Source organism: Passer domesticus, chromosome 6, assembly GCF_036417665.1.
Source record: "Passer domesticus isolate bPasDom1 chromosome 6, bPasDom1.hap1, whole genome shotgun sequence".
In the NCBI taxonomy this organism is placed as follows: Eukaryota; Metazoa; Chordata; class Aves; order Passeriformes; family Passeridae; genus Passer; species Passer domesticus.
The window spans coordinates 25,907,207-25,979,295 of NC_087479.1; the positions used below are offsets into that span (position 1 = coordinate 25,907,207).

The window sequence follows — 72,089 nt, forward strand, 5'->3', positions numbered from 1 at the left end:
GCTATCAGACCACCCCTGAACCAGTCTAGGATCCTTCACCACAACGTAAGGTTGGCTGCCTCTAGGGCCTTGCCGTTACTTGCTCATCTGTGGATATGCCCATGTTTTCCAAGAAGAATAGACAAATAGCAATGTTCCGTGCTTAATACTGGCATTAAACAGCTGGTACAAGTCTGTAGGTCTGCTGAAAATAAGCACTGCAGCTTTAGACCAGCTGCACTAGTGATCCTGTTTTCCTAAAGTATTTTTTAAAAAAAGCTTCCATAGTGGAGGAATGGAGTGGCAAAAGAGAGCTTGAAGAAGTTGCCCATGCAAGAGTTGTGATCAGTATTGCTGGCCTTCTTCCAAAATTGTGAGTTCTTAATGTGAATTAGAAAGTGCCGCTAATAATCAAGCGAGGGTTCCTGAAGTCAAGGGAGTGAAGGCAGAGGCTTGAACAGCTTATTGGTATGTGACCCTTAATCATGTCCTGGGCACCTAGATTCTCATTAGGGGTGAGCTAGGAATGCTTCATAGCAAGATCATTTACTCTTGACTACTCCTGATCATCTCCTTTATTCTCTGGGAAAGGCAGTAATGAGCAGCTCAGACGCTGGACCACCCAGTCCAGGCTGTAGGCACACTCAGCTCACCAGGCACACACCACCAAATATGCTGTATTTCTTTATCAAATCAACAATAAGTGTTCGTGTTTGTTCTGGTCTGTGTGCAAGAGCTCACGTATGCCTGCATACCTCATAACTGCCTGAGCAATTACATCCCATACTTCCCTTTTCTGTGTTGCTCTATTAAGAGTTACAACATTACATAGCTATACAGAGATTAAGCCTATCAAAATACATACCAATATACAGCATTTCCTTTCCCACTTATGCTGGACTGCTGAAACATTAATTTCTTCCCTATTCTTTCTTATTTACTCTTTTTTTTGTCTTTTCAATTCAACTTTATAGCATCTTCATCTATGCCTTTTCTCTGTCTGCTTGCATTCTAGCACTTGACTTTGAACTCTTCTCTGTCTTATTGAAAGTTCAACAGTTAATGGTGGAGAGTTAAAAAGTCTTTTAATAAAAATTAAATAGAAGAAAGGGGTGGACAGAGGTAAGAGTAAGTACTACCTGATAAGCCTCATAGGTGTGTTGGGGTCAATACTGAAATGTCCAAAAGTCAGTCCTCATGGTTACTGCTGTGGGGCCTTAGCAAACAAGGCTAGAAATATTGTTTTTACTGGTTCTAATGACATCCTATTTTTAAACACAGACTAGAATTTGTTTAGCTCCATCTCATCCTTGCAATACTGCTGCATGTTTATTGTGCTCTTCTTAAAATCAGTTGACATCTCATTTCTGATCCTGTCCACCTTTGTTCTTGCACCAAAAGAGGTCGTCTTTCAGCAGTTGTCCTTGTTAACCATATGACTTCTCAAATTTACTCTGTGAGAATTTTCTGTTACCCTATAATTATCTCCATTTATGTAATGGAAGTCTTTTTGCATGTCCTATTTAGCTTCTGCTAACTGCTGTTTGTGCTTGCCTCTCCCTACTAACAATGGACTTTGGATTTTTTTTTTTCTGTATGATTAGGACGTTTTTAACTCTTGCATAGTTGGACTGAGCTACTTAGCAAGTACTGAATGTTATATTTTAAACAACAGTTGTTTGCAAGGCACCTCTACAAGAGTGCAATTTGAGAGCATTAACTAAGACTGACCTTGAAATTATAGGCAACACTGAAATCTCAGGCTAATTTTAAGGGATGTGAAATGATACTGTGCAAAATTTTTTCTCCTTTATATCCATGCCAAATGGAGAATTTGTTGAATCTTCTTTGCCCAAATCATGCCAAACTTATTTGCAATAAAAGCAGCTGTTCTTACTGCAGCACTGGATGCAGTTTCAGTATTTCTGCGATGACTGTACAGTGGTGCATATTTTTTCCCTACCAACTGATCTGGGATGTTTTCAACACCAAATAGGTGAGTTGGGAGGGGGAAGATGAAAAGGGATATTATATCCCAAAGTCCTCTGCTGGAGTGTGTAGAAACCAAAGAGGTGAAATACCCTAGAAAGTTGAGTGTTTAGGCAGGGAAATAATAATAAAAACAATCTGAGCTACATGGCCCTAAACATGACAATTAATCGTAAATATGTTCTGGGTTATTGTGATTAATTAGCATTCAAAGGATCTGACAGAAATACAGCTGATGAGAGCAAGCAGGCAGTTGATATGGGGGATATTCATTGTGGTATTTTCTCCTTTCAGATTTTCTCCTTTTGACCACTAAGAATAATTAATCTAGGTGTGAATAGCCCAGAATGTGCATTCCCTGCTGCTCCAGCCAGTAGGGAACTTCCAGTGTGGGAACTGAAGTGGGATTTAGGCTGTACTGGTCACCAGGAGCTGTGGCCACACTAACTCTTATTGCATTCTCTTTTGGATTGTTAAATCCCTGTCTGCCAGAGGTGGCTCTAAATATTTCTGTTACCTTGAGAGAGAGTTTTCACTTTGGATAGCCAGGTCTTGGGGAGATTTTCAGGTAGGAACAGCAGGGATAGGGCTTAGCATGGTGCTCTGTCAGTGACATTCAACAACATTTACACTAAATCAGTGCAGTTGACTGGAGCAAGTCTTATCAAAGCAGTGTTTAATGAGCACAGTATTTTATCAACATGTCAGAAGGAATGTTTGTAAAACAGATGCTTTTCTATGAAGTATAGAAAGTTCCCGAAGCTCATTGTGAAGCTACGTGGAAAACATCTTAGAGGGTTTTCTGCATCCTTGAGCCACTTTCAGTACCCTTTTGAGAAAGCATATTTTCAAATTCAGTTCCACTGCTTACTGTAGACCAGAACTAAAAAGTGAACATGCTTGTTTTTGAGATCTCCAGATTAGAATGCTGCATGAAAACCAGTCACCGGCAGCGAACATTCCTCCTCCAAGTAGAGTGTTTCTAATCAAAATGAAATGACACCATCAAAGAGAAGAAATTAATCAAGCTCTCATTTCATACAGATTGGTATTCTTCCTCTTGTATTTTTATTACATTTTTTCCCTGCAAGTACCTGCTAAGTATAAGAGGAAGTTAACTTTTTTTCCCCTGCACAACTATGATAAAAGACTTTAAATTTGGTTTTGTTTTTAATGACAACAAATATTTTGCCTACATTAAAAAGGCCATCCATGCTGATTCTTAAATATAACAATCATCTTCTACTTCCAGTGAAGCATTAGGTAACTCAAATATCTGTAGAGGTATTGGGTTAGCTGAAAACATAGGTTTCCTATGGCAACCTTCTGAATAGTTCTTAATTATATCAATAGTCACAGATTCCTTAAAGAAACCCCAAAAACCCAAAAAGAAACAATCCAAAACTTTAACATTTGCAAATGAATGAAGTTTGAGTTCTGAAGTTTGATGAAGGTTGAATTTCCTTGAGTTGCATGTGTATTATATTTTAAAAAATGCATTCATGATTTTCCTGCTATGTTGCTTTCATTTGAAATAAGAGATGAAATAAGAGCATAATCCTGTGTCCCTACTTCTCATTTAGGCTAACACCCTTCTTTTTTGCTAGCAAATAGAAAGCCTTCAGATATATTCTGTTGAATACAATGCTGTGAGACTGCAACTGTGATTAGGTTCAGTAATGGTATTGCTGCTACTTGTTACTGTGACAACCAAGCTACAGTGCTCTCTGAATGGTAGTAAATATCCTTATTTTGAGTTTTTAGAATCTTGATACCCTTAGGCTCTTTACTGGTTGTATCAGGAGTCCAGGTGAATGCTTTTTCTGTCTGAAGCTTTTCCCAGCTGTGTGTCATGGTAATAAGATGTCATTGTGCAGTGATACGGAGCCTTTCATCCCAGTGAGTTGTGAACAAAATCTTCAAGGTATAAAGTCAGCCACTGAGGTTCAGTGTGGGTAGGATAGGAAGGTTCAGGAGCCCCCCTAACTCTAGAGCTGAACAGTGCCATGGTCACTTACTCAGACTCTGTTTCAGGATGGAAGGAGCTGCTCATGTTGCTTCTTGAAAAAGACAATTATCACTGACTAACAATCCTCCTTTTGATTTATGAAACATCTAAGATCTAAAGCTTGACCTTCATATACATGGGAGTCACTAAGAAAGGGCAAAATCTTATACGTCTTGGCTTTTGATAATGGTATGCATATAGTTCAACATCTCTCTGGCACAAGGTAGAGTTTTTAAATTTAGTAGCATATCTTACTGAGAAGATGTGAATTTCTTAAGTTTTTCCTACCTTTATATGCTACTGCAGTCACATCTTTTGAATATGGAAATCATTTACCTCAAAATAGGGAACAGGTTACTCCTGACTGTCTCTGGTGTCCACTCACTAATGCAACAGAACTCTACTAATGCAACAAACTTCATTTACAGACAAGAAACCATAAATTTGCTTTTTGAAACTGAAGAAAATGCTTTTAGGTCAACCGGTGACCCCATTTATGCCAAAGTATTGGTTTACCTCAGTCAACAGCATTTAATCCAGGGGTCAATTTTAATTTTTTTTTTTTTTTATGTTAAGCCATTCAGATTTATTTCTGTTTCTTACAACACTGCTTTTCTTGTTTTAGCATGGAGTGTACCAATTTACTTTTTCTAGGTATGAAATGTAAGACAATATTCACTTGAGACCTTTAAAAGGGAGAGCACTTCAGTGTATTCTGTTCCAGCCAAAGCAGGATCCAGTCCAACAACGCTGGTACATTGCTGTAGTTTTGTTTGGAATTCAAAGTAAACAGAAACACCTCTCACACACATCATTTTCATAAAGTCACGGGCACTTTTTTTACATTAAAGTCTTTTTTCATTAAAGACTCCCTTAAAAATTAGGAGTTTAGCATTTGTAAACTTGATAACAAACATGGCAAAATTAACTACACATAATGTAAAATGTTCTCTAAACCCACATCCCACTCTATTCAACTGTATATGGTGTCAAAGAAGGAGACATATGAAGACTGCTGACTTCAGAGATGTTTTAACAAAATGCTGGTTAGCATGGGAACTGCATTAGGAGGAGCAGATTACAGAAGGACAGGCGTTAAATGCAAATTTTCACCTGCTTGATATACTTTCCCACTGCTCCACTTATAGCATTCTAGAATATAAAATGTTTGATCAAAGCCTTGCTCAAATGCAATTTCCACTGAAGTCAGCAGTATTTTTTCCTTGAACAAGGACTATAGGATTCAGTACACAGGATTTTATAGAAATTATTTATTATAGTGGGAAGTTTAGTAGTAAGTCTAATAAGAGAAAAAGGGGAAATAACTTGGGATAAGGGATTTGTAAGAAAGTTCCTGTGTTTGCATAAAAAATTATCCCAGATAACTTTTTAATGTTTTGATTTTTTTTTTCCCCCTGTTGTAACACCTGTGCTGTAAAAATCAAAAACAATGTTGCATTTTAAAGTCAGCTCCTTTAAATTTTTTCTTCTTCCCCTATTACTCACATTTCTTTTCCGGTTTTTATTATCTTGCCCCAGTGGGGATTTTCTTTTAACTTTGTTATATTATAATAGGTAGCGTGTGTACATGAAAAACCCACTGACCTTTTTCTGACTTGTGAGTCACAGGATTAATAGCTGTGCATATGACCTTTTGAAAATAGGAAAAAATTTCCCTTAACCTGGTTTGCAGGTGAACAAAAGGTAAAATTCCTATTCTGTATTTTCTCCACATTTGTTGCAATATATTGCTTCTTTTTTATAACTGTCTCATATTTTCAAGTTGTATATTTTGATTGCTAATCTATAGAGTTATCCAGATAATAATATAGGTAATAATGTAGTTATATATTCTGTGTTGGTTTTAAAATGCAGATATTTTCTGCATTTCGCAGCATGCAGCTTCCATAATTGAAAATATTTTGAATTATTTGGTTAAGGTCAGTCTCTAAGCTCATTATTATCTTCACTCATATGAATAGTTTCAGAGAAATACCATAGGAAATCCAGAGCCAGTCATTCCAGTGGTCATGCTGCTGGAAGCATAACAGCATGAGCGAGACAATCCTGCAATTATGGAGGAACAAGTTGGTTATGGCTTTCCTCTGTAATTCACCCAGCAAATGCCAAGACCAGCATTAGGACTTGGGATTTGCCTCACACAGTGACCTTTAGGGTAAAGAAGATTAATGAAAATTTTCAGAAATAACTCCCAATTTGAGATGTTACATCTACCAGTAGCTTTCTCTGAACTTCATGGGAACCAAAAATTTCATCCCAAAGATGTCACTAGTTCAGATACCCCATATCTGACATCCAAAAGTGGAAGTCACTCGGGTAAGTTCTGGCCTTAACCTTTGTGTCTCTAAAACCATTCCATGTAACAAGTAGAGGTTATGAAAAGTGAGAGGGACAGGGGGATATCGTGGGAGAAAGATATCTGGCAGTGGCATTTGCTGCATAGAAAAATAAGGGACACAAATAGCAAGGAGATGTTTGGACTCAATAGAAGGGGAGCAGAGCAGTAAAAACATCACTTTGCAAATGGAACAAAGTCCAGTCTGTCTCAACATAAATTTTCCAGGTGCATTATGCAGCCTACAGAGAACACTCTGAGGGTAAAGCACTCTATGCACTGTCTGGATTGTAAAGTAATATTTAATTTGCATGTTAATTTATTTTACTTTACTTAATTTTTGACCCTTCTTACATTGTTTTCATTAGTGTAGGGCTTTCGTTATTTACTGAAAACCAGACTTCTCGTGAGTCAGACTTGCTGAGACCATGGGAGTATGTACACCAAGGAAGTGTATCCCTTAGCAACAGAATGCAAGTTAGGGTTCCTCAAAACTTCCCTATTCATGTTTCTCTCATTGTTAATAGATTTTTTACAGAGAAATTGGCTCACACTTCATTTGGAGTGCTTCAGATCCAAATATTAGTCAGGTTTAACGAGACAATTTTGGGAGTTTCATTTGCTGCCAGACAGTAAAAAACACGTACAGGGTTGCATCAATTGTTCCAGAGGTATAGACCTGCTCAGGAAAAAGGTAAGGGGAGAGAATTATGTCACTGTTTTTGTAGGTATGAGCTAATCTACTTAACAAACATATAAAGTGTAGACATGGTACATTTTAATGTTGTTTGGCTTAGTCAGGCTTTAGGAGTTAAGGAACAGGTTGCCCTATCAGATGTATCCGTTCGCTGATTTTACCCAGAAAGTATTTTAACACTACAGGAGTTGCACTTACAGGAGCTGGGTTTATTATCTTTCCATTCCAGTGCCTGTTTTGCTTCCAGCACACAGTGACACACAGGTGGCAGTGAGAAGCAGGCATGCCATGGGCTCTCATCCTGACACGCTGTGTGCCTTTCTTTAGGTGACCCATTGCACCTGGCTCTCCATGGCTGTCACTGCCACCATTCCACCCTTCCTGAAGCTGATGGATGCGGCAGCAGAGGACAAGAGGCTGAGTTTCCACTGGTGCCCATCTCCCAGAAGGTGGCCCAAGGCAAGTCAGACATCCCCACACATTTCCCATGCAAGGCAGCAGCTGTTAGCACCCAGAACACACACCTCAAGTGCCTGGCTTTTCACATTGTGTATTTCTACACTGATGATGGCTGATGAACCCCAGACCACTGCCCCCTATCTGTATTGCATCCATAACCCAGACTCTGAGGTACATGTTTAATGAGAAATCCCCAGACAACTAGAAGGTAAGGGTTGACTTCATTGTCCTCTGTGTATAATAAATCATGTAGCAAAATCACTAAAGGCTAAACTGGCCAAGTAACAGTGATAAGAATGAGAAAATTTGGAGAGGAAAATATTTCTCATAAATGGAAACAAAATTATTTTGTGTGCCTTTTGTGTTGGTAGCATAGTTCATTATTTAATTATTTTTATTATAAATAAACCATTAAATTTCAAATGATAAAAAGCAATCCTAGTAAGCTAAAGAAAAACTAGACTTTATCTAAGTTTATTGCTTGGTTAAATGAAGTGTGTTGCATATTCTGATTTCAGATCTTTCTTTAAGTGGTTTTTTTCTGTGTTATTGACTCAGTGAATACTTCATTTATTTTCTGGCAGTTTTCCTGAAAGGAAAGCCAAGGAACATCATCTGAATAAATAATTGTAGTTTATTTTGGCAATATATTGTAGCAGCTCAAGTGGTCAGGTATTTTATTTTTTAACTGAAGCATCTTATCATCTTGGAGCCTCACCTGGAGCTTTCTGCCACTTTACAACTTACCTGTTCACTCTGCTATCTGACCACCTTTTGTAAATAATGCAGAGGACTTTAAGCTAAATATTGCTGTTTCTAGTTTCAGATGTCTGTCTTAAAAGCCAGAAACACAGCACTAGAGTCTCAGAGAGTTTTGGCTTGGAAGGGACCTTGGAGATCATCTGGTTCCAACACCCTGGGTTAGGAATACTAATGTCTTTGTGGTACCCTAAGGAATGTGGCTGATACAGTTACAGGCATTATCTTTCTGGCAAAACCATAAGTAATTTCTGTGAAAAAAAAAACAACAACTTTTAAAAATAATAAGAAAAGGAATGAACCCACAATCCTGTGTATTCAGTTTTCTAGAAAAGGATCCTCCAAAAAATATCAGATTTGAGAAAGTATTGAGCCAAAATATTGAATTGTAAACTTATTTCACCTAAACTTGGAAAAAAATATTTCCAGAAAAAATGACAAATCTTTTCTGTCAAAAAAACCCAAAAAAACAAAACAAACCCCCCCCCAAAAAAAACCAAAACAAACCCAACAACAACAAAAAAACCAAACACATTTCCATTGCAATTCCACTTTTTTAAATTGAGAAGTTTTCATTTAAAAAAAGTAAGTATACTTTTTGGTTTATACTTGTGTCACTGTCATAGTTACCTTTATGAACAGGTAAAGGTAATTATGACAGAGAATTAAATAAGCAAGCAATTGCATATGAACAAATAAATGTAGGCTGAAAATCTGCTGTGCTGCTGCTTAATGAAGATACTCTTGAATACTCTGACATCTGTGGATTTTAACTTGACTATTGCTATGTGAAATGCATCAGCCGTCTCTGGGATTGTGTATAGGCAGAGGGAATAGGTTTCACACAGCATCTCTTGGCACCACCAGGCCTAAGAATGGGGTCTTTGAAGGGGTGCCCTGTATTCTTCCTGTAATCTTGCCACAGTCTTGCTATAAATTGAAAATTGTGTTAAAGCTTTTAGTAAAATCAGTTTTTTACAGGAAGAGTCTGCCAAAGCTCTACTTTAGAGTAAATGTTCTTCCTTTGCTTCTGTTTCTGATAGCCTTGGCAGAAAACTCACAGTATAAAAGAAATTGAGGATTCCTTGGGCCATATTTATTTTCCCTTTCCCATCTCAATTTTTTTTCTTTTCAAACAGGAAACTGAAACCAAATACATTCATTAAGGAAATGGAAGGACATTCATTAAGGAAATCAAACTATAATTACTGGTGAGTTCCACCCTGATGTAGCATGAGATGTGGCTGCCCACTTAAAGCAATACAAATCTGTTTGGTTTTGCCAAGCAGAAAGTTCCTAGTTAATAAACCAGCCATTTTCTTAAACAAGAGGACTAAAATTATCTGTAACGATCTATGCTGAGCTCAGTGGATGGGAAGACCATGCCTGATCTTGGCAGACAAAGGAGTTGACCTCCAGGTCTTTGGCCCTTTGCAGGCTGCTTTGCTTAGGTATGCCTGTGCTGACCATGCTCCTGCAGATGATTAATTTGGTTTGTGTTTACTTCATCCTTTACTTAAGTGGAAGTGATGAGAGGCAGCTCTTCTGAGTTGATGTAATGCTATTCAGAGATGTAGGAGGTGATATTTCACTGCTGAGGGTGCTTGAACCTCCCGCCCCCACCTCTGCCAAGACATGGCTGCAAGTTGGATGCAAATACCTGCAGGCAAGATTTGGGTGGGGAAGCACTGGGTAGGTTGTCCTGACCTAGCTGATGGGCTACTGAAATGTGACTCTGTAAGTTCTGGTTCCAGGTCAAGTAGAAATCTCCTGTTTTGCACAGCCAAAACACTAAGGCTTTGCATCAGAAGTATATTTCACAGCCCTTGCTGGGTTTGTTGCTGGTAGTGGGTGGGGTTGATTCTGGTTTTGGTATTTAATTTAATTTGATTTTGCTTTTAAGAAAAGCCTGGGTTGTATCTGGATCTACAGGACCCTGTGAGAATTAAGGATATTTATTTTGGAGGCTGGGTTTGGGTTGCATTTTTGACTTTTTTTCTAATCCCTGAGTTGGGAAACTGAATCTTCTTTTTCCTGGAAAACAGGGGGAGGGTGGCAACAAGAATCAATGTGTTAAGCCATTAGCCACCAACTGCTAGAGTACAAATATTGACAAGTGCAAAGGTTCGGTGGTCTTGCTTTTCTGCAGGAATATCAGCAATCTGTCACACAAAGGCTGCCTGTACTTCCAGGAGGCCTGTGCCTGCGTAACACGATTACTGCAGCGTAAGAGGCAGGTAAATGTTGGACGTGGGTTGTGCAGCTTCCACTGAACCTCCGTTACCCAACATCTGCTTCTACAGAGCTTTACTTTGCAATGCAAATGTCATACATAAACTTTGCTGTTCTAAAACCAGCAACTGGTTTTCTGAATCATACTCCCTCATAAGGACAATCTTGTAAGCTCATATCTGATAATTTGATTATGGATCTTTGGTGTCTCCTTTAAAAGATCACATGCTCTGAGGGATGGCCCCAGGAAGAATGCGTTAACTATGTTGTTCACATGCTAGGAATAGAATAACTGTGGGAACTGAGCAGTTTTCAAAACTGGAGCACCTTGCAGTGGTGAAATGGATGGTCAGTGGGTCCTGAACAGGGATCTGTGAGCAGAGAAGTAGATGGTAGACTCAAAAAAATCTTGTCTGAGAAAAGAAAAAAATAAATTGAAAACTTTCCACTGTTGTTGAGTCTGGCTGAGCTCCATGAGCTTGCAACACTGAGTCATTATAGAAGTTGAGTCACTGGATGCCATAGGCAGTTTCAAATCCTTACTAATGAGATCTGCTCAGAGCAAGGCTGGAAGCCCTGGTGTTGGAGATGTTTGCAACCTGTGAGACAGGTACAGCCAAGGGAAGAAGTGTAATCTTGGTCCATCATACTGCAGATCCTCAGCCAAATTGCATACCCATAGTCCCTTCTGGTGTGATCATTCCAAAGCTGAGCATCCTCTGCAGATATTGTGCTGTCACCTCTTTTCTCTCTGAAAATCATAAATCACTTTTTGCATAAATCTAACTTTCTACACGACTCTGTAACATCAGGAACCATTGCTATAGTCCTAGGAAGAGTACTACTGTGACTGGTAGATATCTGTGTGCAGGTAAATAGCTGCAGAACAAGAAAGAACAGCGTTATTAATTCTTCCACTCACAGCAGATAAAAGCACAGTTCTGTTCCAAACCAAACTGTTAAACATATTTCCAGCAAGTTCCATTCCCTTTTGGTTTTCACATGATTATCATCCAAGACTACAATTCTTAGAAATTATCTGGATGAGGTTAATTACTCTGTTCTGAGTAATGAAGAATTTAGTTTGTTCTTGTGCATTTTATATGTTATATCCTTGTAGGCAGAAGAATTCAATAAGGAAAATGTCTATTCTTCAGTAGGCATCCTGTGCTTTGCTGGCTTTCGACAACATCTAATTTCTTTTTCCCACAAATGTCTTCTTCATTCACTGTGGAATGTCATGTGTTACCTGTCAGCTCTCAAAATGACACTTGTGCCTGAGCGGTTTGCAAAGGAAAGAAAGCAGGAAACTGTCTCACTCATTTTGCTTACCTGTTGCATCATTGTCAGTTTTGCCCTTTTTTCCTTCATTTTCTGCTGGGCAATTGTTTCTTGGGAAATTTTGTGGCTTTTTAAAGACTTTTTATCATGTCTTGTTATTTATAACTGCTGAGGCTTGTGTAAGCAGAGGATTTGTGTGAGGACATGGAGAGTGATGCAACCATTTGTAGATCATAGGGTGGTTATAGGGACAGCAGAAATGCTCTCTTTCCACTGTGTAGATGCCCACAATGTGTAGATTTCCAGACCTTCAGAGGACACAGAGCACTGTGAAAGGAGACTGTAAGAGCACGGAATGAGCTGTACATGCCATGCACAGTGTGGATCACATAATCTATTCAGGTTAAAGCAGCTATAAACAGAACAGATCTTGAAGCTGAGGTAAACAGCCACCAGCAACTATTGTGTGGACATGGGTCAGATAGTAAACAGCTAGGGAGAGCTCAGATCTCTTTAGCTGAGGTTTAGCTCTTTGGCTCTGCCCTGCAGCAGGGAGAGGCAATGGGTGACCTCATGAGGTCCTTCCCTGCCCTTGTTTCTGTGATTCCAAAGGTTAAGTGTAAATAGTTCATGCTGAACTCAAAAAGCCACCAGGAGAAAGATAATGGCTGTGACAAGACCATTCATAACTCATATACTTGTTTTTGTTAGTATAACTGCAGCAAAGATAGAATAGAGTCAACAATGCAGAGCTCTGTTTGAAAGAAAGTCTCACAATTATTTCCTGTATTAGTGAGAGGATGGAATAAACACAGAAATGGATGCACTTACATGAAAGAGATGAAATAGAAAGATACTCAAGTGAAAAACTGCCATCTTGTTAGTTTAGCTACTTTCCTTACCAATATCAAAATAACCTATAAAAACAGCACTACTAATCCCTTCACTGCTTGGGTTCTTAAATTCCACAAAGGAAGCTTGTCATGAGGCAGTTATTACCTGTTACAGTTTCACTGTGGAAAACTCACATTGGACTAAAATGTGAGCAGAAGTGCTGCTTGCTGTAATGCCCATTCAAGTAATGGTGTATGACAGAACAAGCAATTCTTGTCATTTGCGGAACTTTATGAGTCACTTCATAAACATTAAGATAACTGGCACCCAGAGCTATGCCCCATAGCACATCTTACCAAAAGTGGACAACACAGAACATATATCTGCAGAATAAGGTGACTTATGAATATAAGGCACACCTCTAAAGCTGAACAGGGCTTGACTGGACTAGTACCTGCGTGGAAAATCCATTAAAGCTTCTGTATATAGGCAGAGTATACTTGTCTACTCTGAATGAGACTCCAAGGTATTGTGGTTGATCAGTATTTATCCTACTGCATGGATAGTCTTTACTCAAAATGAAAGCAAGTTGATATAATTTCTTTTCAGGGCCAGATTCAAGCAGGGATCTACATCCGGTCTGTGTCAGAAGTGTAAGGAGCATTACTTGTTAGACAGAGACATTGTCTTTCGTCTCACATGTAGGACCAAAAAGGTTTCGACTCCTTGTAATTTTAGCCTTTTGTTTTACAAGTAGTTGCCCTGGCTAAATTCCAATTAGCAGTAAAGGCAGACTTAAGGAAGAGGGAAAGGGGACTTGGAAGACATGAAGGATATCCTGTTATGAAGACTGTAGATGTCTTGAATTTAATTGTCAGCTTAGCATAGCTGCCCCTTTGTCACCTTGGCATGTCGGAATTTCTGTTTTCTTTCCCTGGATTTTAAAGAAAAGAGATGGATTGGTGACTGTGGGTGGAATAAGTTTACTTTTCAGAGAGCAGTCCTCTAAAAGCGTCTTGAAGAATGCCAGGTTTTCGGAGGGTCTGTTGTGTGAAAGGTAGTAGTGCAGAGATGATGGTGGAAGTGGGAAGAAAACAAATGACTAATGGAGCAGTGTGGCTAGACAAGTGTATGGACTGTACTAAGGATAGAGAGAAAAAGTCTACAGGGGAGAGACTATAGAAGTTGACAGGTGACTGCTTGAGGTCCTAAATGATAGTTGAGTTCATATCATAGAGTTCAGTGAGCATGCTGGATCTGTCTCTTCCTCTGCCTTTCATAGCTCTGGAACTAATTTTACATATTAGATGAAGTGCTTTGTCAACCCAGTGTGTCTGGCACTGAATTTGTAAATCCATGCTTTCCATTTCAGTCAGGCGTGACTGGGTGAACAACCTCTATAACTAAAAGAAATGACATGAATAATTCTTCCTTGAAATAAGGTCAATGTTATCCTCATGTGACTTGAGCAGTGTGGAAGGAACAAAGACCTACATCAACCAGATGCTATTAGCAGCTCTGGGTGCAGATGTATTTGTCATAAGTCTCAGCTAATAATTAAAGAGCCATTATGATTATCTCTTTTTTCCCAAGAAAACAATATTATTCAGAGAAATGTCTTCCAGCATCAAATTCACCTTGGGGTGAGAGAAATTTTGTCATTACAAAGCAACTTTCATGTTATGCCCTAGTGCACATTTACTAAAAAGTTACTGGTATTCAGATTCTGCTTGGTCTTTGTCATCATAAGCCTAATCTTTTATTGTCTTATTAAAATACAGTTTATGAATTTTTTTTTGTTGGTTTCTGTTTCTTTATGTAATTCTGACTTACCATTTCAGTATATAACATAACTGATTTACTATTGTCAGCTACCTTTCCTATACATACAATATTTTCAATGTAAAAAAAAAGTGCTAATATTGGATGTAGCCTGCTGGTGTTTTCAGATAGCATCAGAAGAGATTGTTTTGGGTTTTTTGAATATACAATCTCAATCTAGTTTAATTTATGTGGAAAACTTATTTTGTCCTTACCACAAAAACAAATGGACAGTTCTGTAGATGATTTTTTCTACAGAATGATGGAATAGCAGTACATCTTGCTAGTAGAAAATTACAGAATCTTTAACAAAATGAACTTGCATAGATTTTTCTTTGTTGAAAGTATCCTGCCTTAAACAGTAGGCAGTCTCTTTGGAAATGCTTAAGTTACCAGTTTCACTGCCATTTTATACTTCTGCTTACTGTCAATAGGAGTTCACAGTCTGGACTACGTCTACCTAAATCTGCTTAGAGAAAGGAATGGTAAGTCAGGTGTATGGCATTGGAAAACCTACATTTTTTTTCTTCTGCTTTTCCTTTACTTAATTGTAAATTGTAAATGTTCTCAGCACAAATTAAATAGCATAGGTAGGAAAACTTGTCTTTCTCATATACACTCATTTATGAGTTCTATGTATAATATTAAATCCATGCTACACAATTTTATAAACATGCCACCAGCTTCATAAGTACAGGGCTTTGAAAATTGCTTGTGGAAAATTTAGGATCTACTACTGAATCATACTCAAAAGTTATGCTAGGTAAATACAAGGCATCATGAGGTCTTGCATGAAAGATCAGAAAACAATATTCTATACTATAGGTTTGTGAACCTTCTCAGGTTACCCAAGAGAAGCCACCTAAAACACTAGCTGGTCTGGAAAAGGTGTAGAGTAATTGGTACTGCAGTGTTATGGGAACTACTTTCTATAACTCCCAGATTATCTTCACATCATCATATTTGAGATTACAGAGATTGGGTAAAAGAAAGCAGATGGATATGTGGGTTTATATCTTTTGCTCATGTCACAATATTTGTTGTTAAACTGTTCTCATTATTGGAATCTGGCACAGGTCATTGGAGAATGTATTTGAGTAATCTTTTTAAAATGTATTATTGATTTACCTGTCTTTTGCCCTGGTTATGCAAATGCAGCTAAAATAAATTATTTTTTAATTCTGTTTCCCAGTGGTGGGCTGCTATTTCCAATGACACTAATAAATTTATTTTTATTTTAAGTCTAGCAGATTGCACAACTCTATTTTTACTTTGCAGCCTTTATAGACATAGTACAGCAATTAACAGCAGATTTCTGCCCTTGTATTCTAAAGGCACAGATTTCTGTCCAAACTCAGCAGTCATAGAACCAAAGAATCATACAATTGACTTGGTCAGAAGAGACCTTTAAGATCACTTCAGTAGTGTTAGAATATGACTAAAAGTCAATTCCTTATCCATTGAAAATAGGTCAGGAGATAAAAAGGGTTAAACAAGAGGGACATCAACACGGGTTGAAAAGAAAATTCTAGATATAAAAATTTATAAAATTGAAGTGGGATACATTTGATTTTCAGGAACTACAGTGAACCAGATTGTTTGAACTTTTTAATTTATATAAGACAGTTTGTATAAGCTGACTCCTTTGAAGATGGAGGAATTAAATCCACATATCAGCTCTGTTTTTCTGAAGAATTCAATCAATGCATTTTCTTTAAAGCTAGTGATCTTTTTTAACCTTTCTTCTTCTGGTGACAGAAAATATTTTAATGACTGGAGAATTAGAAATTAAAAACTGACTGTCTTTTTCTTTCCTAGCCAAACTACTGCTCTCCTAAATAAACTGTTCTGGATTTTCCAGGGTCCTTGCTCCAATGCCAGGCAGTAAAAATGGAACTTGCATACCCTAACTCTATTTAGACTGGTTTTCCAGAAAAGCAACTTAGTCTGATCTCTGAACTTAACCTCACATCTAAGCAATGCAGCCTACTGAAACTATTGGCTCTTTAGCCCTAAACTAAGTGATCAGAAATTCCCTAAATTATTTTTGCATTCCAGCACTCCTACCACACAAGATTCATGGGGACATGAGGAAGATTCAAGATGTTAAACAAACATATACATATATGTACATAAAAATGATATTATTCCTCAAACTATCTGGTGAACTAGCATTTTCTTCTAACATTACTAATTAGGTCTTAAAAACTTCTGTGGTGTTGCAGATGTTATTGCAGAGGAAACCATGCTGGCAAGCAAGGAGGAAATAGTAACAGTGCTTTTGTTAATTTAACAGAATAGAAGGTTTAACCCTTTTAGTGTTAGAACAGGGACAGGACATGGTGTTTTATATTAAATATTTTAATTTATTTGAAGATGTTAGTGCTTTTACCCTGGAAAGAGTTTTGGCACAGACTAACTGGACAATTCACATAGGCTTCCCTTCATTATGTTCCCAGGTATAAATGGCACCATATCAAAAAGATGAATTTTTGATTTGCAGAAGGACAACACATCACTGGTTTGTTGGACTAATGCAGCTTCAGTCTCTACTGTTAAAACTCAGAGGAAAGTCTAGCTCCACAGACCACAGAGAAAAAACCCACCTTTGATACAAGTAAAAAATGATAATGGAATATAATTTTCAAAAATATATGCAAGCAATTTTGCTGGCTACCTAGTCAGTCTTGGCTGGGCTCCCCACAGCCACAAAGGGACCCTGCAGCCTGCAGCCAGCCCACTGGAAGCAGGGATGGTCTTGAGGCCCTGTCTGTATACCAGCTCTCCTCATAATAGTGGGAGCTGAGGTTCCAACACTGACTTTTGTTTTGTTTAACCTATTAATTTATTTGACTGTCTCATTCCTGACATCATCATCACCTGCATGGATGAGGACTGAATAGTTAAGTACTTTCCTATTGTTAGGTCAGCATACATGCTGCTGTAATGGGAAGGACTCTAGGAGTGTTTAAGCCCAAGGGTGGAGAACACAAGAGCCCAAGAGGAATAAAGCATAGCTGCGTGTGAGTGCTGTGCTTTCAAGGCAGATGAACAATTTGGTGACTCTGGTTGTTATTTTGGCCAGCAATGAAACGAAAAGCCCTGGGTGCATCATGTCCTTGGAGCTGTGGATTTTCAGCAAGAAAATGTGCAGGGAGATTGGAGTTCCCACAAGCACTTATTCCAAGTTTCTAATTGATTGGGGGTACTATCCTCACTCACCTGCCAGGGAAATAACCAGGAGCTAATAACCCCCACGTTAGCAGGTTACTGGGAGTGCCTCAGTACCATCAGCCTGGGGTGGAGAAGAGCATTAGGCAATTCAGGAAGCATTTGGAAAAGCTGTTAGTAAGGACTTCACCCTCCCTAATCACCGAGTTGATATTCATGATATTAATCAAGATAATAGCTGTCCCTGCTTGTCTCTCTTCTTTTCCAGTCTGATGAAATGCTGTGCTCTCTTCCTGGTAAGGAAGACAAGTGGCAGGTGATCACAGAGGGTGTGGAGCTGCTCTGCAAGAAGTCAACAGGCAAGTGGATATGGCTTATAATATGGCTTAAGTTCAACAAGGAAAATACATGAGACTACCTCCCCTGTTTAGTCTTTGGTACATGAAATTGGTGAAGTTCACCTTTGGCATGTGGGTGGACTGCCATTTTGGGTGGTGATAAGGAATGCAATGCTAATTTGAGAGTAGGTGATCATGATACAAAAGTGATTGTAAGGCTGCACCCTGGTGCTTATCTCTAGTCTCTCTATTGTTAATTTCCTATCTATTGTTATGATTATCACTTACAATAAAAGGGCATTGATTTACAAAACACTTGAACTTTATTAACAAGGCATTGTTGTAAGATGATGAGGTCAATTGAGAGTTCCATAGAAGAAGGAGGAGGTGACTCGATGGAGTGTGATGCATGTTTTTGCTGGTAGCAATGATTTGCATGTCTGGCTCTTAAAGGTCTGGGCTTATCTTTCCTGCCATTGCCAGCAATTCCTTGTAGTTTGCAGTAGTTCTGTCTTATGTTTCCTTGTCCAGATTGCATACAGCTACATGTCTTTTGGCATTTTTTTGCCATTCAGCTGGAGGGCCATGCTAGATTGGAGAAGAAATCCAGTTACTTACCACTCCTTATGAAGCTCTAGATACCACAGGATTTACCATTTCTGTTGGTGTTTTGCTGGCCTCTGGACATAAGATTGTAAAATATATGCTCACTACTCCTTTTTTCCCCTCTCTTATGGTTGCAACCTTAACCAGAAATTTTTTCAGAGGGGTAGTAAGAGATTGCAGAAATTTGCTTCTTGAGGTCATGGGTGAACAGGAAAAACAAACAACAGATAATTGTACCTAGTTTTATTTCCCCACTTAGAAACATATATTTAAACCTTTATTAGAGCCTTGAAGCAAACACTCCTTTTAAGGCCTTGGGTTTGAGGTTTTTTTTTTTTCTTCACTGTGCAAGATCAGCATATTGTAACACTCCTGGGAATACAGATCTAAAGGGACAGGGAAGGGTAAGCAGAAGAAGTATTTAGTGACGGATATTCCAGACAGAATCCTTGAGGGAATATCTTTCAAGAGAAATCTCTAAGTGGCAAGACACAAGCTGGGAAAATATTGCGCCAATATATTTTACAGCCTTCTGAAGAGCTGGTGGAATAATATGAGGAATGTTTTCCTTTCTTGCCACAATCAGTTTCCTCCTGTGTGCAGTGCTGGCAAAACGTTAAGCATGTTGTAAAATAGTGCCTTTAAATACATGAGTGCTAACAGTTTCCATAGCTATAAACTACAGAACAGAGTGTGGCTACCTCGAGTGAGCTGTTAGAGGCTTCTGTACCTCCCTCCCCTCTCCCTCTCCATTAGTGGTTCATCACCGTGCATCTGCCCTGGGGGATCAGAGCAGACCCCCAGTGGCCGAGAAGCTCCTTAGAGCACTGTGACATTATCCTCTAGATGATGCCACTACTTCCCATGCCCTGAATAAATACTGCCTTTGCAGTGCTTCTGTCACGAGTTAAGACAGATCATGACCAGAAACATGCATGGTACAATCCACTACTCAAGTTTGTGAACAAAAAAGAGAATAGGTGATGCACACACAAGACAAGATTACTTACTTATGACTGAGTTTGTAGCAGAAAAAAAAATCCTGTTTTACTTAAAAACCATGTATGTTATCTTGGAAATAATGTAATTGAATTTCTGTAGGCAATCTTAGATGTCTTCTCCCTTATTTGCTTATATGTGTGCTTTACATTTCACACCACATGCAACATAATCAATAAGTGTGGTTTGCATGCATCTATCATATAATTTATTCCTCTAATTTTCTATATGATGGCATTACAGAAAATTAGTTTTGTCATAAAAATATTATATAATACACTTCACAAGATTTAAATATTTTTATTTAATGGATTGAATTACATGCTTTAAAAAAATCTACAAATTACTGTGTGTTATATCAAAGAGGTGAAAATGCTGCCTCCCCAAGCACTGCCTTTTGCTCACGCATGCAGCTTTTGGCAATAATTAGCTGCCTTTGGGTGTTATGTGAGGTAGAGGAGACCACTCATTGAAAAATACTGAACTGTTATAAAAGAAGATTTTAGTGAATTTGAGGAAACTTATGATCTATTTTTGGGAAAATCTTCGGGGTTTTGGAGGTTGTTTGTTTGTTTGTTTTGGATAGTGGAGAATCAGAAAAAACAGTCATGCCAGAGAGGAAATGGAAGATAATTTGAAAGCATGTGAATGAGCTGGAAGAAAGATAGGATTCCCACATTTTCACTCAGACATGTTTTCATCAGCTGGGAAGGTAGGGTTGGAGATGCTTACTCAAAATTTTCCATGCAGTAAACATTACTTTGAATTCAAGGTTGTCAGGAATTTGACAGTGAGCATGACTACCAAATATTTAGCTGAGTTTGTTTCTTGTGGAGTAATAAAAGTTCAAGCATCAGAGTGAGATTCCGGGCTCTGTCTCTGTGTTAGGATTGGACATGGACCAGTGCTGGGCTTTCAATTTATTGTACTTTGCCTTTCTGTCCAAGACAATCCATGACTTCCTCTCTGCACCTTATTGACCATGTAGTTCATGTTCATTGACAGGGAATAGAAACAGAAATGTAGCATCTTGTAATATAAAAAGTCTTTTACTATCACCTTGTCTTTGAATTATGGATAACAGCATTCAGAACATTTATCAGACTGTGGGATGTGACCGGCCCCAAGATGGCTTTATCAGTGTAAGTCACCATTTCCACTGCTCTGCTGTGGCCCACTGGGAGGGGTTTGCACTACTAGAAAAGAGTGTGCCAAAGTGTCAGCAGGATGTGTCAGTGCCAGATAGATATGGGTGGGATGCACATACACTTCTGCTAGAGCAAAGTAAATTCTCATGGCATAATTTCCATGCTCAGATGAACAACTCTGTCGTGACTGCATTACTTTCTCAGCCATGACCCTGCAAAGCAGACTTATTTTCCCTGACCTTTAAGGCCCTTTGAAAATCACTGTGGATCCCAGAGCATAAAATAGTATACAGTTTAGCTATTATACATCTAAATATACATGCATGCTGAGACCCAGATCTTATCTATGTTCTTTGCTTCTTAGTGCATAGTTCATTTGCACTAAAATGTGCTGCTGATACTAGAGAGATTAACAGGATGATCCAGTTTTCTCTATAAAATCAACCTACCCTTATCATTGATGCTGTATTACTCCTGGTCACATATTTAATAATACACATACACTCAGACAACTTGTTGCTGAAACAGCAGCTTACTTTAAAGACTGTCTTTAAAATGTTGATTTATCTTTTCTGTATTTCATGGAAAAGACCAAAGTTTATAACAAAAATGTCAAGAAAAAAGATGAACATGAATCAATCCACTCCAGGATCAATACACTATAACATATTGATAATCTGGCCTCTATAAAGCAATAAATCTGCTACAAGAAATCTCTTTTTTCCCCCAAGACTTGACTGAGGTCACGTGCAAGGTTTCAGTGAACTTTCTAATCAGGCAGTTTTCTCTCACTTATAAATGCAGAGTAGCTTCTGGGACATAACATGACCTTAAGAATACTCTCCTGGGACTGCAGGATAGACTCATGCCTAGATCAAGCCTAAGCAGAGTGTAATCAACTTCTAAAATTACAACTGCAGTGTGGCACAGGTCTCTTCAGGTGATTCCTCACCCCCAAGCCAGAGGGCATCATCAGTAATTCCTAGTTAAGTAAGGGTGCATTCATTTGCCAAAAATCGTTCTTTGCAAAACATAAACACCTTCCTTAGGGAAGGGAGAAAAAGAACAATTTTAAAAATGGGATTTTTTTTCTTCAGATCACAGTATCTGATCATTCAGAGCACAGCGGTGCAGAGAAGAGCCCAGATGAAGTCTCCATTCACAACCACACAATGGGAAGACAAGTTTAGTCATGGGTAGTCTCTATTTATATTTCTTCCATACATTCAGAAAAAAATTAGATATTTTTCTCAGAAAAATGCTAAAGAATGAATTAGGTAGAGGCTCATTTAGCACAGAGATAAAGCTTTGAAGATGTGACTGGCTGCTGCAGTCTCTGTATAAGGCAGCTTTCTGTACCTGCTCAAACTATCTTAATCTATGTAAATCTTCACTGAAGCTGCTCCTCTCTGGTTTGAACACCCACATTCCAAAAAGGTGGTGTTGCTCTATGGTATCCAGGCTTGATGTCCTTGAGGATGCTTTTGAACCACCAGTAGGTTTTTGGCAGTAAATAGCCACTTACCCTCTGACTTGGAAATCCCCAGAAAGGCAATGAAGGAACTGCAAAGTGAGATTGAGCTGTTTATTAAGAATGACATTTTGAACTGAGTCTAATTACTGCAGTGTCTGTTCAGGAAAGGCAGCTCAAAAGATCCCTCATGGAAAAAAATATTGGTGACAAAAATGGCCCTCTTCAAAGGAGAGATTATGGCTGCAATATCCAAGGGTTCTATTTGAACATACTAGCATCCTGACATGCTAACATTTCACAGTCAGACAGTGAAAAAAATATTAATATCAACTTCCTCTCTGTGGAAGAATGATGAAAAACATGAATTAAAGTAATTTAATCCATTCTGACAATAAAATATGAGTAACTGGATCCTTGCTTTGTGTTGTAGGAACATTGGCTTGTCTACAAAATCAATGCTTTAAATAAATATTAATTAAATAATTGGTAACTCTTTTGCTTATGGTATTTTTCACTCCTTTTGCTTTCAGAAAGTCATTAGACAAGGCCCTTCTCCATTAAAATCCATGATCTATCACTTAAGTCACCATCTTGTGCCTGTAACACAAATTCCATTTAAGTTTTCCCATAGAACACAAAAATAATTTCAACACTTATGAAAAGAGATATGGACAGTATTTTTCCATGATACTTGTAATTCCTTTAAGAGCTTTTTTAATGCACTATGTGAAGGCTTAAATTTTTTTTTCTGCATTGTCTTCAGAAAGTTTTGCTGGGGAAAGACACTACTGGCTAGTTAGAAATAGCAAAGTATGTTTGAAAAGGCAGGTTTTAATTACAAGTGTTGCTTTTTTTTGCTGAGTTGCACGTAATTTGTGAAAAGTGATGCCATTTGGCCAGCAAAGAGAGCTGGAGCCTCGTGTCAGAGATGGAAAAGCCTTGTGCATACTGTTCTAAACACCAGGACAAGGACTTTCAGGCTCAAGAGGACTAGCACAGCATTTGGTAACATGAGCTGAAAGCTGTGCAAGTGGGATCGTAACTACTGGGACTTCTGTTAAGTCTTGACTTATGGAAATCACCTAATAGCATTGATTTTTGTTGCTGTTATGTGGCTGGGTAGCTTGTTATAAGTGCTTGCTATCAGAAAAAAATTGCAATATGAAAACAATTGTTTATTAGAAAATCAAATGTGTGAACAAGCGGTAGCCACCCACAGGATCCTCAGAAATGCATTACTGTCAAGATTTTGATTAAATTTTATTTACAAAAAAAGAAAGTTATATTTTAAATAGATCAAACCCTTTGCCCTGCCATGAGGGTGTTTAGAACTGTGTACAGGACAAACTAACTGCAGTTTTGTTATAAGGCTGGCACTACAACTATTTATATGTTGTTTATAAATTATAAATTTTAAAACTTTACATGAACATGTATTTTACATTTTATGCAGCCAAAGTAAAATTTAGGCACTACTGCTCAGAGCAACATCTGGCAAATGTCCTGCAAAATAGATGAATTTTATTAGAAAAATTAAGAGAGGAAAACAAATCTTTTGTGTAAGTTTTATTAGCAAGCTATTCAGAAGACAATTTAGGGAATAGTATTTTCATGGTTCTGCATTAGGAGGAAAAATTGCTTTAATTAGGTATGGTAAGTGATCAATTTTTCATGCTATGATTAGGAGGAGAGTTCTGGTAATTACATATAGGGTAAGATATCCAAATGCTTGAACATCTGTTCCTAATCATCAAACTTACAATATAGAAAAAGCTTACATCTGTATTAATTTTGTATGACAGAAACCCAAATCCAAAATATTTTGTGATCTTTATGTAAAAATGCAAACTCTATTTTTAATAAAATGATGATGCCTTGTATTTTATGGGATTTATTATCTTTCTGATGCAAAAAAGTCTATATTTTAGTGTAAAGAACCTATACTTGTAGGGTAGGAATAAAAGGCAGAAACAGACCACTTTAATTATCTTAAATAGTCTAGAAGCATTTTAACTTCTCACTCAGGAACTCAAAAAAAATCTTGCTTTCTGTTTATTTGTTTAACTTGTATCATATCTTAATCTAAAGCCAAAATGTAGGACCATAATTCTTGAGAGCTAAGGCATGAGATTTAAATGTATGTTCACTAAGTTGCTTTAAAAATTTCCACTCACAGGTAAGTGGAAAATAAATAAAAAGGCAAGGAGATGAAATAAGATAAAGCAAAATCACACTCCCCTATTTTGAAGACTATTTTTTTATTCATATTGACCTGAAACAGGTAAGAAGAACCAGAATTTTGATTTTATTTCCTTTATAAGGTTTTTTGTTGTCTCTGATTCAGCAACTTAAAAAAAAATGAAATAAAAACCCAAGCCACACACAAACAAAAAACATCCAAAGAGAAAAGTCAACAACAACCCAACCCAGACAGCTCTACTGTCTTACTGGCATTTCAGTAACTGCTGTAAGTCAACTGTAATTTTTCTTGCCAGCTAGAGATTTCTCAGAAATTAAATTTGCCTGTACTGCCAATTGCACAGCGGCGACTTTAATTATAAAACCTGGGTAATAAACGACTGCTTATTCATTAACTAATAGAGCAGAAAAAGCGGCAAGTCTGATCCCCTAAACTATCTGTCTTCAAATATCTTCTTGTTTTGATTTTTGTTTACATCACATACTTATTTCTTGTGTTCCTTGGAAGCTATGGGAAAACTAGAAATGTGAAAACTCAACAACTGAAAACCAGCAGGGAAGATATTTTACACACTTTATTTCTGGCATTCTTCTTAATCTATATTAATAATCAGTTAATGTCTTTGAGAAAGAAAAGACAGAGAAAAGATTTTGAGATCTGGTTTTATTAGTAGAAGTCTCTTTAATATTGAGAACTTTGATTTCTTGCCTGCCAAAATTTATGTTTCTGACTGTTACAGTTCTCTGGCTTGAAATCCCTGGCAATGCAGTTAACACGTCTATGGTTCCAGTCTTCTGATCAAAGGATTGTGGATTACTGTTTTCCTGGACATATCCTCTATTTTATTACAATGCAGTATTTGGGGCAGACTTATTTCTCTGTCATCAGGATTTACTGTTTAATTCCAGAAACACGGAGATGCACTTGGGAGAAAGGGATATGGTTTATAGGGAGGAATATCTACTTAAAAAGAAAGTAACTTTTGAATTAATCATAATGCTTTCTATGGTAATTTTCTATTTAATTTCAAACATAAATATTTGCGTTGGATACAGTTCTTAACTGATCAGTCCAAATCAAAAAGGGAACACAAAACTCTCTAAAACATGGAAATATACATTTGGATATCTGCACACTCAGATTCCTACAAAGATGTTAACAATTTAAAATTCATTGAAATGTTGTTTTACAGAAATATTATGCCCTCAAAATTTATTGTTTTCCCTTCTTTGTGCTATTGTTTACCATATTGAACTTCTCTGTTTACATAATGAAATTCTCGATAGCTGCCTTTTTTACCCTCAGAGCCACAGTTAATTCCAGGTTCTTGATACTATGATACTTGATAGCCATAAAAGTAACTGCCTAGTGCAATATTGTCAGACTGCGCTTGAAGCGCATTTGCTAAACAATTTTGCCCTCCTTGCATTCTGCTCACTTGCTAAGTCCCTGCAGGACAGTTTGGAGCACCCCAGGCCTCCTCAAGCAGCTGACAACATGCCACAAACATCCATTGATTTACAAGAGATGCACCACAGGCCAGGAAAAGCTGCAAGTTTAAGGTCTAGCATTCCTCAGGAGCTGCTGGAACAAGATAGGAGCTGTTAATCCTATCAGGAAGCTGGAAATCTCACTTCCCAATGAGCCATTTTTACACCCAAACAGTTTTGGAAAAACTTTGATAAAACATCTGATTGTGGCTGGCAGGTAGCTGAGTTCCCTTGGCCATAACAACACTTAGAGTGTTGTTTCTTCCCAAGACAAGGATTTGGGAGATACTGGTGCATCAGATACTCAGTCCACTACAAACAAGGCAATCTTTAGCAGATGTTTAGACTAGTCAAAGCCTTCTTGGAAGATTGTCACACATTAACTCAAACCTAGTTCAGAAAGGAAGGGAAGATACCAATGACAGTATCATTAGAATGCATGGGCTGGAAGGGACCTTAAATATCATCTAGTTCCAAACACCCTGTCCTGGGCAGGAATGTCACCCACTAGAGCAGATTGCTCAGAGCCCCATCCAGCCTGGCCTTGAACTGTTCCAGGGATGGATCATTCACAACTTCTCTGAGCAGCCTGTTCCAGAGCCTCAGCAACATCACAGTAAAGAATTTCCTCCTTACATCCAGTCTAAATCTTTTCTCTTTTAGTTTATTTACCCTTGTTCTATCACTAGCTGCCCATATAAAAAGTGCCTCTTCCTCTCTTTTAAAAGCCCTTGTAAGTGCTGGAAAGCCACAATTAGGTCTCCACAGAGCCTTCTCTTTTCCCAGCTCTCTCAGCCTGTTTGCGCAAGAGAGGTGCTCCAGCCCCTGAGCATCTTTGTGCCCCTCCTCTGGGCCTGCTCTAAGAGGTCCATGTAGCTCTTGTGCTGAAGACTCCAGATCTGCACCCAGCACTCCTTGTGGGGTCCCACGAGGGCAGAGTCACCACCTCAGCCAGACAGCTGGTGTTGCTTCTTGTTTATCAAATTGTTCACTCTGGCCCAAAGAGGTCAGTCCTAATGGTTCCCATCCTTCCAGTGCATCTCACTGGACCTAAGATAACTCCCCAAATAACTCTTTATTTTTTTTTCTCAGAATTGCTTTTCTGCCACCTTAGCAAAGGAGATCAGCCATCAAGGAGTCCAAAGCGTGCCAAACAAGTGCAAAGAGAGGTGTGGGGGGAAAAGGTGCTGAATGAGTTGTTAGGTCAGCTCAAGCCATGACAGGTACCTTTGCCCTCACTCCTGCTTTCAGTGTGACACAATATTAAGGGTGCTGACAAAGGAGCTCTGTCAAGTCTTGTGGCTGCAGTTGGAGGACACATCACACAAAAACACAGCTGCTCTGCCATGATACCTGCACAGCAGGCAAAGGAATGGCACAGCTGCTGACGCCTCAGCTATTGCTGTGTCAAACTAAGCCCCCAGTGAAGGTGGATGTAAGCCTCTGGACTTTGCACTTTTGAAGGGGCTGAGGTAGAAACATGCTCTTTTCTGCCAGCACTGCAGAGGAGAGGTTGAAACCTGCAGCAGAGGGATGGGAAGGGCAGGTGGGGTTAGTGACCTCTTAAGAAGCCATGGCAAGGTGTGCTAGCACTGGTGTGTCATCCCTGTACAAACACTACCTGCCCCTTGGCCAGAGGGGTTGTATAACCATACCAACAGTGTCAGAAAAGTAACTTCTGTAGGCAGAACTTCAGTTATTTTCTCACTAGATCATGAGACATCAGCTATACAAATCATGCTATGAGGTATTAAGAGTACTGTTTTACAGTTTCTCACTGATATAAAGAATATTCTTCCCTTCCCTTTCTCTTGCTGGAGCCTTTGCAGTTCAGCCCTTGGCATGGAAGAAGTCTGGCTTTCCAGCAGGAAAAATCTGAAAACAAGACTCAAAATGTTTAAAACTCCCTGCTCTAAAAAAAAGTGTGAAGCAGTTCATCTGTAAATTCTCTTGTCAGAAAAATAGCATTAGTCTATAGCTAATATCCAGGCTTGACTGACACCAATTATTCTAATCCTCTAAAACAAATCTCCTTAAAATCATTCTGCCAGCTTGCTAATGTCCTGTTTTAGTCTACTGAACTCTAATGTGTGCCATACTGGCGGTGAAAGCAACAGATATGCAAGACTCAGAAGTTTTCAAAATTAGATGAAATGAAAAATAAGAAAGCACAGAATTAATTTTAGAAGCAAAAAATAAATTTATATATTGTAAGGATAAACAGAGCTTTACATGGCATAGGGATTGCTCATCTATAATTGAATGATGTAGGATTTTTAATTAAATTGTGGTGACACTTTTCATGCCTGAGATGCACAGTACTGTAAACAAACTTTATGCATGTCCAAAAGTGCAGGTGACGTGAATTGCCTAATTTCACACCCTCACGCCTTTGTTTGTGCCCTGTGCAACACTTACATTGTACAAGCTCTGTGATAGATTTGTTTGGAGAGCAGTGGAGTGGTCACCAGAAGTGCTGTGGAAGGTTCAATGTCTGGTCCTGTTCCAGCTCTTTTATTCTTCAGGGTGGTTCTCATACACTGTAGTATACACTGAGGACTGCTTTGCCTTTTTATTGGCAAGTTCATGACTTAGCTTGGGAATTACTACAATTGCAGCCCAGCATCTCTGGACTCAGCTTTGGTACCCCTAAGGGGAATGAGAGAGCTCTTGAAGAGTGTCTGTGGGCTAGGCAGGAATTTGTCCTTTCTTGGGGATGATCAAGGTGATTTGTGATAGAGGCTGTGATTGCTCAGGTTACAAACTATAATGATGGAATGAAAACTGTTTCTGGGTGCAGTCTGCATGCATGGAGATGTTCTAACCTAAGCAATCACAACCTCCATCACACACTTTCATTATTATCATCATCAAGGGACAAAGAGATAAAGTAAAATAACGCTGGTAAATTAAAACAAATAGAATTACTACTCTTTGTTCCTCCTGATGTTTCATCCTCACATGGAACAGTAATGCATCTGACTGCTATTGCAAATGCTAGTATGAAAAGCACATCATGCTTCAAGGGACAAAACACTTTGTCCACCAGAAAACCTGATTTGCCAACAAAGGGCAGCGAATGCCTTCCTGAGGAAGACACGACATCAGTGCTGGAGGAGTAAAAGTGTTTACAACTCTGTGAACATCACTCTGCAACTGGGGATGTGGACTCCGTTTTCTAAGACAAATCTTTAACTCCCTAAGATGACTTTTTCTGATAGAGACCTGGAATCAGTCTAACTCGTAATTTCAAACTTTCAAAAGGAGAGAAATAAAGCTGTAAAGACCAACTTCAGCTACTGCCTGAAGGCATCCCTCTTAGCCCTTGACTTGTCAAAGTGGCATCATTACACTTGATAGAAAGGCTGGAAGTTCAGCGTCTACAAATACTTGATTCTGGTATAGGACTGTATATTTGCATGTGTGTGTAAACAAGAAAAGGGGAAAAAAATCAAAGGGTTTTGGCACATAATGGCTTTTATATAATAGAAATGTGTGAACAGTACAATAACACATCAACAATATTTCCTAATGTATCCAAATTTCATAATGTTGAGACTTTGCAGTTGAAGTAGTCTTGCATTCCTTGCTGATTATGACAACTGCTCTTAATTTATCATATATGACTGATTTATCAGATAAGCATTAAGGGATTAATAAGATCCAGAATTGTATCTTATTAATTATAACCCCACTTTAATGTGAAGTGTGTACCTAAATCAAATAAGGACCTTTGACAGTCCATATCTCACCACACATGAATTTATCTGATGTAATGTTGCTCGGCTCTCGATAGAGCTGTCGGGGAATAACTTTAGAGGATTAGACCTGTGCTTAGCGCTAGGCACTGAGGGTAGACATCACTGGATTCAAGGAGAACAAACGTGGAATACGTGACCGCTCCTGCATATGCCGGGGCCTGGAGTTTGCAGCTCGAGCAGCATCAGCAGCACGGACTGCTTGTAATCCCGTCAGGATTCGCGACGTGAAGGGGAAGAAAAGAACCGGCACAAATTTTGCCTTTTTTGGGGGTGAAACGCGCCGGGTTCCCGCCGGAGCCATGTCAGTCCCGTGCCGTGCCGTGCCGTGCCGTGCCGGGCGCTGAGCGGGCTCGGCGGGCTCGTCCCGCACGGCCAGGCGCACACACGGACCGCGTCCCGCGGCTGCCGGCCGGAGCTCGGCCCGCGCTGCCACCGAGGGGTGCGGAGGGGTGCGCGTGTGTCCGTGTGTCTGTGTCAGTGTGTCTGTGTCTGTGTGTGCCCGCACAGCGCAGGAGCCGCGAGCGGGAGGATGCGCTCGGCGCACGGACAGCGCTCGGTGGCCGCGGTGCTTCCCGGACCCGGCACGGCCGCCCTGTCCCGCCCGGCTTGCCGGCAGCCAGCGGCTCTCCGCAACGTGACTTTGCTTCGGTTTTGGTTTCTGTGGAGGCTTCTCTTGTTTGTTTAGCCAATCCCGGCATGAGCGGAGCGGTTGTCTGCTGTTCGCTTCTCAGGAAGCACTTTACGTGACAGCATGCTGCTCGTCGGGACAGACCCAGCAGCGACCGCGGGGCCGGTGCAGGGACGGTGTTACCGGCAAGGGGCACGCGGGGGAAGGGCGAGTTTTGGTTTGGAACAAATTTTGTCATGGTTTGACCGTAGCTGTCCCGTCGTAGCACGAAGCCGCCGACGGTCCGGGAGGTGTTTCCTGCTGCCAGAGCAAAGCAACCTGGCGGGTCCTTTGGGATAAATAATTCAGGGAAGTGCTGTTTTGCTTTTTGTAAAAGGTGCCCTCCTCGCCCAGAAAAACTGTATCTGTATCTTAATGCAGCAGTTCCGTCTGGTGCTGAAAGTGCCGCTGCGGTAGGCGCAGGTAAGAGGCGGCCGGAGAGTCCCGGCGGGGCATTGGAAAACTTCACTCGGACTATTCCAAGAGCTCCGGAGCGGGCAGGGCAGGGCAGGGCAGGGCAGGGCAGGGCAGGGCGCGGCGCGGGGGTCGCAGCTGCCATGCCGGGCAGAATTCCCCAATGGCGCTGCCCACGCCCCTCCGGGGGCGCGCGGGACCGCGGGCCACGCCCCCCGCGCACGTGCGGGAGCCCTGGCCGCGCGTTCCCCGCGGGCCGGCCCCGCCCCGCCGCACGCGATTGGCCGCTCGGGCCGCCGCGGGCGGGGAGGGGGCGGGGCGATCGCGCCGCGCCGGGCGGCCCCTCCCACGTGCGGCGGCGCGAGCACACATCCCGCACGTAGCCGGCGTGTTAATCAGCGCGGGGCCGGCTGCGCCCTCCTCGCCGCGGGCGGGGGCTGCCCGCGCCCTTCCCGCACGCCCCGGGGCGCTCCCGCACTCCGCCGGGGCGCCAGCGGCAGTAGCAGCTGCGCGGGGCTTCGGCAGCACCGCCGCTCCCGCAGCGCCGGGCCGCGGTGCGTAGCCGAGCCCGCGGCGGCGAAAGTTTTGCCTCGCCTCGCCTGGCCTGGCCTCGCGCCGCGGCGGAGCCCCTGCCCGGCCCGGCCTGGAGCGCACGGCGGCCCCACGGGCATCGCCTCCCAGCGCGGGCAGAGCAGCGTCCGCGCCGCGCCATGCCGCTGGGGCACGTCATGAGGCTGGACCTGGAGAGAATCGCCCTGGAGTACGTCGTGCCCTGCTTGCACGACATCGGCTTCTGCTACCTGGACAACTTCTTGGGGGAGGTGGTGGGGGACTGCGTGCTGGAGCGGGTGAAGCGGATGCACCGCGACGGGGAACTGGCCGACGGGCAGCTGGCCGGCCCCAGCCGCGGCGTCGCCAAGCGGCACCTCCGCGGCGACCAGATCAAGTGGATCGGAGGCACGGAGGAGGGCTGCGAGGCCATCAACTTTCTCCTCACGCTGATAGACCGGCTGGTGATGTACTGCGGGACCCGGCTCGGCAAGTACTACGTGAAAGAGCGATCCAAGGTAAGGGTCCGTGGGGCCCCGACCTCCCGGCCGCCCGCCGGCACCGGCTCCCCGCCGGCCCGACCCGCCTCGCCGCTGCCCGTGGCACCTGCCCGAAACTTTCCAGGGGCTGCGCTGTCGGCGGGAGCCTGTGCCCGTGTCCCGCAGCACCGCCCCGGCTGGGGCTCCGTGCCGGCAGCCGCTCTCCAGCCCTTGCCGCCGGGCGCGGGGGTCCCGCTGGAAGCGGGGCCGCCCCCTGCGGGTCCCTCGCCCCGCCGGTGCCCGCGGCGCTCCGGGGCGGCTCCTCGGGCTCCCCTTGCTGCGTTTTCGCCGGGCTTTTCGGCTGCCGGAGCCCGTCCGGTCCCTCGCCTTTTCACCTGTGTGACAGCGGCCGTCCCTTGGCAGCCGCCCCGGGGCTGCCGGCGGCTCCTCGCTTCCCGCGGCGGGGCTGGAGCCGGCTGCGCCCCGCTCCTGGCTGCGCCCCGCTCCTGGCTGCGCCCCGCTCCCGGCTGCGCCCCGCTCCCGGCTGCGCCCCGCTCCTGGCTGCGCTCACCCCGGCGCGGACAGCGTGGACCCGCGCGCGGCGTACCCTACCTAAAACGTCTAACCTGGACTACGTTTCGCGGGGGAGCAAGATCTCCACCCTCTCCCTGCGAACGCACCCGGCTCTGATCCGATTGTTTGGATGTTTTCTCCCGTGTGTTATCCTGAATAGTTTCGCGGTTACAGATCTTGTGCCGTTCTTCAGCTAAAGATGTAGTCGCTACTGCGTTGGGTATGCACAGAATACTGGATGTTTCGTTTGAGCACAGCAAACTTTTGTTTTAGAGAGAGAAGTTTTTTTTTTTTCATAGGCTTTCTCAGAAATGGAGGGGACACTTGTATTATTAGTTTCTTTCCCAATTAAGTTTACTTCCACTTGTAATGACATTAGCGTGGGATAACTTGTGTTTTCTTTCCTTGTCTGTTTTGCTATAGCAAAGTGAACTAGCTTTGAACTAAGTTTACTTTGTTGTCCTGAATGCTGAAAACATCCTTATTTTTTATTTCTGACTTGACACAGTACATTTTCAAAAGGTCCACTGCTTTTAGAGATATGTGAGAATCAAAAACAATGAAACTTTAAAAAAATGACAATAGGAAGAAATTAGGCTTTGCTCTTGATCCTAACTTGCACTGGACTAAGGGTATGTGTGAGTGGTACTGTGATTCTCCCCTGAGAAATGAAGAAAAAAGTACAGTGATGTTTACCAGTTGCTTGGGAGCACACTGAAACCTGCACATGCACCCCCACACATTTACACACAGTAGTGGGAATAATAAAGGTTCCTTATGCTTAGCTCCATTGAATTACTGATCATCAATTCAACCAATCAATTAAAGCTTGGGTAGGTGTGTTTTAAAATGTGGGTAGATTGGATTTGACTTATTCCTGTTGAGAGCCTTGTCTTAGGAGGCATAAATAACCATCCTGCCTTGGCACACCTTTAAGATCATTCCCATCCTTTCCCTGGGTGATTTCTGTTTACCTGTTTACTACTGAAAGTGCATTTCTGGCTAAGGGGGCGTGTGTAGGGGTGGAAATTGAGCGGGGTTACTTGAAAGTTGGAGTGAAAGGAGCCTGTCCAGTCTTTTACAAGGTATTTGTAAAACAAATCATCTGGATGAATGAAGGCTGTTGGCACTGGCTGGGAAGAAGGGTCTTTTGGGCAGTGACTTTGGGCTGTAGAGATGATTTTAAAAGAGTGTTAATTTTTTTGAAGGCATACTTGTACAAATAGTAATAAAAAAGAACATAACTTGTTTTATAAATAGTCAGCAAGCTATTTACAATGAAGAAAGACTTCTGGCTCTTGTGCTTTAATGTGGAAGTTGTCAGACTCCAAACAGCACAGCATGGAAGTGCTGCACAACAGTCCAGGACTGAAAGGGACTCAATATTTCAATATTATTTGTAAAACCAAATGCAGAGAAATTTTCATCAGATGTTAATAGTAACCAATCCCCTTGTTATAATAAGAAGTACCATGGGTATGTGAGGCCTTGGAATAACAGCTGCTGTCTGTAACTGAGATGTGGGATGCCTTCAGCAGGAAGATTATTCCTGTGACTAACAACTGATTACTACAGTGCATGCAGGTTCCCACGTCAGTTTAAGACATTTCTTGTCCACCATAAAACCTTCTCATTCTGCTTATCATGTGAAGTCTTATGAGTGCATACACACAAATCCCAAATTTAAATTCAGCGTATTTTTATTTTATGGTGGATTATACAAGTAAATGAATGCCCACAAAACTTTCACAGCTTAACATTTGTGAGGATCTGGGGTGTTCATGGGCAACTGGACCAGAACATCTTTGCGGGACATGTGCTGTTGTAATTTATTGTTTGGGATGTAGATATTACTCAGAACTAAGAATTCAGAACAATTTGTTTAAAATATAAGCCTTTAGGTACATGTTAACTCAATTTGTCATGAAAATATACTTATGTCATATCAGCCCATCTTTATTTAAAGGTTTATACTTTTAATAAGTAGTATGACTTTAGTCTTCAGCCTGAGTGTCGGAAGAAGGCGAGAGATTTCCCTTGTAAATGAACTTATGTCAGATTATGTCAGTTTAGTGTGAAATGCTTCATACTTTTGTAGCTACACAAACATAAGTCCTGAACAACTTTTGTCCAATAAAGGAAATTTTCCTTTCAGCTAAATGAGAAAAACAAGTCAGTTAGGATTGTGCTGTTTCCAAATTAATTTCATGAGCATTTTAAGACAGTTAAGATTGCATTGAAGGGAATGAACAGAAGTAAAATTTTCAAGGGTGTTGGATATTCATAGGAGCTACTGGTTGATGTTTGAGGGCTGATCATGAAATGTAACCCCTTTCATCTTTGCAGACCAATGATACAAATCTATCTTTGGTGTAAGTTGTATTTTAAAATACTGGCTGGTTAAATGATCAAAACATGGTTAAAGGTTGATGGACACAATGCACTTCTTGTTGGCTTTTGTGTTCTCATCAACTAGTCTCCATTTTCTAGTAATATAATATACAGTGGTTCCCCTTTTCTAGTAGGTAAATGGTTAAGAATGTCACTGAGGCATAATTGACCCAAGATCAATCTTCTCCTCAGAGTGAGTAGATTGATGTCCTTGTGCAGAGGGATGTTCTGGCCTGAGGACAGAAGTCACTCTGTTTTTGAGGACCTGTCAGTACTCTGCTGGAGTTTTACTTGGTGGAAAAAAGCTAGTGGGTATTTCAGGTCAGAGGCAAAGCTGCAGCTAGGTCTGTGAGGCCAGTCACCCAGAGTGCCCTCTGGATCAGGTGATGCTCCAGGGACTGCAGGTGAAAGGGTGATGTGCTGCAGCTTCTGACTCCCCAGGTCCTGAGGTTCCTTCTTGAGGTTAACTGGCATTTGCAGGGGCTTGAGGGGGTGCCCTGTAGAAAAACACTGTACTCTAAATTACTCCTTCAAGACTTGAGAAATGTTTTGGTGGTGGGTGGTGTGTCTTTGGAGTTTTGTGTGTTTTATTTTTTTTTTAAGAGACTCTGCAGAGCCTGGGGGAACTTGGGAGTCTCTGATTGAGGAGTCAGGGACAGAGTATGGCAGGAACCAGGCTGGTTGGCTGGTGTATGGAAATGTTAAAGTTCTGTTTGCAGTGGAGTGTCTGTGTAATTCATCTGCTGCTGAGAGGTTGTGGTATTGCCTCTGCTGGAGAAGGGCAGCTCTGCCTGTGGCTGGGCAGGGTCCCAGAGCAATGCCATGGGTGCCTGCTGCCCTGGGCTCCCTCAGCTGAGTCAGCGCTTGACGTGCTGCCAGCGCTGCGCTGGTCCTCACGGCGAGGGGTGGAAGGTACTTTGAACTGGTGTGGCTGAGTGGACTCTGCACCTCGCCGTGAGAGCAGCACGTCCTGCTCTGAGTCACAGATACCCTCTTGGGTACCACCAAGGGCTGAAATCCATGTCAGGGCTGCCACTGGCGACCTTGAGCCCATCTTGCACCTGCTGGACGCCAGTGAGTTCTGCTGGTCTGAAAATAAAGCAAGAATTCATAATCTTAAGAGCTGCTCTGTGTTGAAGGAAGCCTGTGACTGATGTTTTCAGCTCAGAACAGAACTGTTCACATTCAGTGCCAAGTGTATGGCCTGAAGTTAAAAAAAAAAGTGTTCTCAATGTGAGACTAGTTAATTTAGATGTCCCTATGGGATGTGAACCTTCTCAAAAACTTGCTTCCTGTGCTTGTTGTCATAACACTGCCATGCTCATCCCAACGTGGTGGACCCTCTCTAGTGGTCACAGGAGAAGTAGGTCTTTTGTGGTAGCAGTTCATAGCTAGTGAGTGTTTGCTGGAAACCAGAGTGGGTTCTTCTGCCTATCATATGATGGGGTGTTCCTAGGTATGTTTTGAAATATGATCAGCCTAGCAGGTTGTTTCCAATATTTCTGTTCCTGAGGATTGAAGAAATGGATGAGATGTCACAGCACTAGTTTTACAAAGTCCCTCATATCTCAGGTAAGGAGGTAAGGTATTTTTGCATTTGTATATGAAGAAAGAAAAGTGCTGTTCTATAACATTCAAACTCTATCCTTTGCAATTAAAACACAGTGAAATGCTGGATTTTCTGACTTGAGGTACTGATTTGAAGAGCGAGATAACAGAAAACTCTAGCTATAGTAGGCTGGAAAGCGGTACTGCCCCTTGAGATACATTGTATGTTACAAAATGTTTTTGATACTTGGGTAGCAACATGCCTTACAATTAGTTTTCAATGGGAGGTCTAATGAATACCACCATCCAGAAGAAATATGCATAATTTCTTTCTTCTAATCAAATGCACATGTTCTGCCATAATGCACAAGTTCAAATCTGTTCTTCTGGCCAGCTGCCGGCAGAGTCCAGAGCCACTGGAACTGTAAATACAACAGACAAGTAATTTTATGATATGAGACTGAAGAATTCAGCATTGGCACAGATCCTAGTGTGGTGGCTTTGGCTCAGTGTCAGAGCTGATGTTTATATCTGTGTTTGTCAAGCAAGATTAGTTAGCCTGGTTAATTATACACAGGAATGTATAATTTTTACTTGACAATCAAATGAGTATGAACTTGGGCATATTAACACTTATTTTTGTTCTTCATCAAATTATTCTCAATGACTTTTGAAACTTTCAAAAGAACTACTTCTCTGAAAGAGGCACTTGGAAAATCTGTCAGATAAATTCTTCTTTCAGCAGGGAAAGGGTATTGGAGAAATGGATCAATATTTTACAGACAGTGATGCACATATCTGTAAGTGGGTTCAGAAGCATGGGAAGCCTCTAGGGAATGGTGTTGGAGTTAATACTCAGGTGTTGAAGTTGCAAGCAGCTTGAATTCAGTAGCTGTTATGTATCATCACTCTTAAAAACCTGAAGTTTAAGATTCATCACTCTTAAAAGCCTGAACCAGTAGTTCACTGGCAAACTTATTTCATGGTAGGCAGTGGCAAAAACCTGCTGCCTTCACTGCCTTCTGCCTACACCAGAGCCTTTGGCTGCCAGGTAGCTTCTCTTGGTCCTTCTTTCCCCCTCTTGCCAGAGAAGTCTGTATCCACCCAGTGACCTTTATCACACTGTGCCAGGACCCTGTCCACGTGCTTTACAGCCATGGTCCCAGAGAAAGGCAGAATGTGATTAATCCTATAAGTGAAGGGAAATATCAGTGCTCTCAGGCAATGTAAAGATATGAATGGTCTGTTTATCCTGAGTTTGTGCATGTGTTTGTGGATCAGGGCAATTTTTTTTTGTTGTCTGTAGTTTTTACAGTCCAGTGTGTCTTGCTAGACTGGTATTACACAGTAGTGGCAAAGCAGTGAAATTTTCCACAATCTCTCATATATTGGTAATGCATTTTCTGCAGTAACTTATTCATTGCTGTGCCTGCTCTGGTAGCAATTCTTGCTGTTACCATGTCAGCTCTTAATGCCAGGGACTTGCAGAGGTTCCCTTACAGGTGTGCTGGCCAAAGCTTGATCACTTGCAAGCTCTAAACAAGTATGTGCCACTCAGTTTCCTTTTATGTGAGGACCCATTGCTCACTGAATGCTGGTGTGACTGTAATACAGGTGGCATTAAGGCCTCTGTGTATGGGGAGTGTTTGTCCTTTGTACCCACAGGGATGTGTGAGGCATCACAAGGTGCAGTATCCTTGGGAAAGCCACTGGGGAAATGACAAGATTCAGAGTTCAGTGCCCTGTCCTGCTGAGCTTGCATCCTGGGAGGGAGGAGAGCTGGCCATGGAATCACAGAATCAATAGTTTGGAAAAGACCTCTGAGATCATTGAGTCCATGCTGTGACTGAACACCACCATGTCAACTAGACCATGGCACTCAGTGCCACATCCAATCACCTCCAGGGACAGTGACTCCACCACCTCCCTGGGCAGCCCATTCCAATATCTAATCACCCTTTCTGCGAAGAATTTCTTCCTAATGATCCTTGCTATTAATATTTGTGTGCTTTTTCCCAAGGTAATTGTTAATGAATAATTCAGTCCATTTCATACAGTTCATTGCTCATAGCAGTATATGTTAAAATGGACATTGATTCTTATAACACTGATGCAGTACAGGAGGTATGCAGTGAAAGTGGCCTGTTGCTTGCATTAAAGATTCCAGCTGTGTTAATCCCAATGCCTTTATTTGGTTTCACAGTAAACTCTTCTTTCTCAGACTTGCAAATTTATCTGGATGGTGGCTCAATGTAATACAGCATGCATTACATGCTTACATGTAATGCATGCTGTATTACATGCAAGCATGTTGCTTCCTGAGAAGCATCATGCATGTTGCTTCCTGAGAAATTTCTGATTTATTACATGAAAGTATCCTCTTCCATATTGCACAGATTTTTTTTTTTTTTCCTGAGGTGGTGGTGGAACAGTACTGCAATACTTTCCATTTGTGTGTGGAAGGGATGAGAGAAGGAAGAGATAGAACCACAATGATCCAAGCATGCATGCATTTTTAATTAGATGAATTTTTTGATGTTTCCTGAACCAACTCAATACACTTAGAAGAGATCAATACTTTTACCGAATGTTTCAAGATTACTCTTACTAAGACAAGGTACTTTCTTCTTTTTTGTTTCTTTGAGGTATTCACTTTTTTCTGCTCCTCTTGCAATTGGATTGTGTTTTCCCATTGTGTAGCAGGCCAGGGGCGAGTGGTCCCTTGGTACTAGCAGGTCCCATAGCACTCACCCATCTTGCAGTGGATGGCTTGAGAGAATGAGGAGGTTAGGAAGGAAAGCCTAGGAGTAAGTGTTACTAGTTTTACCTCTGTGAAGGAGGATGTGTGTATACCAGCTTGAGGGAATTTAAAGCCCTGGCTCGGATTTGTCATGGCTGTAATCCTTCTGTCACAATGCTGAAGACTGAAACAACATTGATAGAAAGCTGCCAACAACACGTCTCCCTAAGCTTCTGTGAAAAGCTAAGGTTTATTAGTAGAGGAGCTCTTGGGAAGTGTTTTGGAAACTGCTTCTGGTACCTGTGCCTATGGCTGATGGCTGCTGTGGTGGGCTCCAGGGTGAATAGCTGATGCAGTGCTACAGAACTTGATGGGGCTTGACAGAAGACTTTGACTGGTGCATAACGCTACATAACAATTTGGTTTAGATTTTTTATTGCTTTGAAAAGATGTTACAGAGTTGGCCAGAAAAGCAAGAAGGTCTCTCAGTTCAGTCAGTGAGGTGAAGTAAGATCATGAAAGAGGCTCATGCCAAGTAAATCATCTATCTCCTACTGTTTAAACTATTCACAGGCACGTCGTCCCATCAGCACACCACTCGTGATCATTCCTGTGAATGATTTGGAGAGAGCTGTTAGCTCTGTTTCCCCTCCATCACTCACACATGTGCATCTAGTATCTCTCAGTGACAGAAAGGAGCTTTTTCCCCAACAGCCATTTTTCTCTTTGCATTGTGCTTTGATAAGATTAGTAGGTGAATAAACTTAGTGCCAACATGCAAAGCGCTTAGTAGAAAGCAGTTGATTAAATAACCTACTTGTTGCTCTGATTTTTAACAAATAAAGTAATCAAAGATTTTTTGCTGACCATAGTGGTTCCATGGAGGCTTACTAAATGTTCATATTTAGCCACCCAGATAAAAATGAGTAGTCTAAATGGCAGGAGTACAGCATAGCACTCTATCTGCACTGACTGGAAAGAGCACAGTTTGTCCAAAGCTTCGCAGTTGGAAATGGCAGAGTAGCCATGTCTTTTGCCAAACATCAGGAAATTGTATCCTGCTTTGTAGCCAAAAAAGATACCCATTTTGAGTCTTGTGTCCATCTAGTTCATGTGAATCCTTTGATCAAAATAAATAGTCTGTTTTTTGTACTGTCTTTCTGGACCTGAAAATCCAAACAAGATATATGTCTGCATTTTTCCTGTCTGTAAGTCATAATATAATTAATCATTGCTTATGTGTTCTTGCACTGTAATTTTTTATACAAAGTGATAAGACAAGTGTTTTTAAAATTTTGGCTCCAGTTCAGCAATTCACTTAACTACTTTTTCTTAAATGCACTTTTAGATCAGTGGGACTTCAAGCACATATTCTGGTGCTTGGCTTAGACTATGCTAGGATATGTTTAGAAGACTTCAGGAAATGATGTGTATCTTGTGCCATCCCTGGTGTTTGTATAATTTCTTTTCTTACATTTGAAATGCAGGTCATATTTTATGTGGTCTCCTGGGAGGCAGCAAGAAGCCTTACTTGATGAAATAGATAGTAGTTATGATTTTTATCTGGCATTTGCAACTGACTGTCTTATGGCAAACTTGTTTTAATACTATTAACAGTAGCACTTATTCCAGTAATGCATGCAAAGAGATAGGCAGTGTGTGGCGAGGAATGCCGTATGGAATGGGAAAAACCTGGGGTGTAAGAACACTGGGCTTTGTGGTGGTGGAGATTGGCATGGAGTTTCCTGACTGCCTTGGAACTCCAGGGAGTGAAGAAAGCTTCTAGCATAGCCCCTCACTGGACCATGTGGGTAGAAAAAGTAGAGTAGAATCAGGAGAAATTGAGAGAGAAGATATTAAAGAAGTGGTGGGAGGGGGAAGTGTCAATTAGTCCTTAACTTACCTGTGCCTGGGTTGTTAACAGTGCTAGGGTGTTGTGCTTGCTGCTGAAGGCTGTATGTGTAACTGCACCCTCCCCTTCTGATTTCCCCCAGGAAATCTGGTAGAAGTGGTTTGAAAAGTGGAAAAAGGAGAAGATTCACCATAAATGCTATAACATGTCCTGCTGTTAGGACATAAAAACCATGTCACATAAGTAGATGTGCACAAACAGGAGAGAGTCCCCCAGAATGTATTCATAACTCTGTCTTGACAATATTCACCAATGTTTCCACCTAAGTAAGTTAACTCACCCTCTGTCATCTGCTGTGTGGAGCACTTGCTGTATGTCTCTGAAGCAGGCCAACAGGAAGGGTCACTGCCTGGTTAACTGTTTTACAGACTTCCTCCTCATGAAGGAGCAGTGAGAGGATTTGTGAATTCTGGTCCTCATTGCCAAATTTGGTGTAATTTAGCATTTCATGATGGTCAAACACTGAAGTCTCAAAGTTGTGCATTTTACCAAGATATTTGAGTACATAACTTGATGTTTAAGTGGTGATGTAAAGGCTCAGTGCAGTCTCATATTTGCACTGATAATTTCTTGGCAAGAGTAAAAATGTAGTTGATGTGATTTTTTTGTTTATTTCTATATGCTTGGATGTCTGCAACTGAAAAACTGAAACAAGGTTTTTTTTTTGTTGCTGGCACTTGGTTAAAAGCATGTTTCACTACTTACCATCTGTAGAAGCTACTGCTGCTAGTAAAAAGCTGTATTAGTACAGTGTTTTGGCTGCAGTTAGAAGAGGCACTAGCTGTGCCAATGCTGACCAGAGCTACGGGCAGACATAGTGTACCTACTTGACCCCTGCACTGAAAAGGGCATGTGTAACACTATAGCTCTGCCTCCCCGTCAAGTATCTGTCCTGCCTTCCCCCTCTGTGCTTCCCACCTCAGAGATGCATTTGTACCCCATATCTCTAGCAAAGCCAGCTGCAGGACCCCCACCAGGTGGTTTCTTACCCCTGCTCTTACCACAGCCTGTCATGCCTATGCAGCCACTATCTCTCATCTCCATCCCAGGGAAGAGACAGGGATGAGGGCTGCTTCCTCTGGCTGCCCAAGCAGCTGGCACCCTGGGAGAGCAGCCTCTGTCCAGCCTCCAGCTTGGCTCAACCTTGGCTTCCCCTGTGGTGGCTCTGAGTACATACTGCTCTTGTCACATTGGCTGCCAGAAGAAAGATTATGGAGAGGAAGAGGAAGAAGGAGGGAAGTGAGCCAGAAAGAACACTCCAGCCTTTCTGCATCCTCAGGAAACATCCTGAAGTCATACCAGAGAGACTGCCTCCCTTGCTCAACAGTTGCAGTGCTTCCTGCAAAAACTACCTTTGATGCCATAGAACATTATTGCTCTAAGACTCAGTCCTGAACTGAGAAATCTCTTAAGGGGAGCTGCTTCAGTGAGTTGTGGTGGGAATGACTGGGTAAGGTTCTGAAAAGTGGGGACTGCAGCAAAGCAGAGCATCAGGTGTGAGCAGGCTGCAACCTGTCAGGCATGCATGTGTCCCTGCACAGGGCCACTGCCCCAGCAGGAGAGTCAAAGCCCGTGTCAGCGGCCACAACACAGCTGGCCTTTAGGTTGGTCTCTTCTGTCAGGTGGTGGCAGCATAAATCCATGGGAGACACTTGACCAGTGGACAAAGGGAAGAGGGAATTCAGCAGCCCGTGTTCAAATCCAGAATCTAATGTTGTCCATGTCTGGGTTAAGGAGCTGTCTTCCTTGTTCAGGGGATGAGATCTTTTGTGACTTTCTTTGAGGCACACAGGTGTGAGGCTGGCAGTCAGTTTGTGGTGTGTGCCTGTCTGTCTGTGCATGCTTGCTTTGCTCAGAGTTGCCAAGTGTCTGTCCTTAGTGGTGCAAGTACCAGCTGTGTACGTGGTGGAGAGGGAAGGCACTAAAACACTTAAGATTTTTTTTTTTACCAATACATTTTATTGCCTAGCTTTAGAACAGGTGTACAGTTTTATTATTACAAATTTCCCTTGAATCTGAATATCTTTTTTCTCTTCCTGCACGGAAGGATGGTGTGTCACCGAACACATCTATCCACTTTAACTGAGAGATTACACTGTTGTAAAGTGCACGTGTAGACAGAGCAGTACAACTTTATGTGCATGCAAAGCCTTAGAGGTAAAGACTACACATTATTGAACCATAGTAGAAATTCTTTCTGATGGTAATTTGTTATAGATAATTTTAATGGGTTTTACACTTAATTATTCATTCAAATCTTATGCAGGATACAGTTATCTAGGCAAGTCCTCTGTAAAGGTATGGGTTAGCAAAAGATGTGTGGGTAGTGAGACGGCTTCCTTCAAAAATTAACATGGGAGATAACTGGTCTCATCAATTAGCATTAATTTGGTTTTATTGCTGTGATAACAAGCACTTAAGAACATTGATCTCTCTGTTTATGCAGCACAGTGATGTCTTAGCAGCCTCAGGAGCCCAGATGTCTCTGACAGCGAGGACCCTTGAGGCATATTTGGGGTACCTGCCAAGCATGGTGGTGCTTTTCTGAACCCTGCATTCCTCTCTGGCAGTGAAGGGTGTTTTTCACTGAGCCAGAGGGGGCAAAGGAAAACATCTCCCCCAATGTGGTGCTGCCTCTGGTGTGGCGGGACCATGCAGGGTCACAAGAGGCATCCTGGGTGGTGGCCTCAAAAAAGGATTGTTCTTGGCAGCTGGGGCCTCCTGTCCCCTTGGCACACATGTTTCAAGGTGGTGGCTCATCACCTCTGCCTGCCAGGATGTCCAGGGCTGCCCCTGATGAGCTCTTGGGAAGTGTTTGAAGTGCTGCATACCAAATGTGAGCTGATAAAAGTGTTGTGGGCTCTGTTGCTCACTTGCCCCGGGCCCACAGGCTAAAAATAAACGGGTAATAATAAGAAAAGGATGTTGGCAGCTCAGGCAGCTCCAAGAGCAGCAAAAGTTTGCCTATGTTGTGGCTGTCTTTCCTGACCTTTATTAGTGCAACCACAAGAATATCAAAATATGCAGTTATTTAAATGTGGCAAACAAAAAAACCCGTGGTATAATCCTTTGGGTGACTAGTAGCAGAACTGAAAAGGTCTGACTTGCTGATGAAGAATGAAAGGCTGGAATATTTCAGGAACTGTGAGATTTTTCTACCCCACAGATGAGGAATGTTCCTCAGAGGATGTGTGTGCTGGTTACCAGGCTTTTATTCCCTGCTGAGAAACTGAACATACAGGGACGGTCCTTACAGATTTCCTTAATGAGCTTGCACTTATTTATGAATTTGCCTTTCTGCGGGGGTGGTGCTTGTCACGATGTCCCCCAGGGCTCATTACAGGGGATGCTTTCTCCATCTGCATCAATTGCTTGGGATGCTTTCTCATTAGTGCAGCTTGGCCAGGTTTGGTTCTTTGGGGAGAGGAGAGGACTGAAAGAGTTTTCTGGGTGATGAAAGAGGGTTTCAGCAAAAGGCAAAAATAATCCTAAATGTAATTAGACAGCAGTTTTTTTTAAAGTGTGGGAGATAAGCCTCTGTGCCTGTGTTTGCAGCACAGGAGGGAGGGACAGCCCAGTAAGAACGAGAGCCGAGAAGCGCCGTGTGTGCTCGCTGCGTGTGTGGGTTTCCCCTCTCCCCTCCGCAGTGTCTGAAGTGCACTCTGGAGCGGAGTTTGCATTCGATCGCCGATGGCCGCACGCTCCGCACGTAGCACTGTCGTTAAGCCATCATCCCGCTGGCCCCGAGCCAGGCTGCGAGGCGCAGGGCGGGCGGTCTCTCTAAACTGAGCAGCCTTTATTGATACATCGATGCACTGCGCATGTTTACAGCTGCTAATTGGAGACTTAATCTGAATATCCTTGACTGAACTAATTCACTGGCAATAGCCGTTTAAATTTCGGGTCCTGCCATGACGGTACGCCCGCCCCTCGCCGCACGCTGATCGCTGCTGGAGCGGCGCTGCCGCTGCGTGCGTGCGAGGCACAGCCACCCAGCAGCATCACAGACCAAAGCGGAGTCTTAGGTCAGAGGAGGATGTAAAGTAAAAGTCTTGTCTGATTCTGCCTTTGCAGAAGACGAGAGAAGCACTTGAAGTACTGGAGAAAAGTGTTAAGTGACGTGCACACAGACTTACGTAGATTAATTAAGCATACAAGAAAGGAAGTTAATTCTTTTAATTACTACAACATGCAAAGATGCTCATTGCAAGGACAGTTGTGATCCTTCACTTTCAGTATTCTGTTTTCTCCTTGCTGTGACCAGAGGCTGAATACACAGAATTTGGGTGGTGGACTTAAAGCAGTGTTATTTTCCTTGGCTTATTTAAAAAATGTGAACAATGTAGACAGTATACAGTGGTAGATGAATGCCTTGAACTCTCGTACCCTTGGAAACCTGGAGAACTTCTTCCATGGTCAGATCCTTTCAGAGCTTCTGAATTGTCCCTTGACTTTAGGATCCTGTAGGATCCCAGGAAGTATGCAGCAATGGGAACTGCTCAGCAGAGTTCACTGCTGTCCCCAGGGCTGGTCCCTAAATGCTCCCTGCTTTCTTGACACTCGCAGATGGCTGCTGCCCACATGAGGCACGGCTGTTTCTTGCCTTCCCATTTCACACTGGCACTGCTCTGGCAGCCAGCTTGAACTTGAAGGGCACCCAGATTTATTTCTAAGTGTGTGTTCTGTTAAGAAAAAAAAGAAAAAAAAGTAGTCACAGGCTGAAACAGTCCTTCATATTCATAGGCTACAAAAAACTAAATTTTATTGCCAATCAGTAGGAAAGCTTCTTAACCCCATCACAGATTCATTTAACAGGGAGCTCCTTTTTAAAGCAGCTTCAATCTGTGATCTGACTTCCTTAGATATCTTCCATAAGATTTGAAAGCTTATTAGAGGCTCCTTGAGCTACAACTAGATAACATGCCAATCATCAACAGCTGTGTGGCATGGAGGTAATCCGTGAACAGCACTTCATGGGTAGCTCTTTTTTTCCTTCCTTACTTCTTAAAAGAAATTTAATAAGCAGTTTTCCATTGTACAGTAATCAGAATATTATCAACTAATAAAAGTCTTTTGGTTGGTAAGCAAAAATAAACCAGTGTCTTAGCATCTTCTTCCTGCAGATGAGAGAATAGTCTTTCCCACACTTCCCACCCTCAGGTTGCTCCTCAAAAAAATCCTTTTAAAAAGTCCTTTTATGTACCTGCAAGCAATAAGCAAGTTGTGCTGCATGCAAAAGACTAAAAAAATAAGAAAGGAGAGATGAGGTTTCAGCTCCTGGAAGATCTGAATCTAATGATCAGGCTTGCATGCAAGCAAGGAGAAGCAAGTACCAGACCACGTGGTGGAAGTGCTATCCATGGGAACAGGATTTTTTTACACAGTTACAAGTAATCTTTGATTGAAGACTGGTAACCAAGTTACGGTGAGGAAATGGGGGATCAGTTTCTCATGCAGTACTGCCACTGAAGCCCATTTCATGTGTTGCTTGACTGAAGTGAGCAGAATTTTACTCTGTCTTGGAACTGGTGGTTTGCTTTACAACAGACACTAAGGTAATGTCTCTGATTTGTTGCTGTTTCAACATAATTTTTTCCCATCCTTTCCTTCCCATCTCTGTAGAGTATTAAGTTAGACTAATGTTCCCAGTTCATGCTTCAGTATAGTAGTTGACTATTTTAACTTTCATAAATTCAAACAAACTAATATTTAATAATGTTCATGAATATTTTATACTTAACAATTTTAAGCTATGCAGCAGAAAACAATTGTGTGCAATAAGAAATTACCTTAGAAATACCCCATAGTGTTTGTGTGTCAGTCAAGCCTCAACTGAGAATCTCTTGCCTTTGATCATGAAATGTCAGACTTCTCATGTTCTTTTAATGTAGAGCATGCTGGGTGCTTTTCCCTTTCTGGATGTAAAGACTGTGCACATCTATGAACTAGAATCAGAGTAAGCACAATATACATTCAAACCTAAAACAATCAAGTGAATCCTGCTAGTCCTAATACCCTAGAGGACTGGTCAAAAGTGATTTTTGTTTGCACTCAAGTTCAGAACTGGGAACCACATAGTGGGCTGAAATTTGGGACCTTCTGACCTCGTGTCACCACTGCTTCCTATTAAGCACTATTTGTTTCTACTTACAAATATCTTCTATCTGAGATGTTTTCTGAAATATTCTGTTCCAAGTATCAGGCTTCTCTAGCATGCTTATTTTGTAAATCATGTCTCACAGCATGATCCTGGCCATCAGCTAAGAGAATTTGTTTTTCTGCTTGCTAGAAGCACTGGGAGGCAGGGAAAAATCCTCTCACTGGAACAGTTGTTTTTTATCTGCCTTCAAACTTTGCTAGTGTCTTGCAGTTTGACTTGCAGATTTCTCTGGCTGACTTGAGTGTAATACTTAGACTGAATGATAGATAACTTATTCTTGCAAGCTTCTGTGCAGTGTGGGATTTACTGACGATTCCTGGGTCTTACTAAAGCTGGTAATTGCTGCTTGTTTAACTTATGGTTGATTTGCACCCTCTTGGGAAAGCTAACATCCCTGAAAGTAACAGGGCAGAAGCTTTAGTTTTGATGATTTGCTTTTCATTTTCCAAGTTTTGTAGGGTTTAATTTATGACTGTTGACTAGACTACCAGAGCATTGGTCTTCATATGGTGGTGTGTAAGCGTGACTCCAAAGGCATGCATCTGGATATCAGATATGTTGTGTAAGGCAAACTCTTCTTTTTTTACCTTAGCAAAGGGGAGTGTTGCAGAAATTTTATGAGTGCTTACACTGGGAAGTTAAGCCAACCAACAGCCATTGTAGTAGATTTTATTGAAAAAGAAAAGGTTAGGTACATTCCTGCTCATTACTGCCTGCTATAGTAAGTTTAATTAGTTTAGGTTTGGAGATTGTTAATGAAGAGAGGAGTTGCTTCCAAAAATGGAGTGTGCTCTTCTGGACACAATAGCCAAAAGTGTAGGAAACATTTCTTACTAACACTTCACGTGCACACCTGGTAAGTGGTTTGATTATTGTTATTGAGCCTCTGGCTTTTGTAGCTGGACTGTGCACTAACCTGGCAGATACCAGTGCTCACAAATTAGCTAAATTAAGTCTGGGTCACGCATCTCCTGTTTCTTGTTTGCTTTAAATGAATCCAAAAGTACTGCTAACAGCTGGAATCCCTGCTGAGGCCAGCTTGATCTGCTCTGGAGCTGATCCAGCCATTGCTCTGATAAAGCTCGATATCATTTCAACAGTCTCTAGGAGGACCACAATGATTTCCCTTCATTGTTTAAGGTTTCATTCAAATACTTGCTGTGCCAGGAAAAAGGATATTTCACTTCTGCTTTTCTTCTTCTGCTGCTGCTACTAGAAAAATTTTTCTCTTTGCTTTTCTGAAAGTTAAGCTATAGTGTGGCCCATGCTTTAGGATTCTGTGGGAATTGTTCCACTTAATCTCCAGGGATGGAGTGTTGCAGTTGCAAAGGTGCACACTGTAAATAAATAAATTATGCATTTATGTTGGAGACAAAGCACATGTTCTAAGAGAACATATTATGTGGGGGAGGCCAGGAGAAACTCTGGCCTTTTGCCTAGATTTCCATAGTAAATAAAGCACCTAAATCCCTTTCAGGATTTGCCCTTCAGTCTGCTGTTCAGTAGCTTTTTGTTTGTGACATTAAAAACAGCAGTAATATTGGATTGATTTTTAGGCAGTTCAGTAATCTTGGAGTAATGTCTACTCTCCGAAGAGAGACTTAAGGCCACCATAATTTTGTGTTGTACATCGACTTCAAAACGAGGTGCTGTTGGTCAGCGAGGCTGTATTCCCGTCATGCCTGATCCCCCTGGGTGGTGAGCAGGGCTGTGCTGCGCTGGCCGGGCTGGTGCTGTGCTGCCCATGCCCTGGCAGCAGCTGTGCCGCACCCTGCTCCAGCACTGCCCTCCTCCCTGCCCCACGGTCGCAATCACTGCCCCCTCTCCTTGGTACTCTCAGGATGTGTTGGGTTTGCAGGGCAAGGCTATCGGGGCTTTTTTGTGAGAAGTTGCCAGAAGCTTCTCCAGGTCTGACAGAGCCAATGCCAGCCGGCTCCAAGTTGGACCCATTGCTGGCCAAGTGGAGAACCTGGGAGTGAAATTGAGCTTGGGAGGAAGGGAGGAGTAGGGGGAAGGTATCTTAAGGTTTGGTTTTATTTCTCACTATCTTACTCTGATTTGATTTGCAATAAATTAAATTAGTTTTGCCACGTCTAGTCTGTTCTGCCTGTGACAGTTACTGGTGGGTGATCTCTCCCTATCCTTATCAACCCATGAGCCTTTCATTACACTTTCTTTCCCTGCTCAGTTGAGGAGGGGAGTGATGGAGTGGCTTCAGGGACACCAGGGTCATGTTTCCCAGTGTAGGAAGATCCAGTTTTACAAAAGGTTACTATCTTAATTGTTAGACCTGATGCAGCTCACTGCCTGTGGGATGGGTGAAGGTTCACCTGCATGAGGTGCTGGTGATGTAACTGGGATGGGGGAATGCACAAACTGGGTTATCCTCACCAGTGAGGGCCCAGCTTCCTCAGACCAGTATTACATGGCAAGTACAGCTGACTTGTGGTTTCCACCAGACTTATGCCCTTAACGTGTTTTGAGCACTATGCTGTAGACTGGCCCTTACTGCCATTATCAGGCTGATAGTGAAGTGTAGTGCAGCTCTGGAGCCATTTGTAACTGCAGAATGACAATGGAGCAGATAGGCTCTACAGCAAGGCATCTACCTAACTGCTAGGTGTGATGGAAGAGGGCTTATTACTTGGAATTAAAAGTACTTGCTTTTGTTTAGCATAATGTCCTGACCCTGCTGGCCACTAGTCTCTAGGCACCTTTGGCCTGAGGTGTGGAGAGTGAGCCCTGGTGACTTACTGCTGCCTGCAGGTACTGCTCTGGTGCTTGTTGTGGGGAGGGAAGTTAATTCATACATCTCTGACTCCTGTGGATAGGTTTTCTTCTTGGTAGCAGAGGGTTCAAGGGATCCACTGTGCCGGCTGGCAGTAACTTCTGTGCTGGTGTTTGTTGGCACAGTAAAATTTCCTTGTTGATTAAACCAGCATGTGCGGTACTGTACCTGGTCATGTCCCTTGAGAACAGCATGCCTTTTGCATGTGCTTGGAAGAAGAAAACAAGAATTCTGGGGTTTCTAGATAACAGTTCTTAGTAAAGCCTATACTGTCAATTTCTATCAATTACATTATAAATTGTGCCTATCAGATCATTGGAGCAGGTCATGCACATGTTACACAGTCATATCCTCATTCTGTAGCACAGGCATGTCAAATACTGTTATATGTGAAGTTAGGGTTTTATTGTCTGAAAAGATGGAAAAGTAGATGGGTAAAAAACTGGATGGTTGGACTTGGAGGGTCATGGTCCATCAGACCTCTTATTACCTGGAGACTGCTACCAAATGGGGCACCACAGGGATCTGTCATGGGACCTGTTGTGTTAAACACCTTTATTTATCAGTAACCTGAAACAGATGGCAGAGTGTGCTCTTCAGCTGTGCAGAACATACCAATCTGAGAGGGACCAGTTGATGCCCTTGAGGGCAAGGCTGCCACTGGAAGGAAACCAGATAGACTGGGGAAACAGGCCAACAGGAACCTTATGAAATTAAACATGGGTAAATCTGACTCCTGCCACTGGGAAAGAGGAGCCCCTTGCAGAATTACAGGTTGGGGGCTGCCCAGAATTACAGGTTGCAGATCTGCTCTCCAGGGGAACCTGGAAACCCTCAGCTCATCGCGGTGGACAGTGAGCTGAACTTGGTCCTGTGCTGTGCTTCCTGCACAGCACACAGATTGAGGAGTGATAATTGCAGAAACCACATCTGAACACTATCTGCAGTTTTCCAACTTAATTTAGTCCATCATTTCCCATCAGTCTTGATGCTAATACTGACAAACAGTCTGGAGATGTCAGGGACTCGAGTGGGAACAAGACTGCTATTGCAACAGCTTTAGGGGTGGTCAGTATCACTGCCAAGTAGCCCTAGTAGTGAAGAGTGACTGAGAGAAAGATCTAGTGCTGTACCAGCAGTGTTACCTGCTCTTGCCTGCATTCTGCTTAGGCTGCTAATTAAGTCAACTAAGTTTAATATGTTTTTGCTGTAAAAACCTTTTAAGACCTGTTGATTGCCATGTGGTTTGAAGTAATTCATGTTAGGCTTATCTCATCATTCAAGGTGAAATTTAAACCATGAATTAAGCGATTGTATCAGCAAGTATGAAGATCAAAGAGAGAAATGCTCTGAAAGCATTTGGTTGGTTCTGTGGCTCAGTGCATGAAAACAAACATGCACTGCCCTGTGCAAACGCAGTACAAAGGAGCTGCACCTTTTTGCAGACTTTGCTCTATGGAGTTTTACCAACATCTCCTGGGGACCACTCACTTTGAGTTGCACACAGGAGTGTATATGACAATGCCTGGAAGATATGATTAGAGGAGCACGGTGGTAGTAAAGCATGACTTCCTGGGATTGCTTTCTACTTTCACTATGACTGGAAAATCTGTTTTGCAATGACTGCTTATCTGTAGAAACCCCAGCAAATTTCAGCTGAAACTGCCTCAAAGTCACGTAGCTTGTAATAAGCTGGTACCATGCATACTAGTGCTCTAGTTTCATTTTTTTCCCTTTTATTTTTGTGTATATATTGTGAATTATGAAGGGTATTTATTTTCCAGTTTTGAATTTCACACTGGCTGAGCAGTCCTGTGAAAGACATTTGTGCACAGATACCTTCAGGTGATGTCTGCTCTAGGTTTTGGATTCATCATTTGAAAAATATGAGCCAAACTGGTGGTGGGAGGATGCTTAGCAAATTAAAACTGAAGGTAGGCATCTTGTAGAGTTAACTGTTTTACAATCTGTATCTTTCAGGCCATGGTTGCTTGCTATCCTGGAAATGGAACTGGGTACGTTCGTCATGTGGACAATCCTAATGGTGACGGGCGCTGCATCACCTGTATTTATTATCTGAATAAGAACTGGGACTCCAAGGTGAGTAAGCCATGGGGTTGAGGCACAACAGGAAGGAAAATCTGCTTTGAAAACAGAACTTTGGAGCTGTCTGTTTCTGTTGAACTCTGATGAACTTCTGAGCTGCTGGTCCATTCTTCATCTCTTCTTTTTTTTTTCTGTCTGTTTCTGGCAATGCTTTGGAAGTAAGAATGTGAACTGTTTCCTTATCATCCTCTCTTCCATTCTACACACATACTGTTTTGTTGCTATAGGATAAAGCTATAAGCACTGGCCTGTATGCTCTTAACACTTTGTTTAGAGGAAAGAGCAGAAAAAGAAAATCAATTCACTACAGAATAAGTGGATTGTGGGAGCAGAGTAAAATGACAGCCCCAATTTGTGACTTTATCATTCTTGATACTTCAGGCTAACCTGCAGAAGAATATTCAGGCAGTTCCCTTTTCTTATTTATGAAGCAGTGGGGCTTAGGAAGAGGAACAAACATGGTTTGATTCCACCAGTGGGTCTCTTGACTGGATAGAACTCTTGTTTCTGCCTGTATTACTATAAAGCAGTTAAGTCAGCCTTGAATGTGCCATACCTTTAAATTAAAAACAAAAAAAGAGTTTGTAAAATTGCAGGATGTCTCTTTGCAAGTCTGTTGTCTTAATACACCACAAACTGTTCATGGGGGTTATTGCTTGAAAATTGTCCAGTGTTGTTTGGACTTTTTAGGCCAATATGCTCTTTAAGAACAGGTAAATACTGTGAACCCCAATAAGTGAGCTCAGATACAGAGGCAATGTGATTGAAAAATGCAGTGTTGCAGAAAAGCATATGACAGTGAAACATCTCAATGTAGTGAAATGAAGGAGGAAATGCAAATACCCAGTTTATTTTGTGCATTGCATCCTTATCCAAATAGTGAGGAGGCACCCAAGTGAGCACCAAGAAAAGCTAACTGAAATGCAGGACACTGATGGAGTTTATTATGTAGATGTGATGGTGATTTTATGTAAGTGTATGCTGGAGGACATGGAATATAAGAGTATGATCATACTGGGCTTTGCAACCATGTGGCTTTAAATCTGGCTTAATAGTTTCTCACTGAGGTCTGCATGTGGCATGGAGGTACCATGTCAGGTTGGTGCTGCACTGCACTCTGTGATGCAACATTAAAGTCTCCAAAGAGAGCTCTAACATCAGCAGGAGGAGGCAGGGCTCAAATTCATCTTTTGAAGTTTCTAGGGTGTGTGCAGATCACCAGACCTTTTTCCTGAAAACTGTGGCACATGGAAAGACAGAAATTATATGGTAGAGAAACCAGGCTGTGTTATGAGTAGGGAAAATGGTGGCTGGGATCTATAATGCATTTGAACAGTTTTACAAACCTAACAGTAAAACAGACTGCACTCTTCCTGAAGTGTAGAAGTTAACTCCTAAGTGATCAGGCACAGCGTCTGAAATACTGTAAGCAGTATCTAACAATTGTTGGGCAGAGAGCCTGATCTCAGACTGGTCAGGTAGAGCAGCTCTGTGGTGTTCACTGGTTCTAGAAGTGTGTCTGGAAGCTCAGAAGCTTCCCAGTGTTTGCTGCAGGGCTGGTGTTACCTTTATCTTGGCTCATTTGCTTTAGACAGAAGTTTAAGGTGAAACAATTACAAACTGGTAAAATCGAAGTGGCCAAGAGACACAGTAAGGTTTTCCAGTGTTGTCACGTAGGTGTCATGTTCATTATTAGACGTTTATTCCCTGTTTGTTAGGTGTGGAGGAGAGATAAAGAAGTTATTTTTCATGTGAATGTGTGGCTGTTTATATGTGCAAAAAACCAATCTTTCCTTTTCTTTCAGCTGCATGGTGGAATTCTTCGAATATTCCCAGAAGGAAAGTCCTATGTAGCAGATGTTGAGCCGATTTTTGACCGATTACTTTTTTTTTGGTCAGATCGAAGGAACCCACATGAAGTCCAGCCTTCTTATGCAACCAGGTAAGTAGCATATTTAATATTGGATTTTGGCTAGGAAAAAAACCAGAGCATCTCTTCTACCAGTATTTTTATCCAAAATTATGGCCATCATGTTTAAATAGATGTGCGTAAGAAATGGACAGATGTTGAGTGAATTTCCTGGTTTTGAATCATTGGGGGAATTTCTCATTAAGTAAGGAGGAGCAAGCTCGAATGATACATTTCCTCATGTGCTGGAAAAAAATGCCCTTAACCGTTGACAGGAGAAATCTTCCAAGCTGGGCATAGCTGTTTAGCTGGGAAGTGCTGGGTTATTCTTTTGCCCTTGTAACACTATAGGGATTGTGGGGGCTACCATCTGTCAGCAGGCTGTGAAAAGCTGATGTGATGCAGGGCAGCCCCCAAGCTGCCTACAGGCGTCCCAGAACAGAAAAACATGCAAAGGTCTGGAAGCTACTTTTGCCCTCTGTTACCAGGGGCTGTGCTCTCTTTTGTGCCTCCAGCAGAAATTCTCACCTATATTTCTATCTGACTTGTTAAAATATGCACTAAAATGCTATCTGTGTTTGCCTATAAAAATGTGTCATTTTCATTCTACTTTTTTAGTCTACTTATCCAGTTTTGGTTTTGCTTTCTCCATGAGCATAAAACTCCAGTGCTGTATTTTAATACAAAAAGTGGAAAGACATGCAAGATTTTTTTCTTTTAATAGATATGCCATGACCGTGTGGTATTTTGATGCTGAAGAAAGAGCAGAAGCCAAAAAGAAGTTCAGGAACTTAACCGGTATGATTTTTTTATAAATGTTCACTAGAAAGAATTTAATGCATTGTGATATTTCCAAAGTCAGAGACAGATCAGGAGTGGTTCTGTAGCTACAAGCATATTTAATGCATTTTTAGAAAGCTTTTTCTCCTGTTATTCCTAGTCAGTTATTTTATGCAAAGTGGAGAAGTTGTGACAGGAGATTCTAGGGCCTGGCCCTAGAATCCCAGAAGAACAAAATGGGGAGAATGGGAGAGACAGTTTCTGACTGGAGTCCCAAATGTCTGAGATTTTTTTCCTACCCTGGGTGGCTTCTCCAATCACAGGGAATCAGTTCTTCTTTTGTTATTTGGGAGGTATATTTTGCATCCTCCAAACCCTGTTTAGTACCCTGTTTGGACTTTCACAGATACTTTAATAATTGTGTTCTCTGAATGTTCGGAATTAATAGGGTCTTCTGTGTTAGTGAAGGGCAGAAGCCCACAAAGGTGACCCAGCTTTCTAATGGCAGCCACGCTGCATTGCTGCTGTAGTAATGGCATATGAGTCATGGACTGAGCTGTCCAGATGTGTTCCAGCACCCTACCTGGGACCATGATCTAAGGGTTGCTGTTCAGAGCATTTTGAGATCTGGTCTTCAGGGGCTGCCTCCTCAAAATACAGTGTGGAGAGCACTTGTCTTTTTAGATATGTGTGCAGCTGGGCAAAGTTGTAATTAGTCAAATGGTTTGCAGAACAGACTATTGTCATCTCTGTAGCTTGTATGCAAAGCAAATACTGGTTTCAACCTTAAAGAGGGTCATGAAAAAGGGGCCAATTGGTGGTGAGGGAAAAGTATCACTGATCTGGGGTCTCAGAGTTTATTGGGCTACTTAAGCATTACACGAGTCATCTTCAATTTGAACATGACAAATGTACAAGATCTTTATGTCACTGTCCATGTTAACATGCTGTGGTATCATGTAGCAGTTCAGTCCACATAGTGGATTCATGCCATGATTCTGAAATGGAAACTGTTGTCCATTGAAAACAAACCAACTCTTTTCTGTTTCTGTGTTTTCAGATGAATACGGTCAGAATCCCCTGGTTTAACCGCTTCTTGTTTTTTTTTCTTCTTTTTGATATAGATGCAAGGAAGAGAGAAGCACCTCTTAACGAAGACTAATCAACTGTTCATGAACTCTTTGTGAGGAAATAAGATCCCAAAGATGACTTCCATTTCCAGCAAATAAGGGCAAAACATTTTTATGCACAAGTATGCACTGGTTTTGTCTAGCACGTGCATCTTATGCTGATGGTACTTAAGGCAGCCTCCTGCCATGCTGCATCTGATAGAAGAAAGACTTGTTTGCTCTTTGCCTTTTGCTGGAAAAAATAACCAGGGATTAGGAAAAAATAGAAAAAGACTATGTGATACTCAAGCCTAGTGGTAGTGGCTCAGCCAATTGGCTTTTGATCACTTTTGTAACTAAGATAATGGTCATTGGAACTAGTGGTAAAAAACTGCGTCTTATTTGCACTTTATGGGGAAAAATGTTCTAGTTAAATGGGAAGAAGTCTTGCAAGTTTAAAATCAGTTGGCAGACTGCTGACAGGGACAGAGAGAGATTTCCCAGATATGGGAAATTAAATTGGATGTTTGTAGAGCATTTTATGGTTTGTCCCAAATGAACCTGTTGATGTATTGTTCATCATTTTGCTGTGCAGAACATTGGTTCAACTCTTCAGAAACATGACTTCCCGGATGTTTGTCTACACAGTCATTGCATTTTCTGGATTTTGTTTGCTCTTCAAGAGGCACATTCTAGCTCTGCAGCTGTACTGCCCTTTCTGTCCCAGGACCGAGGGGAAAGTAGTTATGTATCTGTTCACAACTTCATAAAACCATTTTTTTTTTCTGTTTTGAGCAGGCTGGGTTGTACATTTTCTATTTTCACAGTTTGGTAAAGCAGCTGTTTTCTCCCAAAAATCTGGTAAACTTGGAAGGCTTATGGCACACAATGCATTGGCCCTTAAGGCCAGTGTTATGTAGAGAAGTGTTTGCTTTGCAACTTCTCCATCTGCTATGTTCTGTGTGACATAGATATGAATCTGAAAGGGAAAGATATGTCTGGCAGTCTGACAAATATATGATAAATAATGGGTAACTTAGACTTAATTTTTATGCTGCATATTCTTAGTGAACACACTCGATTAATTTTGCGTGCATGTGTAATTTGTATGGAACTGCAATTCTGTTTCAGTTGATCTGTGATGGCAGGTAACTACTACTGCTGTGCCCAGGCTGTGAGATCAGAGTTGTTCAATGGGAAGGCACACATTTTTTTTCTCCATTAATTTTTTAGACTTACTAGACTCAATGAGTAACTGGTGACCTATTCCCAATCTGTCTACACTTCTACAACCAGCACTTACTATGCAGTTCAGCATAGCTCTTAAAGGAAGCTGGGGTCTGGCAGTGGATGTATTTATCACTCACACTAATTGTTCTCAACCTAATACACTCACTTGCATTAATTTTTATTTCATGCTGTCAGTGTGTATGTCAGACCCTATTGAATGTTCCAAACAGATGTCCCCTTCAGTGTCCCATATTTTCCTGTGCCCCTGCCCATGGTGGTGAAGGTGGTGTGTCTGGACCGCCGTCCCCTGCCCTGCTTCCCCACGCTCTGCTGTATTGTTGTGCTGTGATGGGCTGCACTTGAGCTAGGGAATGGAAAAGTAGTGTGCAGTGGCAGCTATTAAATGTCAGTGACAGACAGGTAACAGCTGCATAGGACAGAAAAGAAGAAACTTTCATGACATAAAAAATGATAATAGAAAATGGAGTATTTTTTAAAGCAGTTTTGTGTCTTAAAGAAAAGCTGAGCACCCTTCAGCCTGCCCACGAATGCTGAATGTAAATACAGCAGTGCTAAGAAACCCCTTATTCTCTCTGGCTTCTTCCAGAGATCCAGCTAAGGTCGTATAGGCCTGACCACTGTGCACCCTAAGAGAGGAGTATGAGGGAACATGTGTGACTAATATCCTTACAACTCAAGACTAGAAAAAGGCAAAGAACATGATAAATGTCCCTTAATGTTAGGAAAAACATTATTCTACTACAGTTGCTTCTAAGTAACACCAGAGACTTGAAGGAAACTTAGTGATAACTTGAAATTCTCATTCTGAAATGTTCATGTGGGAGGCGAAAGTGTTTGGGCTCTTCCTTGGGAGAGAGGTAATCCTTTGAAATATGAGAGGTGTTGGAAAAGACAGCATTATTATTTAAAGAAGGTGATGGAATACACCTATTCAAAGTTAATAATGGCATATAAATTTGAAACTCTTACATGATTTTAAAAGGAGGAAAATCAGAGCAGAGCAAATAGTGCTTTGCATCTAGAAACTGTAACCTTAAAAATGAACTATAAAGCATTGTTTAGTACACATCTTACTGGAGCCTGGAACAGTGGAAAAACAAATGTGGTGGAAGGGGAAAAGCTTTTTGTAAGGGCTGAAAAAGGAAGGTACTTCAGTTATCACTGTTGCTGCCACCAGGTTTCTGCTGTGGTCAGCAACATACATGGTGAATGGAACATGGAGCAGTATAGTTGCATTTATTGTAAATAAATACATATTTTCTTTTTTGTGACTATCTTCCTCATCTATATTACATATATAGAAGACAGAGCAATTATTCTGTGGCAGGGAGTGTTTTGCACTTATAATCAAGTGCAAAAAAAGTTGAGGGCTTGAGAGCTTGAAACCAATTCCTCAGTTCTCCCTTTCAGATCTCTACTCTGTTTCCAGTGGGATGATCTCCTTGAAGAAGCTGTAGTTTAGTTGGGGGTGGGTTGTGGGGGGCTGTTGGTCATGTGTGACATACACATGGGGAGGGTATTTCAAAGAGGCCTTTTCCTTGTGTTTTGTCTTCATAGCAAACTGTTTGAATCAAATGGCTAAACAGCACTTGTCAGCCAGTTGTGAAAAGGAATGCTTTCTCTAAGGTTTTTGAATCCTCCAAAATTGTAGGTTTTTTTTTTTTTTTAATCTTTAGGTAATGTGCCTTCATTGTTCATATCTGTGAAGATGTTTCATGCTGCATGTTGATGTCATGTCATGCAACTTTTTGATGGCTCTAACAAACGTGGTTGCCTTTTCAATTGCATTGGAATTGCAAAAAAGGGTGCAGAGCCACTAAGCTGCAATTCTCAACAGGAGGTTTTTGTTGTGTGGGGAGGAAAAAAGACCAGGAGACAGTGCTGAAAATCAAGAGACATTTTATTCTTAAACCTGTGAGCACTGGCCTTTTGAGCAAAGTAGCCTCTAATAAATCTTTTTCTCTAGATTACTTTTGGTTCTGTGAAGAATGACTTCTACGAAATAGTGTCTAAAAAGTTCCACTCTTTTTTCCCTTCTATTTTTAAGCAGTTTAAGTCCTGTGTGTTTTTTAAAATATTGGAATATGTTATATGTATTTTTTGTGGCAAAATAGCTGGCTCTAACACCACTTGCATCTAGAAGAAAATGTGTCTATTTGCAGGCAAATGACTAGTTCTACTTTGACTGTGATGTACTCCCAGCAGATATCTGAGAGTGAGTTATGACTACATCTTCTCTTGTCAGGTTGTATGCTGGTCAACAATGCTGGCACTTTGCATTGGATTCATATAGAAACCCTGGTAGTATTTTACCACACATCACATTTTATGTTCCTGTTACTATTAAAAAAATGTCACAGGAGTCAATAAACACTGGGTCATGTTAAGCACTGTCCTGTGCAAATGTCTTCAGTCTTGTGTCTCACTGTGGCCAGGGATGCAGGGGTGGGTGCAGTGCCATGCATCTGCAGGTAGGGTGGCACTGAAATCTGTATCCACGACTGTCTTCTGCTGTTGGAGAGCCCTTTTTTGTTGCCCTCAGCTTGGCACATTCCCTTGATCACTTCCTGCTATTTTGAAGTTATTTACCTTGCTAGTGACCCTCTTCTTGAAATGCCCATTTATTTTCACGCTCCTGTTGAACCAGATAACATTCTCACGATTCAATTGTTGTCTGATAAGTTTTATTTTTAACAGTGTTCACATCCTCCCACTGCCACTTTTCCAGCCTGAATCCCAGAGTTTTCTCCTGTGGCTGTGTGGGAGACTTCTCCTCACTCCCACTAACAGTGCAGTTGAATGAAAGCCAGGGCATTTTCACTCATTTGGTAGAGCTGTGACCTTTCTGATTCCTTTAGAATCTTATGAAGAGTGAGAATTTCCCTTCTCCTATTTAAAACATGGTTTCTATCATGGAGGGCTTGGATTTGACTTGTGGGGATTTTTTTGTTAGAGAGGGAAGAGATGTCTAAATAATTTGCCATTGATTTAAGCATTTCTTTTAGACTGAGGAGTTCTTAGAGCATAGGAAGAAGAGCTATGTAAAGCAGAGGGGTTTCTCTTCTGAGCATGCTCCTCAAAGAGTAAAGGTTTCTAGGGACAGCTTGAGAAGAAGCTGGCTGTTGGCCATCCAGCTGCCAAGGACTTTGAACTCTGACTAAACTTTCTCTAAGCAAATATGTTTGCAGTAATTGTTATCTTACAGCTATTTAGGGGTTTCTTTCCTCCCCCACCTACCCAATGGGATATGGCTAAATATATTTGCACTGACAATTCTCATGACTCTTGAGAATGCGTCTGATATTGGAGGTTGCACTGAAAATTGCAAAGGAGCATGACAGTGGAAGAGAGGTTAGTAAAACTTGATTCCCCTTTCCCACATAATGTTGTCTCCATGGAGTACTTCAGAGAGTTGGTTAAAACTCCCATCATCTTTCACAAGGCATAGATAGGTTTTTATCTGTCTTGTAGAAAGCAGGGATAATTTCATCTGCATGTGTGCTTATTATAAGCAAAGCTGGAGATGCTAAATAAACCACACTGGGTCAATGGCAGGGAACAGCAGTTCTTGCGTGGCAGCAGAGTCAATGCCAGCGTGCTGGGCACCCACAATCCTGCTAGAGAGGAGGAAGTTTGTGATCCCTCATCTTGGCCAACACCCTGGACCTGATTTGACAGGAGGGGAGTCAAGAGTGTAACTGGCTCTTAAAACCCCTCTGTGTGTGGGGCTGGTGAGAAGCATGGAAAGAAAGACCCTTTGTCCAAACTAGTAGAGCTCTGAACTTGTGGTTACATGGGTTCACATCTCCCTGGGTAGAGGGAGCAGAGCAGAGCATCCTCTTCAGGATGGATTATCTCATCCCTGGCAGAGGTTGTTGAGTTGTTGAAGTGGGTGAGAGACAATGGTTACTGTCATTGTGCCCTCTTGCTAAACCTAGAAGTTTTTTAGCTTCCTAAAAGGGACTTGGCATTCTTCTGCAGCATCCAGAGCTTGTCTGTCAGGGGCGCGGTGCTGATCCACCTTGTGCCTAGGAAAGGTCTAGTTAAGATGTAGTCTTGGGGGCTTAATGTGGAATGCAGTGCCAGCAGGCTGCTTTTAATTTACTAAACACCATATTTCATGCCAGCTTTGACACCTGTCCCACCTATACAGTGGTTCAGTGAGTGACCTGTGTTCATGACTGTGATGCATGGTAACACACCACCCATGCTCTGAGCAAGAGAGAAAATGCCTGCTAAGAGATACCACCTGCTTCTTTTATAAGAAGAAAAAAATCAAGGAAGGAAAGAAAAAAGCATATCAACAGACATTTAATTGTCAAAGGAAGAGTCTTAACAGACTTAAGCTTGGCTGTCTTCAGAGAGTTTTCAAAAGCATACTGCAAACACTTCTGTTTCAAAGCTTATGCTCCTTTATCTATGAGAAGCTAAACACTGGCTAATTCTTTAATTAGTTCCCAACAAAATGTTCTTCTCTGTAGCCAAGGCTTGCTACAGGATAATTATATCTTTAGTTTGAAAACAAGTGTCAATACAGAAAACTGTTTTGATTTTTCTTTCTTCGTCTATTTTATTTTGCCTTCTACTTAGCTTCTATTCTCTTCATTTTCACCTACAATATCTTGACTTGGGAAGGGCTGATTATTTTTAGCTCCCTGTGCTGCATGAATGGGTGTGATGGACCCAAGTGAGTATACTGTGGTCTGGGTGTAGTTGTACAAGTGCAGTGCTTGGGTCTCCTCCAGGGCCAAGGAGATGGAGGAACATGAGCCGCCATCAGTCAAGCAACTCAGCTTTTTAAACTGTAATAACCATGTGGCCATGGGTACCCAAGTGCTCCACTGCATGCCAGAGATCTGCATTTGGAGCTTCCCAACCTCCTGTGTACAACCACAGTCGTCTATATTTCTTTTAGCAGAGTTCCCAGGGTACCAACAGATCTGCTAGTTTGTCAAGAGCTGCCTGAGGCAGGGCTGAGCAGACACAAATCTTCTAGGCCTGTGGATGCTATGGATTAACCCCAGCCAGCAACCAAGTACCATGCAGCTGCTCACTCCCCCACCAGCTGGACTGTGGAGAAGATCAAAAGGGTGAAAGCTTGAAAATTTGTGGGTTGAGATAAACATGGGAAAAGGGAAAGCAAAAGCTGTGCGCACTAACAAAGCAAAATATTAAGTCACTGCTCCTCATGGGCAGGCAGGTGTTGAGCCATCTTCAGGAAAGCAGGGCCCCATCAAGTGTTACAGTGATTTGTGAAGGCAAACATCATCACTCCAAATGCCCCCTTCTTCCCCCAACTTTTTATACTGAGCATGATGTCATATGGTGTGGAGTATCCCTTTGGTCACTTGGGGTCACCTGTCCTGTCTGTGTCCCCTCCCAGTCTCCAACATACCCCCAGCCCTCTTGCCATTGTGGCAGTAAGAAAGGCAGAAAAGGATTTTCTGTATGAGCATTGCTCAGTGATAACCAAAACATCTCTGTATTATCAACCTAGTGTTCAGCACAGATCCAAAACAGCCACTGTGAAGAAAATTAACTACCTCAGCCAAAGCCAGCCCTGAGACAAAAACAGGGGAGAGAGGAATTGCCCTCTCTACCCTTCTCTGATCCCTGTCTGTCAGTGCATGGATGCAGGATGCCAAAGGTCAGACACCAGGCTTACCCAAGGACAGTCAGACTCGCTTCATTCATCCCACAGGAGAAGATCCTCAGTATTAGGCTGCACAGTATTCCACGTGATGAGGGAAGATTGTGACCTTTCTGTTGAACCCATTAAGTTGTTACATTTCTGAGGGAATTAATATCTTTTCAGTGATTCAAGAGGAAATTTGTGTGAACTCAGATATTGTAGCTTCTGTCTTCAAGAAAGATGTGGAAAAAAATGTTCCCCTATCAGTCCACTGGAAAAAAATAAGTATGCTCAGAGACCTACAAACTATTATCTGTGAGGACAAGCTAAAAGATCTGGTGCTATTCCTTTCAGGGACAAGGAGAGTGGGAAGACAGCTGAAGGAGGAACTAAAAGCATTGTAAGTAGTTTGTTCTCTGTACTTGTGATGCATAACAGACAAATAATGGGATAAAATTGGAGCAAGGAAGTTACGAGTCATTTGTTGGGAAAAACTTTCTTATGGCTGGGATGCTGAACCACTGGACTATCTGAAGATGTCATAGAGTTGCCCTTACCAAAGATTTGGTTGGAGAAATGTCTGCCAGAAGTGATGTAAGTAGAAGTTTTTTGTTGCTGTTGTGTTTTTTTGTTTTGTTTTGTTTTCTTGGAGCAATGAGCAAGGACCAGCCAGATTAAATGTTCCATGTCATGGCGATGTAAGCATTATTTTGGAACTTACATGGTCAAGGCATCCCATGAAGGGAAGAGGTAAGAGGCTGGCCTGTTCCAGTAAAGGTTGTAGAGACCACTACCTTGGATTGTTGCAGGACTAGACCAGGTGAAGTTCAGCCCAACCCTGCCATGCACGGTTGTTCTCCCGCCCTTTTATTTCGGTCATGATGCACTCGCAGTTACCCCAGGCATGCACTGCCCAGCAGGCTGGGCTTGGTGAGCACGCACCTCAGGAGGATCCTGCTGCCTGGCACTGTTCTGTGCTGAGCAGCAGCTCTCATCTTCTTGGGCAGCACAGAGCTGAACCTGCATTTTCCACAACAATGAGGCATCAGTGTCTCCTTTTGACTTCGCTTGCTGTAAGATAGTTCATGCAGGTTACACTTATTTGTTGTCCAAACCTAAAGCTGTGCGTTCCTCTCATCCTCTTTTTCCTGTCTCAAATTCAAGAATTGCAATCGTGAGTGTGATGTCCCTTTGTATCTAGACTCAAGATATAGCAGGAAGCAACTTCCCCTCCTGTCCAGAACAGCCATGAAGCTGGTTGGCTTCTCTGTTTCCTAGGAAATGTGTTATAGGTCATCTTCAATCATTCACTACTCATGGGAATAATACTGGGGTGCAAAAAAAAAGGGAGTGATAAAGAAATATACAGTGGGGTATCAGAAGTTAGCCTTTGGGGGCATATGGTTTTAAAGGCAGGACCCTCCCCTCTCTTCAAAAGTTTGTGGTTTGATTAAAAAGAATGTACATGTGTCTGAGAGTCAGTGTTTGCTATGTCCATTAAGCATTTTCTCTCCTTTGCAATCCCATGTTTTTTTCCAAGTATATTTTAAGTAATTCTCAGTTGAGTCATTAATTCACACATTTGAAAGGACTCCAGTTAACTAATGTGATCATAAATTCAATGACTTTGAATACCAGTACTTGAGCATAAATATGTTTATTATTAATATTAAATACCATGAGCAGGTCTTGTAAACTTTTCTTTCACTTTTAAAACTGGCAGTTCATCAAAATTTTATATAAGGTTGGGACCTATACTATTGTTGCTGCTATAATCATGTTAATATCATAAGCTAAACATTTTCCCTTCATTGTTATTATATTTCCTTTTCTTAGCCTCTGCGACTGTGCCCAGGGAACACATGAAAATTGTTGGAATCTCAGCTTCCTTTCATTCCCCTTGTCAGCAAATCATGACCATAAGATGTAGACAAGGCCATTTTGACATGGGGGAGACCCCAGCCTCTGAAGGTGGCATGCCTTCCCCAAGCTGGCTTGGCATTTTGAAGGGATGGATCCCCTCTGCCATCCCCACCGGCCAGAGCACCCTTGCCAGCACCCTGACCAGCATCACCCTCTGCAGCAGCACAAAGGAGTTTTCTCCCCTGCCATCTTAAGACTCAAAGTCTCAATTTGCTCTGTCCACTGCTGATTTTGAGATTTCTATGCTATTACATTTATGCTCTGTCTCCTGACAGTGGAGGAATAGATAAAAGCACCCCAACTCTGAAGGTCACCTGTTTCATCACACAGACCTGTGCTTCTGCAGCAGCAACCCCATGATGGGTTTCTATAAGGGCTCCTGGGGCAGGCTGAGGCTCCTCAGTGCCTTTGGGACCCAAGCAGGGCTGCAGATGTAGGGTCAGCACATGGCCTCCCATTCTCAGGAAGTCGACTGGAGAGTCCTGCTCAGGCCTGGAAAATGCAGCATCTGCCACAGCATCCTGGGGATTGCACAGCTGATGCCTTTGCCTCTGCCTGTTTCCAGCCTGTCCTGCTGCCCAGTTCCCAGGCCTTGCTGTCTCAGGAAGAGGCTCACAAAGTGCTTTTCCTGGTGGCCCTGAGATTGGCTCAGCTGGCCAGAGCATGGTGCTGTTAACACCAAGGTTGTGGGCGCAGTCCTTGTATGGGCCATTCACTAAGGAGTAGGGCTCAGTGATGCTTGTGGGTCCCTTCCAACTCAGAATATTCTGTGTCTAAGAAAAGCATGAGCCATGTGGGATGGGAATGGCTCTACAGGACCCTCAGCAGAGTATGGCGCTGGGACTGCAGGTTGTTCTCTGCCCATGTATGCCTTGTTCTTGGTTATTACCTGTGAGTTTGCAATGGAAACTGATTTTAGGCTTTTCTGCATGCTATCAAAAATTCTTCAGATGGATTTCTTCCTCCCCAGCTTCTCTCAAGCTGAATCCAAGCCTTACTTCTTGCTCTTTTCTCCTCCCTTGAAGGCATATCTCCAAGCACCACCTCTGCCTGGTCCTGGCACCATCTGGCAGCACAGCACCATACTCTCCAGCCCCAGCAGCTGCTGGACACCAAAGGAATGTTTAAAAATTAATCCAAAACTTGTATTTCTCATTAAAAGTGCTAAATTCTTTGTGCACAGGCCAGGAAGTCTACAAGGGTTCGGTAAATAGTGTCCCCATTTTTTAATAAATTACTTTACGTAGAGCTGAATACAGCTACAGGATGATTAGGGAAACTGGGCAGTAATTAACAAGCATGAGGTGGAACCCCTTTCTGCATGGGTCTCCTAGGGAAGAAGGACAAAGCAAACCTATGGGCATCAGCCTCTTTCCTCCCGGGGAAGAGAGATTTAAATTAATCCCAGTTTAAACACAGTGCAGGCACCAAATAGAGAAAGTGGTGGGTATGTCTTGGAGACCTTTGGAGCAGTTGAGAAAACAGCCCAGGACTGGGCACCATCCCAAGGGGACTCAAAGTGTTTGCTCACCATTAGGGCCAAATTATCCCAGACTTATGTACATACAAGTCAAGCAAAATATGTTAAGTGACATTTCACTTGCTAAACACTCTCCCAGTTTGCACTGGAAGTAGTAGGATCCATATGTGCAAAGAAGGTTTTTGGCTCAATCCCCGCCATGTGTGTGATTTTAGTTGTGCTTTATACTGTCTCATTTTCTGCCCTTAAAAAAATCCAAGCAAGAATGCAAGCCCTAGCTTTAGGCAGGAACTGGCAAAATGCAGCAAAACCCAGGGGAGACTGGAGCTGTGGAGGGAAGAGGAGAGCTGCCCAAAGCAGTATCTTCCAGTTTGCCAGCATGTGCTCCTTTGATTTAGACAGCATCCCAGCAACCCAGGGCACTGTGAGGGGACTGGCCAAGCAGTACACTGTGAACACGGCCTTCAGCATGCAGGAGGGCATGCAGCCCCTGCACAACGAGATCCCCTGCATTGTCTTCTTCATGCTGCATACACAACCCCACCACCATTGTGTCATTGTGGTGGCCACCCAGGCCTGGAACACTGCAGTCAACAAAATGCTCCATGGACATCCATCCAACAGACATGAATTCACTGAGGGCCATGGCTTCACAGCTGCTGGAGGAACACATCTTGCTGCTGGAGTCCTTTGAGCTCATGAGGCAGCTTAGGAAACAATTCCAGGACAAGCTCTGTAGTGTGTGAGAGCTGCCAGTGTCAGGTGCCTTCTCACCTGGGCTAGAAGATGACCTTTGGAGGGGTGTTCAGTGTGGCTACCCTTGCTGAGAATAGCATGGGCAGGGAAGCAACCTCCCCAATGGGGAGGTGCTGGGATGGGCGCCCTTTCCACTTGCTCACCTTTGCCAAAGTGAGATAAGGAAAATTTTGCAAGCATCGCAAGCATGTTTTTCTTCACTTGTGCCAGGTAGCTCTGGCCCAAGCCAAGATGTTGTGGTAGCAGTGATGGAAATGTGGAGCTGGTTGTCCTGGGTGTGATAAGGCTGGATGACACATCCCAGAGCCATATATATATGTATGTGTGTGTGTGTATATATATATATATATATATGTATATATATATATGTATGTATATATATATGTATGTATGTATGTATGTATATATCACAGATCTATATGCATATTTTAATGTGGCTCTATCAGGATCACCTCCTATGTAGACATGTGCACAGCATCCACTTCATGTTTGTGTTTGAGAGATTCCTGGCCATGTGGTGCTGCTCAGGAGGGTCTGGCTGTGGGCCAGGAAGCTGTTTTGCACCATGACTGTGCTGGCACAGGTCAGGACCTGTCTATCCCTCACCATGTTGGCTGGCTTTGCTGGAGACACAGCGTTGCAGCAGTCTGGTGAGATCTTACCCATTTCAGCATCTGTCAAAGGGCAGAAGGCAGCTCCCAGCCTCTTCCAGACAGTGTTTCCTTGCCAGGGACTGCACTAGTGCCATGGTGAGTCTCAGCTTGCTGGGTTGGGGGAGTCCAGGCTGACAAGATATTGCTTCCCAGGACCCTGATATGTTCCTGCACCTGATGCCTTTGCCTCCAGTGCTCTACCTGTTTCCTGCCTGCTCTGCTGCCCAGTTCCCATAGGCTCTAAGGGCTTCTGGCTGCACAGACACTCAGATCTGGCTCCTGCAGCACGTTCCAGCTGAGCTCAAGCTTATGCTTACTCAGCTCAAGCTACCAGCAATATCAATTATTACCCAGTGTTGATCTAGGTAAATTAGAAGGCAGTTCAGAAAGCTTCGCTTCACAGTGCTCATGTCTGCACTGGAGATCAACAGGTGAGTGTTGGGGCTGGAAGGGTTGGGTCTGTGTGGGTTGTCCTAGAGGCTATGACTGCAGTGACAGTGATGTGCCAGAGCCAGGGTCCCCATGTGTCTGACTGATCTTGTGCCTGTTCTGTCTTCCTGAGGTGGACCTGTGTGTGGAGCAGGAGCATGGCTGACAGCACAGCTGCATCAGTACCCCTGGCTCCTTCTACTTCAAGTGCAATGTGGGCTACAGGCTCAATGTGGGTGGAAAAACCTATTCATTTAAAAAACCTTTTAAAATCCTATGTTGTGTAGGGGGCTTGTAATTACGAGTCTCATGGAGGGAAGCTGAAATGCAGCAGAGCACCCAGGGAGCCCAGCAGCAGCCTGTGTGCTCTATTCTCTTGGCTGCTGCTGCCTGGTTTGGTAATGATTGCAGACACTCAGCATTCCTAAATCCTGGCCAGTCACCTGGTCTTTACAGAGCCACGTGCATTGTCCCTGTTCTTGCTGAGGGTCCCATGGTCTGGGCTGGTGAGTGCTCCTGCAGGCTGCTGCAGCACATGAGCCTCACCTACAGCTGCCTGTGCACTGCTTTCTACCAGAATATGCCCATGACTGTAACAGAGGCCCAGGAGCATCCCCATTCTCAGTACCACCCCTGGGCCACTGAGTGACTTAGGGCTGCTTTCCCAAAGCTACCCTGCCTGGCCCCTGACAACCTTCAAGTGACATGTTAGCTTAGAGACAGGTGGCAGAACAGGACACCACAAACTGCAGGTATATGAACCCAATGCCAGTGAGTTTGCACATCCTTTAATTTAGAAATTATTGACATAAATGATTGTCAGGTTTAGTGGGGTGCCCAGAGCTGAGTAGGTGAGGACACTGAATATCTTTGCTGGAAGAATGAGTCTTGTAGATCAAACTTAAACTGCAAGAGTGAGACATGGCATGGTTGCTTGTGCTCCATGTAAGACTACCACTTGAATGCCCCTCTGTTTTTCACCTGCAGTCTTAAAACACACTTGCAGTGGAGAAACCTGCACAGTGGTAGCCATCTAACTTGTCTTTCCTGAGCACCTGGTGCTCTGCAAGCAGCTGGTCAACATTTTCTGTCATGGTTGTGGTTGCATATTGAAAAAAATTATCTTCTGCCGGTATTTAAGATGAAACTGCTGTACAGGGCTTCTCACTGATGCCTGAGGAATGTGAAATTTTCCTATTAGAAATGTCTCAGGACATAAAACAATGTAATCTTGAAAAGAATTTAGTATGAGTCCTGGACAGAAAGTAGTACCAAAGCCATTCAAACCTTTTATTTTTATTCTCTGCAATAATTAATTGCACATACCAGAGCCTATATTCATCCTTTTCAGTATCAGAAGGAAGATTATGAGAAAAGTTCAATAAATCAAACATGGAAGTGTTGCCACCAAGTGGTACAAACTGTATTAGGCAATGGCTCATCACTTCTAGATCACAGAGCTGTATCTGAGACGCCGTGATATTTTACAAAAATATTCCTTTTTCCTTTGTTTGACTATATTCTTTTTCTCTGTGTGTGTGATTTATTTTACTTTCCATGATGTTAAATGGTGATGCTTGCAGCCATCTCCATGGAGTCACAGAATGTATGACATGCCTCTTTCAGCTTCTTGTGGGGCTGCAGGCAGTGGAGAGGCAAACAGGAAGAGCCTTCTGGGTGCAGAGGGTCTGCAGGTCTCATACCCTTCTGCTTCCTGTGCAACGTGGCCTCTGGCACCAGCAAACTGGGCAGCTGAATGGTCCTTTCTGCTGCTGGGTGGGAAGATGAGGGTGGTGCAGGAGTGTGGAGAGCTGAAAGTTGTGGTGGGCCCTCATATAGATAGTGGTGGTAGTGATAGTGCAGTGCTGAACTGGCTGCTTGGATTAGTCAAACATCTGGAATAGGATCCCAAAAGAAAAAAATTAGGTAAAAAAGATGCTTTTTCAAAGCTGATGTATTTTCTCAGCTTTTTTTCCTCAACAACCTCTATCTTCCTCTCTGTCATGTGTTTCTTAGAGTGCAAATCTGAAGTACTCCTCATTTTTTTTTAACATCGTCAGTGTTGCCACCATAACCTTCAGACCAAGCAAATGATAGCAAAAGGCAGACTCAGTCACCCAGCTCCTTTTATCCCCATGTGTAGTCTTTGTTAACTGCAAATCACAGTAGAGGAGTTAAATTAATGCAGCTGATCATGTGAAAGGAACCACTAGAAGGGAATTGTTCAGTGTGTGTTGTTGAAACTCAACAGAGGAAAAGGTCTCAAAAAATCTTGCTGCATGATTTCTAAAGCTCTTACAAGTGTGAGTACATTTCAATTTTATTTTTTGACATTATAAATTAAATTAAAGCATTAAAATAATTGCAAAACTTTAATAACACTTAGTATTGTTACCCTGAGGGAAAGGATTAAAATTAGGATCCTATCTATACAAAATATGTCTTAACAGGAGCAGGGGCATTTGCCTAAAATGGCTTCTATTTTAGACTTCTGTTATAGAGAGTAAGTTTAACATGATCATTTTTGAATAGCTAATTATTTTCCAATATGATGTCTCCTCTTTAGACATTGCAATTGCATATAGTTATTCCACTTCTTATTTTTAGTACTGCTCCTTTAATAAACAATTAATAGATATAAATAAGCAGACAATTTGATATAATAAATTTACTAGCAGGTGAAGTAATTATTTTGGAAAATATAGCAAAATTAGGTTTTCTTTCTTTTCCTGTGAAGTTTTGCAGATGGAAGAGGCCAAATCTTAAGACAGTGTTTGTACATGGCTGTAGCTGTTGTATATTTGTTGCACGTATATTTGTTATCAAGATATATACTTTTTTCCCCTCTGTTGAATTCTTTCTCTTACTGAAGAGAGAAACAGAAATAGAAACTATCATAAAACCATGTAAAACTGAAACACAAAGGAGTCACTGGGCAAATATGACTTCAACTATAATTTTGTTCATCAACAAAGAGTAGTTTTAAGCAAGGTATTTGACAACTAGACAACTATTTAGAACATTTAATTAATATTTTACAAAGTCCAGGAAGCTTTCTAGTTGTTTCTACTTTTGCTTATGGTATAGATACACTGTCTGTACTGCAGTTGTTAAATCTCTAGTGAATCTCTGTGTCTTGTTGAAAAAAATAGAAACAATACAAAATGAAGGAAAACCAAAAAGCTCAGGTATATTTTTTTGAGCAGAGTGTGCATAGTTTGATGATCAAAACAGTAGGCCAAATATTATAGAGCTACAGTGGGTTGAGAAGAAATTTGGAGGCAATTTGGCCAAATGAAAATGATCATGAACAATACACAATGCAGTAACAGCAAAGACATGTCCTGCTTTTTTCCAAGGCAGTAGGTGACAGATGTGGCATGCAGCATGCCAAGGGCCAGGATGATCATCTTTAGACCCATCCCAGTTCTGCTGATCCTGTGTGCCTCTGGAAGCAGATGCACTCAATCCTTTAGGGATGAGGGGGTGAATGATTTGGTTTGCAGCTACTGACTTGCATGGCAACTGAATTAGGTACATGGTCTTCCAGACTAACCTGTCCAGATATCTGGAGGTCAAAGAATCAAAACCATTTAAGTTGGAAAAGACCTCCAAGGTCACCAGGTTCAACCAGCACCACTGTGTTTGCCACTGTGGTGGTTTCCTTGTCTTACTGGACTGCAAACAAGGATTAAACCTTGATAATGACCTCTGAAGAGCAGCAAAGAGAAAGAGTTTTTGGCCCTGAATGTTTAATGTAATTTATTTTTTTGCAGCTGTTTTTGAAGGAAGGGGGAAAATTATCATGGGGCATTAAAGCTCAAGTACCTAAACTTTTCTTCTTTTTAGTGTATAAGAAGAGTCTTAAGCATTTAAGTAATTGAGCTATATGGCTAATCTTCTTTCAGCACTGAACTTTAAATTAGGTAAAAATATATTAAAGGATTATAAACTAATTGTTTATAAACTACAGGGCATGAATGTCAACACAGAAGACCTTTCCAGAGACTACTCCTGCACACAATGAACAGGTACATGGAGAAGCCTGTTTCCACACATGTGATTTCTCCACTGTGGTATCTTGTCCTGCCACGTCCCCAGGGTAACACACAGCAGGAAAGGATGCTGTCATACAGAGCTGCTGCAAGTTTTCAAAGGCATGTCCAGCACTTGTGGATAGAGGAAGCAACAAAGATGGTGAAAGGCCTTGAGGGGAAACCATATGAGAGTGGTTGAGA

General features: G+C 42.0%; 1 protein-coding gene across 1 annotated transcript; it reads left to right on the forward strand.

Annotated features, from left to right (window-relative positions):
• Positions 1-31,052: 31,052 nt before the first annotated feature.
• EGLN3 (egl-9 family hypoxia inducible factor 3) lies at positions 31,053-59,365 on the forward strand. The gene is made up of 5 exons (XM_064423990.1): positions 31,053-31,750; positions 51,804-51,923; positions 53,735-53,871; positions 54,563-54,636; positions 55,743-59,365. Exons 1-5 carry the CDS (start codon positions 31,394-31,396, stop codon positions 55,778-55,780), a joined length of 726 nt encoding a protein of 241 aa, XP_064280060.1. The 5' UTR covers positions 31,053-31,393; the 3' UTR covers positions 55,781-59,365.
• Positions 59,366-72,089: the final 12,724 nt, after the last annotated feature.

Coding starts and splice junctions, on each gene's coding strand:
- EGLN3 (XM_064423990.1), top strand. CDS start 31,394: ATGCCGCTGGGGCACGTCATGAGGCTGGACCTGGAGAGAATCGCCCTG. Junction 51,924..53,734: donor ATAAGAACTGGGACTCCAAG/GTGAGTAAGCCA, acceptor CTTTTCTTTCAG/CTGCATGGTGGAATTCTTCG. Junction 53,872..54,562: donor CAGCCTTCTTATGCAACCAG/GTAAGTAGCATA, acceptor TTCTTTTAATAG/ATATGCCATGACCGTGTGGT.